The following is a 72089-nucleotide window of genomic DNA, read 5'->3' on the forward strand; positions in this document are numbered from 1 at the left end:
AAAATCAATTAAAAATGCAAAAATGTTATATTTTATTCCAATGATGATTGAATACATATAAAAGCAAAATCTGATTTGTTGGCATCATACAAAATTATAGTAAAATCATTCTTAAGGAATATCCTACCTGATTTTTACCTGTGTTTTTGCGCTAATCTTTTTGTTTTCAATCATGTCATGTTACTTACTTAGATCATGTGACTACTGTCTATTATCTACCTGTCTGTTACTATCCTATGTTAAAACATAGCAGCGATACTTAGATATAGGAGGGGGTTCTATAACTGAAGTACAACACTTGCAACACGCAGATTGAAAATGCATTTTAAACTTTATACAAAGAACAAGCCTTTAGTTAGAGCTCTTAATTGGACTAGTTTGATAGAGGAGTTAATCTCATTTTCATAATTTTAAGTTGAATGAATTAAGTGTGTAAAGAGATAAAGTTCAGTACTTTTAAGCCCGCAAAAATTCCAAGTTATTATGTTGAACATATTAAAATTGATATTAAAAGCATGCTTAAGTTCCCCCTTGTCAACACTTATGTAGTCTTTGAAGACCAAGTCTTCCATAAACATTTAAAATTTCAATGGGAATTAATTGTGCTCCTTTATTGACTTACTTTTGTCTCCCAACTTATTCCTATGAAGCAGAATGCATAGAAAAATTCTACATGGGAAGAAGAAAACACACGCTGTAGTCTTCAAATCCACATTCAGATATATCGACGCCCTTTTAGCATTTAGCAATAGTTACTTAAGGAATAACTGTCTTATTTTTCGAATTCATTATGTGATCAATCGATTGGGTTGCGTGATAATTTGCATAAACGCCGAAGGCGTTTATGCATAACCATATCACGCAAGCCAATCGATTGATCATCGTCATGAAATTGAACAATCTGACAGTTATTCCTTATACAGCTCAACAAACGTTTTAAGCTCACATGGTTTTTCGCACAAATTAAGGTCATATTGTTATAATATAATATTGTGTATCGAGACAACACAATACATTTTAAAAGTAGTCTTAACATAATTTGAGTTTTATTTCATTTACTGAAACATAATTCACACAAATCAATCGGTAGAACTTTGATATATTCATGGCTGAAAAAAAACAACTATTTTCAATTGAATTTTTGTATCTTCTTGCCAATTGCAACTGTCTTTTTATCCGTTCTTTTGAAAGCAATAGCTCTTGCAGAAACGTAGACATGGGTACAGTACAGCTACTGTAACTTGTATTTTCTGTACATTTTGACTCTTTAACTCGGGATGGTAATAGTATTTTCATCTGTTTGACTGCTTTCTATATTAATAAGATGGGATTTTTAAGCGCAATTTCTAAAATCTAGAATCATGAAAGATTAATCGCACTGTAAAATTTTATTTAACGTTTCAAACCGTAAATGCAGAAGGCTTTTCCATTTCATACAAGGAATTTACTATTTAAAAAAATTAAACAGTACTTAATTATCTTACCCTTTAGCGTGGTTTCCTTTTGCATTATTATCCCTTTTTGGCGCTGTATTTCGACGAAACCAAGAGGAGTATGGTAAATGAGCAAAGCTTTTAAAAAAATACTCACCTTTAAGAAGAAAATTTGAAGATTTCAACGACATGGGATTAAGGAAAGTTCGAATTTATACAATTTGTAAAAACCCATTGTAGAATCGTATAGTCGAAACACCCTACCATTTACTTATACATTTTCCTTTAAATCATCCACTTTGGAAACTTAAGATTATAATTTTAAAAGACATTTACGCTTGACATTATATATGTAATAAAACGAAGGGTTATGACATTGCACTGCAGTTCGAAAATAGTAATGTTTATTACAACAATGTGACCTTAATTTGTGCGAAAAACCATGTGAGCTTAAAAAGTTTGTTGAGCTGTATTTACATGCTTTGATTCCGCCAATCCACGTGCTCCAAGCCCTGCTTCTGTCTAGCTGTTTGTTCCGCCCTGCACGAGGTCTATTTGGAACCGCATCAATACATTGATGGGAAAATAAAATACATTTACAATTTGTAATTTTATCTCGGACAAAGACATTGGAAATGTAAATATTTCATTTATATGTCGACTTGATAAACCCCAGTGAACTTGAAAAAAGACACTACAGAGTCTGTCACATCTGTTTCATATTTGGGAGATTTACTGACTATGGACAATAAGCGTCGACAACTAAAGTGTATGACAAACGATATTACTTCAACTTTTTTATCGTCAACTTTCCTTATTCACATAATTATATTCAACTATCACCTGCGCATCTTCGCTAGCCAAGTGTCCGATTCGTTTTGGACACTTCGCTAGCGAAGATGCACCTGCATATAGTGCTAATGTCTCGCAACTGCATGCCCTGAAAATGAACAATTTTGAAATTGAGACAGACTACTACAAAGTCAGCATTTTAAAAAAATATATAGTGATTAAACTGTTTACAGGGTTATTTTAGCCCTTTTACACTTGCAAGCAATTTTTTCCATTTTTAATTTACTGTAAACGAGTTCTGTTCAAGAAATCATTTTGTCTTCCATAAATTCAACCCGTATATAATTTGCCTACTTGTGCGCTGTCTGAATGGAGCAACAGTAAAACGGGACGACGATTTCCCTGAATACAGTAGCGAAATATTTTGACTATTATTTTTATCTATCAGAATGATGACTCAAGGTAGGTATCTGAGGAAGAAACCTGGATCCATCAGAAAATCTAAAAGAAGAGCTCACAGCGGGTGAGGTCGGTCAACAGTAGATGTTTACTCCTCCTAAGCAATTGATCTTTTTTCCGGATGTCTGTCTGTCATGTCTGTTCACATGTTTTTATTGTTTGGGGGTTTTCTAAGAAAGATCCAATTCCTGTTTGTCATATTCACCAAAATCATTCATCAAAGTTTATTTCTCTAAATTTAACAATTTAATAACGATTTTATCATGAGATATATTTAAAACCTTCCAATCGAAAACAATTTTGTACTCTTAGGCATTTACATGGATTAACTCTACGTAATACTTTATATATATTACGTACAGTAGCTAACCATGTATAGTACATTAGCTATCCATGTCATTTCTTATAACAACAAAAATGATTTGGAAACATCTGATGGTAATTTTCATGACTGTTTGGATAGCAAGATGTACCCATCTTTCGTACACCATAGAAGAACACAATACTTTGAGAGATTCTCTTCTTGCTAATTATTCTAGTAAGACCCGTCCGATCAAAAATCAAGGACAATCCTTACAAATGGAGATGAGTCTATGGATTTCCAGTATAAATGACGTCAGTGCTGTAAATCAGAAGATGGTGACCACAGCCTACCTTTATGTCAAGTGGAAAGATGAAATCCTAACCTGGAGTTCTGTAAACACCGGGATTTATTGGATTCAGTTTAATCAGGTTTGGTTTTTTTTCCTGAAATCAAATAACATTTTATTACCAGGTTCAAAAATTCATTGCTGCATGCCTCAGTGTTCAATTGGATTTACATGCACTTATAAACCTATCAGTACAAGTATTTGTGAAAGGGGAAGATAATGAACAGTAATCATTCTAAGAAAAAATGCTACACAAAACTGGACAAAACCACGGACCCCTCGAAACACCAGGATCAGGTGCCAAGTAGGAGAAAACATCCCCTGTGACCAGTCACACTCGCCGCGAACCCAATTTGTATCGGTCAGGAAGACGGAGTGGTCTGTAGTCTTATTAAGTTTATAAGGAATGACCTAAAAAATGGTATGAATTATCTCGAACAAATTAGAAACTAAGAATTTGTTTTATTTAGGGACAATGTCATTATAACATTATAATATTTATGCCCTCCATTTATCTTATGCTAGACAAATGCCTGTATTGTAAAGAATGCGTGAAAACCAGTTCCCATTTGGTCCTGCAGCTTTGTTAATTTTTACTTCCTTAAAACACTACAAGACATTGTTTGATGAATATTGTCATTTATTAATGACGAAAATTACAACCAATTACAAATAAACTACCTTAACTACTAGGGAGATCCCAGACAAACGTACATAGACTTATTGAGCACCTAATATCACAATTGCTGAATGTACATTTAGAAGATGGGAGATCACCAGGTAACATATATACAATAATGGCTATCTATATATTTGCAAAAAGCTTACTTCAAAGCATGGATGGGGTAACTGAAAAAGCAACTAACTGGTTGCAATTAATTACATTTTTTAAGTAATTGGAAGTAATTTGAACATTTTAATTTCAAATACTGGTAATAGTTATTTAATTAATTACACTGAAAAAATGCCATGTGTAATTTCAATTATGTTTTCAAATACATTCATTTAATTAAAATGAAACACATTCATGAAAAATTGTCACCACTACTTCCCAATTTTACTGAAAAACATCTCAATAATCCTCCAATTATACAAAATCTTAATTAATTGTTTACAAGCAAATACATTATGGGTTTGATAATATCATAATAATAATCTAAACCGCAATCAAAACAAATCAATTCACTTCTCTAATGAGGTATTCATTCCATGATTTTGAAGACAAAGCCACTGAAAATTATTTCAATTAAAAATGCCCCGCTAGCGTTAGAAAAGAACAACTCTCAATTAACATTCAAACAGATTTTTATGAATGAAATTAAATGTATCCGACAAAGTTATGTTCTGTACAAGTATTATTTATGTTCAAAATGTTCAACATAAATGGCAATTTGGGATGTTCCGGTTAGGAAATATTTAATTTGAGGGGTAACAGTTGCGACTTATTTACTCTATTAAAACCACTTTTAATCAAATATTATAAGCCATGCAATTTTTTTGTGTACATGTATGTTTGTGTGGAAAAAACTGCGTCAAAATAATCTCAGATTGTTCTCTAATGTTTTATAAATAAAAGTTATAAATGAAATCATAAAGATATACAATGCTTATAGCATATCATTTCTTGTATTTTTGTGCAAAGGCTGAATTTATATACAAATGAATAAAGTTCTGTATATTCATTAACAAGGATTATAAAAATTTTCAAAAAAAAAATGAAAATGGAATTTGTAATTTAATTAAATTTTGAAAAGTTATTGTATTTAATTAATTTCTTATCTTAGAAAGCCAGAAATTTATTTGCAATTTTAATGAAACAAAGGTTAAAGTAATTGTAATTTACCCCAACACTGCTTTAAAGGGGGTTGTTAAAATCCTTTTTACATATTAATTAGTAGAATGCCTCGGTTAAAATACTTATCGTATGACATACACACCACGTGCAGATGATGTAGAAATATTAGTACAGTCATGTATACAGTGGTATATTAGAAGGGATGTTCATAATAAAAAAGCTAGAACAAACCCGTTTAATTGTCACACAGTTTAATTATACTTGTTAATTACTTGTTCAGTATCGTCTATTAAGTCAGTTAAACATCAAAATACGAAACTGATTTGGTTGATTGGTGTTGCTTTTTTTTAAGTGCAAAATTTCACCTTTAACTTGTTTGTACCAAGAAACAAAGCAGGCAGAACCCTCATTTCTCTACTGTTTTTTTTTTACTCTTTATAATAGTAAATAGTAAATATATTTATATTGTTTATAGTACAAGAAAATTTTACATTACAATACATTCATGTAGCTACCTCTTTAGATGATATTTTTGGCTTTGACGTCTTTTTCATGAAAAATGATATATGCAATGTTACAATTGTGTCTTGTCGACAATGTATGAGTCCTATTATTTGTTCATTATACGAAAAAAGGGTGTTTTGAATATTTTTTTCCATTTCGAACAGTTCTGAAAAAATCAAATTATTTTTTTATATTAAACTCCCATTTTATGAACAAAGATTCTTTGCCTCTTGTAGAACGACCTCTGGATACCTGACCTGGTTCTGAAGAACGGGTTCACTGAATTCAAGCCCCTCGGCGGAAAATTCTACTATGTGTTTGTGAACTATGATGGCACTGTCCAATGGTACCCTCATATGGTATTTGAGTCCATATGCGACATCGATATTTCCCATTATCCTTTCGATAAGCAGACGTGCAATATTATCTTCAAAACCTGGAGTTACACAAGATGGGAAATAAATCTGACAGTATCTGCTGCTAAGGTTGGATTTAATGAATTTGTACCAAACAGCGTCTGGGAAATAACGTCAACGGATGCGACAACTAACTTACAAAGTTCCAAGACAGATGTAACGTTCGTTATAAATCTTCGTAGGAAATCTTTGTATTACGTTTTAAATTTGATTCTTCCTATCATACTCCTAAACATTTTGAATCTCTTTGTGTTTATAATCCCCTCCGATGCTGGTGAAAAGATGGGTTTTGCTGTAACCATATTTCTTACGTTTGCTGTCTTCCTAACTATGGTTGGTGGGGAACTGCCTATAAATTCGGACAGCGTTTCCATTTTAAGCATGTATTTGATAATACAGCTAATAATTTCTGTTTTAATTCTCATGATTACTTCTTTGCAACTTCGATTACATCACAGGTCCTCTGAAAGGCAAATAGGAAGAGCATATATTTTCTTAGTACGAACAGAAAGACGTCTCCGATGTGAATCCCCCAACGGTTCAGAATTAGGATGCTTCTCTGGAAAGTGTTCAAGCTGTTTGAAAACTAAAATACAAAAAATTGATGTCAAAGGAATAGAGAGGGCGCGAGAACAAGATAAGGAAAACATGGGAGAAGAGGAGTACGATTTCGAAACCACGTGGAGCGATGTTTCATCTGCAATAGACTTTTTCTCCTTTTGGGTTTTTCTATCTCTAGAATTTGTTATCACGACTATTATTTTTTCTTTTGCTTCTTCAGATTGAATTTAAATAATAGTGATGATGAATATTTTTGTATGCCGATGTGAGCATCAATGAGTTATATTGAATGTACCCTCTAGATACACTAGGAGCTATATCCAGTGTAGAATAGTATAAAAAAAATGTAATCATCCAATGTGATTCTAAAATAGTAAAACATTAAAGAAGGTTCTCTTTAGAATTATTCTAATGTATCAAATTAAAAGGTGTAAAATTAAAATTCATTCAGTAAGTATATATTGCTAGGAAAGTCAACCACCTCAGAAATTTGAACTGTGTGCATTTGCACTTTAGCAGAGAAAGGTCGCTAAAAAGGGTACGGGTAGTTGACTTAAATGACCGCTGCAGGTAATCCATATAGAAAAAAAAATAATCCAATACCTGCTCATCTGTTGTGAAATTTCAAATCCATTGTATGTGATGAACTTTAGGCCTAAATTAAGGAAATCAGCTTAATGGACATTTGCGAAATGGCGTACAGCGAACAGCGGACTTCGGACTTCAGACATTTAAAGGCAGACTTTTGTAAGGGAGCGGTTTAAAAAATTGAAAAATGTAAATTTATAACAATCATCTAAAAATGTATAAGCCTCTGATAGCTATGAAAAAATTAAATAGAAGAATTTTAAAATTCATATTTTGATTGGTTTAATTAGAAAGTTTGCAAAGAATTCATTCGTGAACATTAAACTGTCTCGAAATAACTTATATTTTTGTATGCATTATTAAATTGAATAGTTTCAAATATGAACAGTTTACTACAAACAACTACTATCTCAGAAAATGAATTGTACAGAAGTTATATTTCAACTTCACATTTAATTTCTTTCTAATTTGCAAACTGATCAATGTGATACGCTGTAAATAAACCTTATTAAATAAGGGATGTCTTATGCCCTGCACGCACAAACTTGGGTCATATATATATTACTTGCATTATACTTTTCAATTCCCATTTGCTGGACCATTTGTCGTTAGAAAATGAACTGAGTAGAAAGCATGACTTTTGTCAAAACATAATTTAACATTTTACTGTATAAAAGTATGACTTTTTTCAAAACTTAATTTAACATTTTACTGTATAAAACTTAAACTAAATGATCCTATTTTAAACATAGTGGACAATATGAAGAAACCAAGTTTAATGACAATAAGTATAAGCTGTCTCTCCAAGAAAAAGAATGTTTTTTTCTGTTTGTTTGTTTTTACGTTATTGTTAAATATTGAATAAAAGAAATGTTAAAAGTTCTAAAAGCTTAAAATTGCCATTTACTGTAAACCAACTTTTATTCGCTTGTGAGAAATTTTCGGGAAATTCACGAGAATCTTATCGCGAATATTTCTTGCCGTGAACCAGTCTCTTTGTTAATTAATAACAGATCCAAAATCGGCTTGATCGGGAAAATTGATCGTCGTTAACTAGGTAAACGCTGTTAAATCGCGAAATAAAGTCTTTGCGAATTAAAGTTAGTTAACATATAGTCGTTAGATATATAAAATATGTACTGAAGAGACACTATCGATTTTGAATTTTTTTTTTTTTTTTGGGGGGGGGGGGTTACAACTTCCCTGAATTTTTTTTTGACAAACCGAAAAATGAAAATATTCTAAACTCGAAAATTTCATTCTCAGGGAGGTGGGTGTATTTACGAAAGGGTGTGTGTATATTAATTTCCATCTTTTAGATACATTTGCATATAAAGATAATTTCACTGCCTATACAAGTACTGTACCAAAAAGTGTGTGCTTGTGAGAGATTGGGATCAACTGGCTTTTTAATTAACGTAATGTACCCTAATTTTATTTAGCTACATTAGAGTTTGAGTTCTGATACTAAGTCTGTATATAAGCCTTGTTTATTGAAATGGTTGGAACCAGGTAATTGAAATTGGTATGAATCTGAGAAAGCTGAGTAGATCAGGAATCTGCATCATGTTTCCAGCTAAGTCAAATGTACATCACTCTTTATTTATTTCAAATTCGATTTACATTTGAACATTAGGGCACATCCTTTTCTCTTTTTTCAGAAGGGGGGGGGGGGTAAAACTGGCATATAGAAACAATTTGTAAAACTAAAAAATCTTGAAAGTGAGATATTTAATAATAAAATTCGTATAAAAAATGATTAAATAAAGTAAGAGAGAAAATAAAAACACATTTTCGATGCGAGTTCTGATTGCAAAGAAACTGACTGAAACATAATGTAATCAAAGTGTTCCTTATTTCCTATTAATTAATAAATGTCGCAGAAGTATGTTGTTTATTAACAACCATAATATCAAATGCTATTGCATTATTAATTCAAACGTAATTGTGATTTATAAATTTTACACCTTGAGATGCTTCCACTTATTTAAAGTCCGAAGTCTGAAGTCCGTTGTCCACTGTACGCTATTCCGCAAATGTCAATTACGACCAATTACGAAGTATTTTCTAACAATACCTCTTCTAATTTCGCAGTTTATGCAATATTTATGTTTATTAAGAAAATATTTATGCCCTGTGAACAAAGTTTCAGGGGTATATAGTTTTTATCTTGTCCGTCCGTCTGTCTGTTGTCTGTCTGTTTGTCCGAAACACTTTAACCTTGCCCATGCATAACTTTTGATTAAGTGGAACTATGACTTTCATATTTCACTTGTTTATTCCTTGTGACAAGACCTTTCTTCAGGTACATCCGAATTTGACTTTGGAGGTTGACCCACTATTACACAAAAATTCTTAATTTTCCTTTTGGTCATTTCTTTTGAACAGTAGATGCCAGGACTTTTATACTTCAAATATGTATTCTTTGTGGAAAGACCTTTCACAGTACCAACCTTGAGTACCAACAACTTTGACCTTTTGACTTTGATATTTTCGCACTTATGAAAAAACTGTTTGAAAACTCAAATACAAAAAAATGGATGTTAAAGGAACAGAGAGGAAGCGAGATCAAGACAAGGAAAACATGGAAGAAGAAGAATACGAATTCGAAACCACGTGGAGCGATGTATCACCTGCAATAGACTTTTTCTCCTTTTGGGTCATTCTATCTCTAGAATTAAGAAATGAATGTAATATTTTTTTTCTTTGATCAAGGTATTAAAGAAAAAAATTGGACGGAGAACGTCGCATTGATGAAAACGTTTGCCGTTCAATTTTTTCTCGATCAAAGGAAAAAAATATTACATTCATTTCTTATCATTTAATTATAATTTGAAATTAATAAAATAAAAATTTATTTCACTTTACTATGAAGTTTACGCATGAAAAACAGTGCGTATGAATATATCACAACAACGTTAACATTGCTGGTATTCAAAATGGCTAATAGGCTAGAAACAAAATCAAGAGGCCCACGGGCCTTATAGGTCACCTGAGTATTGTGTAACAACTTTCAAACAATTAAATTTGGTTCGTGTTTAAACCGGAGGCCATGAAATTCACAATTTACAATTTTGAAAGAGGCACCATTGCTTATCATAATTATTAACTTAGCATTCTTACTCTATTTACTTAATACCCAGAGGTAGATCAGAGTAACAAAGAGAAAATGCACTTCCACTTTATAACCAGTTGTGCACCTCAACCCAAAGGAACAACTGACCCAGGGACATATATTTCAAATTTTTGCAAATTTTATCAAAAAATGGTTGAATAATACCAAAGAGCAGATTTCAAAACATTAATTTATTTTCAGACTATGTAACCCCCCCCCGTTGACCCTGGTGGCATTAAAACCACTTTGCTAGATGCACCTTTCTTCATCATAAATATATATATATACTTGGATCATTGACTTAAAACCCAGAAGCAAAGAAAAATATTTTCAAAGAATAAATGTATTTTTACTATATAATCAATAGAGCCCCGCCCTAACACCAGAACCCCTGACCCTGGAGCCATGAATTTCACAATTTTGGTAGAGGACTCAATGCTCATTACATTCATGCCAACAGTTTGCCTGATTGATGTCGAGGAGTAAAGAAGAAGATTTTTAAAGATTTCATAAATTTAGTGGTTTTGGCCCCACCCCTCAGGCCCAATGGGGGCGGGGACCATGAAATTCACAATTTTTGTTTCCCTTCACCCATAGATGCTGTATACCAAATTTGGTTGAAATTGGCACACGACGCACGACGCACGACGGACGAAGACGGACGGAAACGGATAGCAATAGGTCACCTGAGTTACTCAGGTGACCTAAAAACAGTGTTCTCAAAATATTGTCGTGTCATTACCAACCCTCTGAAACAATAATAAACAGTTCTTTAACACAAAAAACTTACCTGTTGTCTTATCATATTTTGCTATAGATAGTTTTCGATGGGCCTAAATTTAGCAAAAGTTACTTCCCGTTGGCCGCCATATTGGAGGTCGACCAGATAAGTTTTCCAATTTTGTCTTACTAAGTTAAAGAAAATATAGCAGATATATTTGGTGGAAAATCCTTATTAGTTATTATTTTTTTTAATAAAGAAAGCTTCCAAAAATTTATATACTTCAGAAAAATAATGATTCCTAATTCAAATTAACAAAGATTAAAATTACACTTTGGTTGAACAATGAAGGAATATAAACATTTGGACCTCCAGTATGGCGGCCAACGGGAATTAACTCTTGCTAAATTCAAACCTATCGAAAACTTTTTATATCCCAATGGGTATATTTTCCATGGTAAGTTCGTAAATGTGAAGGGAAGCTACCGAAATATCCTAACAGTTGTAGGCCACAAAAATTTTGGATTTCATTTGCGCTCCTTTTTATCTGAATTTCAAACCGAACATATAAATATGTTCACAACCTATCAATGCTGTATAATCTGAAAGAGTCTGTTGCTGACTGTTTAAGATTAAAAGAGGAATTCCGTCCTCATTCATCATGCGATGTCGTTTTTCTCGATCATTCGTTTCCTAAGAATTAATTAACGCATAAACGGCATTTCCTAGATTTGGTAGCATAAAAATATGTCTTCTCAGTTCTATTGTTCATACCAGTTATCTCAAAGTCATTCATCTAACATAAGTATGCTGACTTCTTTCATTCTTTCCCATATCTGCATTGTTGTCATGCAGATGATTTGGTTTGTTTGGCAAAAGGGGATAGGACCTAATTCAAAAAGAAAAGAAAGTACAAAATCAGTCAAGAACTTAAGGTTTTGAAATTCAAGAAAATATCTATTAAAGTAAAACTATTTAATTATTCTTTCAGAAAGTAATCTGGAAGCAAGAAATATGCATGTAATGACAGCCTTTTGTCACGTGACACGGGCAGAAGTGGACATGTTTTTTACGACCTTTATTGTGCTCTCACTCTTAGAAGCATCGCTTTCCGACTGGGATATTGTATGACTGTGTAAATACTGTGTATGTAGTATCTGTTCATATGAATTTTGGGTCACCTTCACCCTCCAAACTTCCAAAGAAAAAGAAACAAACTTAAGGCAGAAATCTGTACAGGGCAAGATGGCGGCCAGTCAACAGATTCCAAACACTATTCAGAACAATAATGCCGACTTCGAGAACCAGCATTTCCAGCACATTCAACAAGTAGGTAATCTTTTATACCACCAATTACAACCCATGCAATCAATACCTATGACGGCAGTGCAAAGTACACCAATGCAATCACAATTTCAAAATTACCAATCGAACACTTCCCCCCAGGCTACCCCACAGTAGGTTCAAGGAATTTTTTCCCAGTTAGATGTTATGAGCAAAAAACTTGAAAAGTTAGAATCGTTTGAGATGTCCTTGTCAAATCTGAAAAATGACATAAAAAGCCTAAACACTCGTGTCCTAGAGGTAGAAAAAAGCCAAGAATTTATTTCAAAATCACTGGACACTAACGATATGAACACCTCCAAAGCACTCAATGATCTTTCTGAATTGAAAACGGCATTAGAAAATTCCATGAAGCTGAACGCTAGACTCACAAATGATATCCTTGACCTTCAATGTAGATCAATGCGAGAAATTCTGTTATTCTACGGAGTAGATGAGGCACCAGAAAGGGAGCAAGAAAATTGTTAAGTCATTGTTAAGAGAATATGCTCTTACAAATTAGAATTGGAGAATGACATTCAAATAGAAAGGGCACACAGAATCGGCAGGAAAAACAACGAAAAACCACGCCCTATTGTAGTAAAATTCACCAGATTTCCCCAGCGGGAACTCATCCGGAAAAATGCCTTCAAACTAAAACAAACAGATCTCTCGATTGATGAACAATTCCCAAAAGAAATACAAGAACGGAGAAAGGGCCTGTACCCCATTTACAAGAAGGCTAAGGAAGATGAAAGAAAGGCCATCCTATTTTTACTGGTATACCCTGTTTATGCAGATTATCGAAGCAGATTTATTAAAAAATATTTCATTAAAAAACCACCCATGTTCAAATTATTGCAATTGTTTAATACTGAGAACTATAAGGATATGTGTAACCTTGGTAAATATATTTATTATAGCTTGAGGCGTAGAGATGATCTGGTAATCCAATAATTGTATCTTTTCTATTATTTTTGTTTATTTGTTTGATTTTACTACTATTATTTACATGTAAATAAGTACACATTTATAATTGTTCTCCTGTAAAATATCCACTTCTGTACTGTAACGAAACTGATTATTCTGTATATATACTGATAAGCTGTAAGGCTTAAAGTGATAATAAAGAAAGAAAGACAGCCAAAGTAGTTCCGGCTGCTTAGTGCAGGCGAACTCTAGATTTTATTGATGCAGTTATCAAAACAATTTTTTATCCAATCAGAATCAAGTATTTTATAGAAATTATAATCATGATAATAGCCAATGATGAATATTTTTATATGCTGATGTGAGTATCAAGTTACATTAAATATGTACTCTCTATATACCGGGAGCTATATCCTGTGTAGAATAGAATAAAAAAATGTGATTCTAAAATAGTAAGATATTTATTCCATGATTTTGAAGACAAAGTCAAAGGAGATTATTTCAGTTAAAAATGCCCCGCTAGCGTTATGCCTAGGTCACATTTCCCGGCCGGTAGCCGTAGACCGGTGGTAATCGGTAGTAATCCGTGGTGTTAACGATGCCCCAACATCGGTCCACATCGGCCTAGTAGTCCTTAAAGTATCAGTCACATTATCCGGCAATGTGCATACGATGGGCAACCAATGCTTTTTATGAGAAAAATGGTGTGGTTGCCGGCCGGACTTACAAAGGCCCAGCGATGCATTGCTAATCATAAAACAATGTTCCAGGATAATCGGCCGATGTATATTACATCGCTCATACATTGGTGGACATCGTTCGCACATCGGTCGACTACGGGCCAATGTTTGGTCGAACATCGACCGATGATCGGTCGTTATCTGTTGAACACCACTACACTCCCCGATGACCTCAGATTCAACGGATATTGGACGATGCTCGGCCATACATCGGTCGATCCTCGAAAGATGTGTTAATGATGGGTTGCCGATGAGGAACGATGTGAGGCATCGTTGGAGACATCGCTGAATTTTAGCTACGAATTATTTCCTACCGATGACCCCACCGATTCGCAAAAAAAGACTCAGTCACCGTCCGATCACTAGTGGTGCCCGGCCGGCAACCACGCCATTTTCATCAAAAACGCATCGGTTTCTCATCGTATACCCCATCGTTGGATAATGTGACTTATACTTTAGAAAAAAAAAACTCTCAATAAAGATCCGAAAGATTTTTATGAATGAATTTAAATGTATCCGACAAAGTTATGTTCTGTACAAGTATTATTTATGCTCAATATGTTCAAGTCAAAGGAAATATTTAATGATTTGAGGGGTAACAGTTGCGACTTATTTTACTCTATCAAAATCACTTTTAATCAAATATTAAAACATTGTTATGACATCATCTTTTGTTCTTTTAATACCTTCTTATCCTTGAAATAACAAAAACAATCCAATAAGTTACCTGTAACTGTCCAATAAGTTGGAAAAACTGTCCACTATTAAAAAAAATTTTTTTACAACTTTTTGGACAGTTACAGGTAAGCACTAAGAAAAAATATCAACAAATCCAACACAAAAGATATACATGTTATTCATGAACAACGAATTACACACATTGTAATAATTATTCCAACTTTAGAATTTAAATTTGAAAAATACACTTCCAGACGAAATTTCAATTTCACTAGCACCAGCTGGTGCACACACATTAGAATCACTTTCGGCTGCGGTTTTGGCTTTCTTGATAGCTACATCACACTGATTTTCACCGTGAATGATTTTGCTCACTCTTTGCTGATGTTCTTCATTTGTTCTTTTATACGATCTAACAGATGTCGAGCGGTGTCCAGTTTTCTCGGTTATTAGCTGCTCATCAATGCCAGCATCGTAAAGGCGTGTTGCGGCGGTTGCTCTGAGGCTATGGTTTGTGTAGTGGCCAGTAAATCCTGCTATTTTACACAGTTTTGCGACGGTCTGTTGAAGAGTGTGTACTCCAACAGGGGAGTCGGCGTACCAAGTGGAATCTGTGGGGTACCGCAGAGGTCGCAAATAGAGAGCATTGGTTTTACCAGCTTCAGGCCTTTAAAAGAAAATTGCATATTATAGATTAAAGTGTTTTAAATTAAGATATATGTTACAGCAATATTTTGGTGAAAATTAACAACGATATACTTGCCTTAAATGCAGATATTTTTCATACGTGAGCACAGGACATCTCTCGGGAACATTCTTGTTCTGGTATGCTCTGGTAACTTTAGGTTGCAGATTTTTGTGCTGGAGCCCACCGCGATTTGTTTTGGAGACATCCTCTCTATATTCGAGATATCGCAGTCTAGATGCATCCATGGAAAGAGAAATCTGACTGTTTGTCCCAACCCTCAAGTTTCTGTGTTCCTGTCCTGCTCGTAGTGCAAAATGTAGTCCTAGTTGAAACAGTAGAGTATCTAAGAGTTTTTGAGGTGTATCTCTTCCTAAAACTCCCTTGGACCACATTTCATCTTCTTGAGCCTCAGTTATGATCTCTGCCCGTTTCCGCTCTATCCCCATGCCTCGCCCAGAGAGTTCTTTCATCTTTGAATCAAGAATACTGCGCATATCGTGAAATTTATCATCATCCAAAAAGTTTATGAATCTACCTTCATGTCGTAATTTGTGTTGAATTGCACACACAATTTCATACAAGCTATTGGGTCTGTAATCCTCTCCAGATTTATTCCTTACTTCAGCTACAAAGAAACTCATTGTTTTGTTGATTTCCTCATCACTCACATAATATCCTGGTACATAAATGTATCATGGTTTGGTAACATACGCTTTCGTTCATTTTGCCAGTTCGTAAATAGAGTCATTGCCCACTTTGACTTTTGCTCTGTTTTCTTCGATAAACCTTTCTTAACCAAATTATCCAAATCTTCTTGATTGAGACGTGCAAACCTTTCAATATTTTCTTTTCCTTCTATGTCTTTGGTGGCCTAAACAAGTTCCTCGTCAGAAATATCCGAAAAAATATCTACTTTGAGGTCAAAATTCGGTTGTTTTTTTGGATGTTCTCTTTCCAAATCCAAAATATCACTGAGAATGCCATCCGTGTTGTTTTCTTGTTCATCAACTTCTCTAAACTTGTTTTGTGTTAAAAACACGCTTTCTCCATCTGAAGAGGACATCCTAACCGCAGGGACATTTACTAAGAAGTGGTGTTCGATGTGCATGCTTTTTATACAAAACCAAGGAACTCACCTGTAACTGTCCACTAAGTTAACAATTGAAGTGAATCCTATTCACAGTATTTAAATCAACAAATTTACCTGAGACAGTCTACTAAGAAGACAATGCCAAATTTAATACAAAGGATGTTTACTTCATTGACGTTGCAAGAGAGAAACTTTTCTAAGAGAGTCCATTCTGAACACAATGGAATGAAATGTTTTAAGTAGGTTACAAGCCTCAAACTGTCCATTCTGTGAGAAAAAAGAATTATTGTCGGGCCTAACGGCCCTCCAATAGTTCTTTCTTCTCACTGAATGGACAGTTTTCGGCATGTAACCTTTACTTAAAACATTAGTATGACATCATCTTTTGTTCTTTTAATGCTTTCTATTTCTTGCAAGGCCCAAAACAGTCCAATAAGTTACCTGAAACTGTCCAATAAGTTTAAAAATCTGTCCATTATTAAAAATAATGTACAGTTTTCAGTTACTTATTGGATGGCTACAGGTAATTTACTAGATTAAGAAAACACAACACAAATAAACACAAATAAATATTTTTCAGGCAATGAATCCAACAGTTTCACAGTGTAATTAAATAATCCATTCCAAGTCACAAAAACTGAAACATTGTAATTATTCCAATAAATGATGAAATGTACATTCCAGCTCACAATCAACATCAAAACTTAAATTTGAAGGAAATATCTCGATCTGAATACTATTAGAATGTAATTTGCACCAACAACACACGAGGGGATATCACTTCTCCTGGCAAGAAACAGTCGCTCCTTAAATTCTTATTTCTCACTTGTACTTTGAATAATTTTTCTCATTTTTCTACAGAAACACATCCATCGTTTTTCTGCTACAGGAATGCAAGGGTGTTTTGTCAATAGCCTTATCTACTCATCTCCCGATTTGTTTCTGATTCTGGCGAAAAGAAAGCTTTTTATTTTGTTGATTTCTTTATCTATTACACCTTAACGTACATCAACGTTTGGTACCGTGTAACATTCTCTCTGTCAGTTAAATAACACAATAAGTACCCATTTACATTTCTGCTCTGATTATCCTCTTCTAAATCATCTGAATAAATTACGGAAACCTTTCTACGTTCCCTTTGTTTTTCTGCATCCTTGAAAACCCTTGATCAAACGTTGAGAAATATTTGAAAAATAAAACGTCCACCTTGAGCTCAAAGTTCATTTTCTTGACAATCCTAGGCTCAAAATATCACAAAAATGACCTACCCCGTTATGCATTGCCCTTCATATCTGAAGTTGTTTTGCATCAAAATATGCTTCCTTGGAAGAAGACATGCTTTCAACATTCACAATCACATCAAAATGGTGATGGAATCTCATGCCTTGTGATGAAATATTAGTCAGCTGTTTAAAAATTGAACTTACCTGTAACTGTCCACTAAGTTAACAATAACAATGAATACAAGTTTCTTTTGACTGTCATAAAACCCTCACCTGAGACAGTCCAATAAGTAGACAATGCTAACTTAATACAATGGATGAGAAAAAGTTCTAAGAGAGTACATTATGAACACAATGGGGTAAATCTTTTAAGTAGGTTATAGGCCTCAAACTGTCCATTCTGTGAGAAAAAAGAACTATTGTCGGGCCTAACGGCCCTCCAACAGTTCTTTCTTCTCACAGAATGGACATTTTTTGGCCTATAACCTTTACGTAATGTTCATATTTTTCGATATAAAACAACTCTCGATGATTCCTACTATTAATAAAATCAGAAGAAAAGTCAAAACTGGTTTTCTTTGGCCTAACTTGATGAACAGTGCCAGGTAGTCATCCAAGCAGAGCAGAACGAAACCTTACCTGTGGCTGTCCAATAAGTTAACAATGGAAGTGTTCGACAATGGTGAAATATTTTAAGTAAGTTATAAGCCTCAAACTGACCATTATGTCAGATATTAGACTCTCCTCGGCGCTAACACCCCTCGGGTCGTCTAATATCTGACATAATGGACAGTTTTCGTCTTATAACCATTACTTATAAGCCGTGAAATCTTTTGTGTACACGAATGTTTGTGTGGAAGAAACTGCGTCAAAATTATCTTGGATTGCTTTTTAATGTTTTTTTAAATAAAAGTTAAAAATTAAATTACAAAGATACACAATGCCTATAGCATATTATTTCTTGTATTGTTTGTGCAAAGGCTGAATTTATATACAAGTTAATCATGTTAATGAAGTTCCGTATATTCATTAAAAAGGGTTATAACAATTTAAAAAAAATGTAATTTGTAATTTAATTAAATACTTTTGAAAAGTAATTGTATTTAATTAATTTCTTATCTTAAAAAGCCAGTAATTTAATTGTTATTTTAATGAATAAAAGGTTAAAGTAATTGTAATTGACCCCAACACTGCTTTAACGAGGGTTTTTGAAGAAATCCTTTTGACATATAAGTCAGTAGATTGCCTCGGTTAAAATGCTTCTCGTGTGTAAAGCGTACGCATGTGCATCGAATCAGTCGAGAAACATAAACACCATCCGATATGCAGATGATGTAGAAATATTAGTACATGTGTATTAGTAGGGAAGTTCATAATAAAAAAGCTAAATCAAACCCGTTTGTCACACAGTTAAATTATTACTTGTAAATTACTTGTTCAGTATCGTCTATTAGGTCAGTTAAACATCAAAATATGAAATTGAATTTGGCGGATTGGTGAAAATGGTATTGCTTTTTTAAAGTCTAAAAGTTCACGTTTAACTTGTTTATAATAAAGAACAAAGCAGACAGAACCCTCATTTCTCTTCTGTTTTTTAAACTCTTTATAATATTAAATAGTAAATATAGTTATAATATATTGTATATAGTACAAGAAAATTTTACATTATAATACATTCATGTGGATACCTAACTAGATGACATTTTTGGCTTTAACGTCCTTTTCATGAAAAATGATATATGTGTAGGTTACATCATAGAAGCCGAGTAGCATTGATTATATCGTTTTCATGGGGCGTGGAAATCGAGGGCGCGGAGCGCCTACTTTAAACATATTTTTACCTAGACCTTGAACCCTACTTTGTCCTACTTTTAAAAATGTTAACGTTGGTGGTAACCCTTGAAAAGGTGGTGCTAGGGTTTTATATTTCACATTTGTATTGCTTGTAAAAAGGCCTTACTTTAGGAACCAACATATTTGATTTGCATTTGAGAAAGCTTAACCATCGTTATGTTGCCTTGCGGGGGCACCTGTGTTTCACAAACACATCTTATTTTTTTTAGTCATTACGTTTGAAAATTATATTTTGTGTACTAGTATATTAATACAGCAGACCCATAGGAAGCAAATTCCTTTTGCATGTTTTGGAGCGCAAGAAAAAAAAGTCATCAAAATCGTAAGGGAATAAATCAGAAATTAAAGCTGACATGAATTCGTAAAAACGCAACATTTTCATCTATGTACGACTTGTTTCATACCAACTATAGCCGTATTCCGCCATATTTCTTTCAGATACCTTGTCTCATTGTAACGATGTATACCCCAATGCGCTCGTTACACTTGAATTGTTTTTTTGGATTGGGTATCGACTTGTGCACATCTCCGATGGTAAAGCATATGAGAACACATGAGGTGATCAAGACATTTCAAAAACCAAATAAACAACATAATAATAATATTTTTGAATATTTATGGATTTAAATCAAAAGAAAAAAATGCAAGTTTGGAAGAGAAATTTAGATGCATGAGTACGTATTTTTACAGTGCGCCAATTTATGCAGAATAAACTTGAAATAAAAAGCAGTAAAATTTGCAAATACATTTTGAAATTATATCATTTGAATGGAAGAAAACAACCAACGTCTTTGATTTGCAGGTCCTATGCAATTGATGCATATCGAGAAAACGCCTCGAATGCTGTAAACGTACCCATACCTGGTAATAAGGTTACTGCATCGGTTCGAAGATGTACACAAATCAAGTGATATTCACCCTGAATTCCATTTATTGAAATATGCATCACAAAAAAGAAATAAACTCCATACAAACTCAATAGTAAACACACTGTCATTTCTCCGTACACACTAGCATGTCGATACACTTAGTCCGTGCCGATCAGATTTTGGCCAGGGAAAATATCACAAGTGGAAAGAGAAGTTATTTGGTATTTGCGCGGCTGAAAGGGGGGGGGGGTAATTTAACTGATGTTCATAAGCTATAATTGTGAATTGTTTATCTACATGTAGTTCTAACATACATCTTATACAACGTCATGTATATAGTCTGCAGTTGATTTGCGTCGCAAAATTCATTTATCAATTATAACTGATTATTTTAGTACTAATCTCAAATCTAAACCAAGTAATTTGATGTACGGCAATAATTTACTTCAAATCTTAAAAGCAATTAACCAGAATACAAATTTTTATGTCTACATCTATACATTCTTTAACACATACACACACGGAGAAAGGCCATCCCCAGTTCATATTTACATTTAGGCATTTGATTTTTTGGACGGGGGGGGGGGCATACAAAAATAATTGACATGACCGTTATTCAAATATTCTTGGAAGACATAGATTTCTGCCAAATTCAGTTTTGAATTTTTTTATTTGAAATGTGTCACTCCCACCACAAAGTATGTGCATTTTGAGGAATGTAACTGTTTTATAATTATGTTTTTTACAGGAAGTATTTCGAGATTTCAGTATCCCTGCCTGATAGTCTAGGTACTGGTGTTTTATATATATACATATATATATATATATATATATATATATATATATATATATTTATATATATATATATATATATATATATATATATATATATATATATATATATATATATATAATTTCTTGAGGTGAATTTGGGAGATAATTCTAAAAGCTAGGGTAGGGATACTTGATACTGGTTGAATACGGATTATTATTATTTATTCTTTTGTATATTGAACTCTCTCTCTTTCTGTCTGTAACCACCCGTTGGGGCAATGATAGGTATAAAATCCTACACACTTTGTGCTGTACCATTTATTATGCCTTAGGACAGATCAAGGATTTTTTTTCAGGCGGGATGTCGAAGCTTCATAAATTGAATAATAATTTTACTTTGGACAAGAAATTAACCCTAACGCCCAAATTGAAAGAGAAACTAGACGTAAATGTATTATGAGCAATGAGCTCACTAAATGATACCCCTTGCCTCCCATATGGTTATAATGGCAAAGTCCATATTTCGCTAAACCCATACGTGTCAGATCAAAAAGTAAAATAGGAGGTGCATAATGGTAATATGTAATAAACTTAAGATTCTTTGAGAGTTTCATTAAATTTCTCTAAGTGGTATAAGAGGATTTGCGGATAGGAGATTGGTACCCCAAAGCGTAACAGACAGACGGAAGGACATAGCGATTACTATATAACCTCCCACTTTTCTGGCGAGGGATAAAATAAACGTGAAATATACATCACAGGAATAGGAACATTGGGAACTTTCTCGAATACCTCCTCAAACGTATTTGTCGAACTTGGACAACAGACAAGAGAATTTTTAAAAAGCTAGTTTTAGGTAGAATGTGGAATTCTCACGAGGAGTTTACTCTCTCTTCCTATATGCTTTTTCTAATAATCTTTAATTATTTATGTCTAGAAATTTAATTCACATTAAATTCTATTTTCATTATCATTGTACCAAAGAATCAAACTCGTTTATTATACCCCAGGCGTGAGATATAATGTTTTTGACCCGTCAGTCAGTGCAACGTCACATAAACCACTGCACAGAGTTTTGTTGAACTTTGCAGATATTTATAGGAGACAATGTGTGTGTAGATTTGCACATCACCAGGATATTCCAGGAAATTCCGAATTTTTTATTTTTTCGGGAATTTCTGCAATTTTACATTTAGATTTTGGCCATATCTTGAATATAGAGGTGAACGGTTTGTCAGCGCAACTCCTCATAAACCGCTGCATACAATTTCGTAAAACTTTGCAGATATTTAGGACACAATGTGTATAGATGTTCATATTACAAGGAAATTGCGATTCCTTTATTTTTTTTCTGGGAATTTCAGCACTTCGACTTTTGGGGGAGAGTGTGGTATGTGAACGTGCTCACTTTTTCTTTCATAGTGCATAAAATTATAAATAACTTTGAATCAAATCATATTAGGTCTAATAAATCCAATACACAGTATTTATTTGATGATAATTGATCATAAAGAAATCCAGTCTGTTTGAGACGTTTTTCTTACATTATTTTCATGAGAGTGTTATGCATGTTTTATTACCCCCCCCCCTCATATCACGGGAAAATATCTTCAAAAGGTGAATGATTCGTAATAATGCCTGCTTTTTTTTAATGAATTTGATGAAGTTAAACCATGTAATTAATCGTAAATTTTATTTACAACATGAACAGACAAGAGTAATGTTTATTTTTTAAAAAATTACTTGCATCTTTTTTTCAATCAACCACACTGAGCTTTCAACCTTTGATATTTTCCCTGACGAAATAAAATGATCGGCATGGGCCACGTGTGTCCAAGCATCTTTTACTGTTGAGTTAGCAATGGATTACATGACTTCTGAGATGCATTTTTCAATAAAAGTAAAATAGGATAATTCTTTCGACATGTGCATATCCCTGTAACGATAGCAGTAGTCAGGTAAATGGTTTTATCACTGCGTTTGACGCGTTTTCTCGACCTGCATGGGTGTTTGGTGTACATGTATGTATTCCGTGTTAGTTTATTTTCTATTTTGCATCAAATGCATTCAAAAATAATTTAATTCTCGGTATAGTTCTATTTTTTGTTGAATTTTTACTTTTCAAACATGTATTTGCTCAGTTTATGGACTTCTAAAAAACTTTGTTATCGGAGATGTGTACATGTCGACAGTCAGGCTAGAAAATCACTCAAGTGAAGCAATCGTACAAGGCTATATATAGCAGGTACAGGTAACCAAAATTTTTCAATTAAATATGGCGGAATCGAAGAAATATGGCGGACAAAGGTGTACAGGAATATAGTAAGTCGTACAAAGATGAAAAATGATGGCTCTTTAAGAGTTTATGTCAGCTTTAAACTTAAGTTTCTATAGAATACCATAAATCGACAAAAATATTAGCCTCATTCGCTAAGCAAATACGGAGTCTCTATAAAACATGAAAACAGATTGCCTAAAAGCATCTTTAAGGTAGAATTTTTATCTGGTTTCTGACTAGATGGAATATTTAAAGTACATTTGTTGATATTTCTTATATATTTAAATGTATGAGATTTAAAAGGCCATATTTTTCTTTCCTCATCACAATTATACAACTTTAAATAGAAATGGTAAACTGCGTTTGAAAACTAGCAGGGGCTATATTTTTGGCGGAATGGTGACGTATGAAAATATCTTCTTTTCTGCCTCTCAAAATTATTATAGAACATTGACTTTAGGTATAATTTTATGCAATCAAAGACTATACGAAATTTTCAAATGTAAGTTAAATTAATAATAAGGGATTAAAGTTTCAAACTATATCAAATAAATAAGATTTTTCACACATACAAGAACTATGTTGGCTTTTAAATGCTTCTAATATATGTACAGATTTGAGCCAAAATCCATAAAAAGTGTTATTTTTTTTTTAGTAAACGATCAAAAATTTTAGTATTTGTAAACAATGGAAATGAGTCTTGATCATCAAACCGCTTCGAGGTGTATGAAAAAGACATGCGTCTAAATGATGGAGACGATAATCTAGAATATTTTGAAAACTTACACACTGTTACAGTCGGATGAATATCGATGGAAAACAATACCCTTTTAAACTTTATCAATTTTTCAAGTAAATGTTGGCTGCATAAAATATTTGAAGAAGGTATGGTTTTCATACAAATTTTGCCCTGTGATTTTCTAAAAAATGCAACTGGTGTAAAATTTAAAAAATCATACTTTTTAAATAATTGAAATTCAATGCAGAAAAATCATACAAGTCATTTTTCCCACATGTGTTTTGAAATGCGAATTATGACGTCATAAACATGTGCATTTTCCCGTATTTTCTTTAAAAGTTGCAGAAGACACCAATTTTCAATGGAATTTTCTTTCAGATAACATTGTCCACAGGCATCGCCCGCAAAGATCTTGAGATATGTGATTTATTACTGAATTTTACACAAAATATAAAAAAATTAACGTGGGCGACGACTGTGGACACTGTTTTCTAAAGGAAAATCAGCCTTGAAATGTGCCATTTTGAGGCTTTTTCTGTTGAAAATAGAGAAATGCTTCACATTAATGACGTCATATTTGCAGAATGGTAAACCCTCATGCCATATTTTTTCCTGATTTATCAAAGTCATTTATTTAACTAATATTTAAGCCAGTTTCAAAACTTTTTGATGTCATTACATTTTTAGGGCGCCAAAATACTAAAACAATACCTTCTTCTTGAAACCAAACCCATGCATCACCTATTTTCAAAAATGCATTTTACCTTAAGAATAAAAACACGAACTGAGTAATCATGGTGAAGTACGTTTTTATGCGATAAGTAAATTTGATGTTCTAAAAAAAAAGAGACCTGCCGTTTTTCGATAGTAAGTGACAAGCAGCATTATATATATATTAAGTATGAAAAACACATATTTTACAGATTCGCTTAATATGGTAGTAAATATATTGTATACCAAGTAATTTATAAAGGGAAAGAACATTCTGATTTACAATCTTTAATTTTGAATAACTTCTCCCATCCCCATACACCACTTAAACTTATATGTATAGAGCAGCCCGGTCCTCCGGGCTGTAATCAGCGTTTAGAGCGCAGTTGTGCCGAAGCCGTGTATGCAATATATTGTTGCATCTTTTACCAAAATTAAAATAAGGCGAAGCTTCTGTTATTTTTCGTTTAATTTTACTTTTGAAAGCAGACAAAGAGCTCGAAAGTCTGGTATTCAGCGATAAGGAATTCCACTCATGTATTACAGTTAGTACAAACGATGATTTGTAAGTTTGCAATTTACAAACAGGTATACTTTAATTTTGTGAGTTTCTTGTTGTATATGCAGAAGCATTACATCGCATATCTGGTATAATCTCAGATAGATAATCTGGAACTAATTTATTGTGAATTCTTTACATGGTATTTAATCTTTTGATCTTGCGTCTGTCTCTGAGTGGTTTCCAGCCTGTTTCAAAATACAAGAGTCTCTAGAGGCAATCATAGTTAGTCCAGTAACAATCCGAGCTGCGTGTAGTTGCAATTTCTCTAATTTTTCCGAATCGATAGATAGACAACCACCCCGTACAACTGAAGCGTACTCGAGTTGGGGATGGATAAATGAAGTATACATAAGTGAAAGGCTTTTTCAATTTATTTTAGACTTATGTTTTTTAAAAGACCTAATTTTTTGCATCCTACAGATGCTAACCATGTTATTTTCCAGACCATCAAAAATGATCTGGAAACTTCTGATTGGGATTTTAATGACTGTTTGTATAGCAAGATGTACCCATCTTTCATACACCATAGAACAATACAATACTTTGAGAGATTCTCTCCTTGCTAATTATTCTAGTAAGACCCGTCCGATCAAAAATCAAGGAGAGTCTTTACAAATGGAGATGAGTCTATGGATTTCCAGTATTAATGACGTCAGTGCCGTTAATCAGAAGATGGTGACCACAGCCTACCTTTATGTCAAGTGGAAAGATGAAATCATTACCTGGAATTCTACAGACACAGGGATTTACTGGATTCAGTTTAATCAGGTTTGCCCTTTTGCCTGAAATTAAACATCATTTTATTTATGGAATGAATTTAATAATAGCTACCCATTTTACCCGCGAAGCGGTTTATAAAAAAGCCAACCCAGTTTATACCGTATAAAATGGGTAGCTATTAAATTCATTGCTTATAACTTAATTTTCATTCATTTGATGTTAGAAAAAAAGATGATTGTTACAGCGTTATATATCTCAGTTGATTCGATACGCAAGAGCATGCTCTACGTATGAACAATTTCTTAAATGAGGTAAATTATTGACAAGCAAGTTGATGAAACAAGAATATCAACAGTCTCCTTTAAAGTCTTCATTTCGTTAGTTCTATGGTCGATACAATGACCTTGTCAGCAAATACAATTTATCATTAAGTCAAATGCTGACTGACGTTTTTCATATCAATTATTAGTCCATTATTTATACACTGAATTGACGACGGATTTTTTCCGTTATTTTCTGATCATGACAACGAGCACACGGCGGGTGTGACCGGTCGGCAGGGGATGCTCACTCCTCCATGGCACCTGATCCCACCTCTGATGTTTCGGAGGTCCGTGTTTGCTCTGCTCTTATTTTGTATATTGTTTAATGGACTTTGAGATTGAATACTGTTCGTTATCTCCATATCCTTCTTGCAACAAAATTACTTTAATTTGTACAAAATTTGAATGTAACGTCAGGCAGATTGATACGTTTTTTGAAGCAAGTCATTGTGACGTAGGCAACTCATTTTATACGATATGAAGTAATTTTTTTTATCCAATCAAATACAGCGTTACAACCAGAATTAAATTATTACCAAGTTCAAAAATTCCTTGCTGCATGCCTCAGTGTTCAATTGAATTTACATGCAGTTATAAACCTTCCAGTACTAGTATTTTGTCATGTTAAGCGGAAGATAACGAACAGTAATCATTCTCAGAAAAAATTCTAGACAAAACAGGACAAAACCAAGGACCCCTCGAAACACCAGAGGTGGGACCAGGTGCCGAGTAGGAGAAAGCATCCCCTGTGACTGGTCACACCCGCCGCGAACCAATTGTATAGATCAGAAAGTCAGACTTGTCTGTTTTCTTATTAAGCTTATAAGGAATGACTTAACAAATGGTATGAAATTTCTCAAACAAATTAGAAACTAATGATTGGTTTTATTTAGGGACAATGTCAGTATAACATTATAATATTTATATCTATATATCTGCAAAAAAGCTGACTTTAAAGCATGGATGGGGTAAATGAAAAAAAGTAACTCTAACTAACTGCAATTAATTACATTTTTTAAGTTATTGGAAGTAATTTGAACATTTTTTTCAATTACTTGTAATAGTAATTTAATTAATTACACTCAATCATTTATTTGAATCTCTTCTCCATTTTACAATAGCGAACAGAGACTACAAAAACATATAGTTGCTCTCATATACAACAATAGGTCTAGAAAGGCATGCGTGAGTAAGAAACTAAACAAAAACAAAAAAATTGTAGTTTACTATAAATGTGAAGTATGGGAATTTAGGCCAGGGAGCATATTTTATTTATTTTCTTTACAAAGGAGCACAATTTTCTTAGAAAGCAGTGTTTATTGTCATTCATAATGTTTTCAAAACTTATTATATTCTGGAATTGAATGTGTTTTTCTGTTAAGCATATTTTTCTTAATGTTTGTAGCTAGTTGCACTTTAAAATGTAATGAAACTCATCTCCGAGTTCTTTTAGAATACAATGGGGACAAATTCTATCTTGTCTTGGTATATTAAGCCAGCGTCCACTTTCAATTGATAATTGATGGTTACACATTCGAAATCTACAAAATGTTATTAAGTCCTTTTTTAATAAAATATTAAAATAGTTTTCAAATTTTAGTTCGTCTTTGTATATTCTATAATTTAAAGCTTTGGGTGAGGTTTGAAGGATTGATTGCCAACTTTGTTTGAATTGATCCAATAATGTGAGTTTAACTTTCGCCTTTAACCATTTAATATTAATTGGGTTTTGTTCAAGCCATACATTTGAGAGTCCACAGTTATTTAAGATATTTCTGATATTTTCAAGCCAAACAATTTCCCTCCTATTTCTTGATTTATAATGAAGCCTAATTTATAACATAAATTTGCAATTTTAATTTCCTTTCCAGTGATTAATTTTGACCAATAAGATATCATGCGTGTTTTTATTTGGATTTCCATGGGTTGCGGCCAAGTTCGCCATATATCATAAAATCTGGGGCTGAATCTTTAAAATGGAGTAGAAGTTTACATTTTTTTTAAGTGAACCCTTTCTATTATTGCATTATTTGAAAATACCCAAACTTCACATCCATATAACAAAATAGGTTGCACAATTTTATCAAATAGATCTAGCTGACACTGTATTGATAGGTTATGTAATCTTCCCTTTTTTAATACTTCGTATGGTGCTTTTGTTGCCTTTTCGGCTATTTTCTTTTTTGCCGTTATAAATGAGCTAGATTTACATAAAATAACTCCCAAATAGTTAAATTATGTTATTAGATCTATTTCCTTACCATCATACTGCATTTGTATATTTTCTTCACGTCTACTTTTACTAAATATTAATATTTTCGATTTGTCGATATTTATCTTTATTTCCATTTTTTACAATATTTACAGAAGCTATCTAGTTGTTTTCCTTGCTCTTCAGAAGATTCTGCAACCGATACAGTGCCATCTGCGTATAAGATTGCAAATAATTTTTCAAATATATTTAGTTTGTTTTCAAACATCTCTGATATAGTTGATAAACCTTCAATATTGGATGCATTCAGGAAATCGTGTAAATCGTTAAGATACATAGAAAATAAAAACGATGACATATTTTCACCCTGTCTAACACCATTTGCACATTAAAAAAACTTACTGTTCTTGATCATAGACAATTCTGGATTTTATCTGACTGTATATATTCAAAATAATGTCATAAATTTTGCCCTTAATATTGTGAGATAAAAGTTTAAACCACAATGCTTTCCTCCATACGTTATCAAAAGCTTTTTCAAAATCTACAAACAAACAAAATAGTTTTTTTCTTTTTTGATTTAAGAAGCTCGAATAAAATATGTATTGAGAATAAAATATCAATTGTTGAATAACCCTTTCTAAATCCTGTTTGATTTTCATGTGTTACTTTAATCTCATCAGAAAATATATTAAGTCGTTCATTAAGAATCGATGTGAAAAAATGAAAAAAATATGCCATGTAATTTCAATTACGATTTCAAATACATTCATTTAATTAAAATGATACACATTCATGAAATATTGTCACCACTACCTCTCGATTTTACTGAAAAACATATCAATAATCCTCCAATGATACAAAATCTTAAGTAGGTGTTTACAAGCAAATAAATAATTGGCTTGATAATACCATAATAATAATCTAGTTTCTTTCTAATCAATATGTAATTTGTAATGTTTTATGTTTATCTGAATTTTGTACCTTCTTAGGTCTATTCAGCTGTGAAAGTCAAATTTAACACAATTCATTTTCTGTCGTTTAATCAATAATAATGAAAAAGAATGTGTGTGTATTAAATTCTCTCTTGTTGGTAAGAGATATTTGCCCTCCAGACCACAGCTGTAAATTGCAATCAAAACAAATCAGTTCACTCCTCTAATGAGGTATTCATTCCATGATTTTGAAGACAAAGTCAATGGATATTATTTGAATTAAAAATGCCCCGCTAGCGTTAGAAAAGAAAAACTCTCAATTAACATCCGAAAGATATTTATGAATGAATTTAAATGTATCCGACAAAGTTATGTTCTGTACAAGTATTATTTATGTTCAAAATGTTCAACATAAACATCAATTTCGTATGTTTCAGTTACGTCAAAAGAAAAATTCAATTTGAGGGGTAACAGCTGCGACTTATTTTACTCTATCAAAATCACTTAATCAAATATCATAAGTCGTGCAATTTTTTGTGTACATGTATCTTTGTGTGGAAGAAACTGCGTCAAAATGATCTCGGATTGTTTTTTAATGTTTTGTAAATAAAAGTTGTAAATTAAATCACAAAGATACACATTGCCTATAGCATATTATTTCTTGTATTGTTTGTGCAGAGGCTGAATTTATATACAAGTGAATGAAGTGCTGTATATTAATTAAAAAAGGGTTATAATTTTTTTTTTTAAATATAATTTGTAAATTGATTAAATACTTTTTAAAAGTAATTGTATTTAATTAATTTCATGTCTTAGAAAGCCAGTAATTTAATTGTAATTTTAATGAATAAAAGATTATGGTAATTGTAATTGACCCCAACACTGCTTTAAAGAGGGTTGTTGAAATTCTTTTTACATGTAAGTCAAGATGTTGCCTCCGTTAAAATACTTCTCGTGTGTAAAGCGTACGCATGCGCATCGAATCAGTTGAGAGACAAAAACACCACATGCAGATGATGTAGAAATATAAGTACATGTATATTAGTAGGGAAGTTCATGATTAAAAAGCTAAATAAACCCGTTTGTCATACAGTTTAATTATTACTTGTTAATTACTTGTTCATTATCGTCTATTAAGTCCGTTAAACATCAAAATACGAAATTGATTTGGCGGATTGGTGAAAATGGTATTGCTTTTTTAAAGTGCAAAAGTTCACGTTTAACTTGTTCATACTAAAAAACAAAGCAGACAGAACCCTCATTTCTCTACTGTTTTTTATACTCTTTATAATAGTAAATATATTTATTATATATTTTATGTAGTACAGAAAAATTTCCATTATAATAAATTCATGTAGGTACCTCTTTAGAAGATATTTTTGTCTTTAAAGCCGCTTAACCCAAAACAGGCACATATTATCTTACACAATAAAAGTACGCCAGATAATATAAAAATAAATTATAAGATTGATTTAATAGTTTGTTACAACAATCCTTACATGGCAAACGCAGATAAAAAAAAAACCTTATTGACAAACAGAAGTTCCTGACGGAAGTTAAGATCTGTTGTGAAGTCAATTTTGAAAAAAAAAGTTTATCGGATATATCTAATATTGAAGATAATTCAAACCCGAGTATTCTTTTTATATTAATATGCATATTTAAAGAATCAGTGAAAATCAGATATTTTAAATGATTTTTTAAAGGAGCTAAAATATTGACCATGTACAGGTAATATATGTACTTTGTTGTGAAAAAAAAATGCTCGGGTTTGTTCTTCATGAAATAAACATGTAAGCGATAAATTTAATTTTTCAAAGGTAATTTCACGCGATATCAACAATGATCAACATAGGATTATTTTTTGTGTGACCTAACAAAAATTATTTTTTTTTAACTTTTGAATTCTGATATCTTTTAAAAGAAAAAGACTTTAGGGATATAATTTGACAAAAGTTGAAACAATTTATGGACAATTATTTTTCAAGAAGAAAAATGAATATATATTTTTAGCGATTAGAATCGGACCAAGTGGCTTTAACGTCTTTGTCATGAAAAATGATGTATGCAAATGTAGTGCGTCCTATTATTTTTTCGATATACGAAAAAAGTGTTTTGAATATTTTTTTTTACCATTTAAATAGTTTGGAATTGATCGAAAATTCAAATTATATATTTTTCTTTGCCTTTTGTAGAACGACCTCTTGATACCTGACCTGGTTCTGAAGAATGGGTTCACTGAATTCAAGCCCCTCGGCGGGAAATTCTACTATGTGTTTGTGGACTATGACGGCACTATCCACTGGTACCCCCATATGGTATTTGAGTCCATATGCGACATTGATATATCCCATTATCCTTTCGATAAACAGACGTGCAACATCACCAGTGCAATTCCCAGACAGATGTAACGTTCGTTATAAATCTTCGTAGGAAATCTTTGTATTACGTTTTAAATTTGATTCTTCCTATTATTCTACTAAACATTTTGAATCTCTTTGTGTTTATAATCCCCGCCGATGCTGGTGAAAAGATGGGTTTTGCTGTAACTATATTTCTTACGTTTGCTGTCTTCCTAACTATGGTTAGTGGGGAGCTGCCTACAAATTCGGACAGCGTTTCCATTTTAAGCATGTATTTGATAATACAGCTAATAATTTCTGTTTTGATTCTCATGATTACTTCTTTACAACTTCGGTTACATCACAGGTCCTCTAAAAGGCAAATAGGAAGAGCATATCTCTTCTTAGTACGAATAGAAAAACGTCTCCGATGTGAATCCCCCAACGGATCCGAGTTAGGATGCTTCTCTGGAAAGTGTTCAAGCTGTTCGAAAACTCAAATACAAAAAATTGATGTCAAAGGAATAGAGCGGGCGCGAGATAAAGATAAGGAAAACATGGGAGAAGAGGAGGACGATTTCGAAACCACGTGGAGCGATGTTTCATCTGCAATAGACTTTTTCTCCTTTTGGGTTTTTCTATCTCTAGAATTTGTTATCACGACTATTATTTTTTCTTATGCTTCTTCGGATTGAATTTAAATAATAGTGATGATAAATATTTTTGATTGATGACGTGAGCATCAATGAGTAAAATATTGAATGTACCCTCTATACACCAGGAGCTATATCCTGTGTAGAATAGAATAAAAAATGTGATCATTTAATGTGATTCTAAAATAGTAAGAAGGTTCTCTTTAGAATTATTTCTAAGGTATCAAATTAAAAGGTGTTGAATTAAAATTCATTCAGTAAGTATATATTGCTAGGAAAGTCAACCACATCGAAATTGGAACTGTGTGCATTTGCACTTTAGCAGAGGTCGCTAAAAAGGGTACGGGTACTTCACTTAAATACCGCTGCACGTAATCCATAATAGAAAAAAATTAATCCAGTACCTGCTAATCTGTTGTGAAATTTTAAATCCAGTATATGTGATTAACTTTAGGCCTAAAATAGGGAAGTCACCTTAATACGATCAATAACGAAGTATTTTCTGACAATACCTCTTTTGATTTCTCAGGTTGTGCAACCTTTATGTTTATTAAGAACATATTTATGCCCCGTAAACAATGTTTCAGGGGTATATAGTTTTTATCGTGTCCGTCCGTCTGTCTGTTGTCTGTCTGTCTGTTTGTTTGTTTGTTTGTCCGCAAAACCTTTAACCTTGCCCATAACTTTTGATTTAGTGGAAGTATGACTTTCATATTTCACACGTTTATTCCTTGTGACAAGACCTTTCTTTAGGTACATCCGAATTTGACCTTGGAGGTTGACCCACTATTACACAAAAATTCTTAACTTTCCTTTTGGTCATTTATTTTGAAAAGCAGATGCCAGGACTTTTATAGTTAAATATGTATTCTTTGTGGAAAGACCTTTCATTGAGTACCAACAACTTTGACCTTTTGACTTTGATATTTTCGTACTTATGAAAAAACTGTTTGAAAACTCAAATACAAAAAAATCGATGTTAAAGGAACAGAGAGGAAGCGATATCAAGATAAGGAAAACGTGGAGGAAGAGGAATAGGAATTCGAAACCACGTGGAGCGATGTATCATCTGGAATACACTTTTTCTCCTTTTGGGTCATTCTGTCTCTAGAATTAAGATATGAATGTAATATTTTTTTTCCTTTGATCAAAGTATCAAAGAAAAAAAAATTGGACGGAAAACGTCGCATTGATGAAAACGTTTGCCGTTCAATTTTTCCTCGATCAAAGGAAAAAAAATATTACATTCATTTCTTATCATTTAATTATAATTTGAAATTAATAAAATAAAAATTTATTTCACTTTACTATGAAGTTTACGCATGAAAAACAGTGCGTATGAATATATCACAACAAAGTTAACATTGCTGGTATTCAAAATGGCTAATAGGCTAGAAACAAATACAAGAGGCCCACGGGCCTTATAGGTCACCTGAGTATTGTGTAACAACTTTCAAACAATTAAATTTGGTTCGTGTTTAAACCGGAGGCCATGAAATTCACAATTTACAATTTTGAAAGAGGCACCATTGCTTATCATACTTATTAACTTAGCATGCTTACTCTATTTACTTAATACCCAGTGATAGATCAGAGTAACAAAGTGAAAATGCACTTCCACTTTATAACCAGTTGTGGACCTCAACCCAAAGGAACCACTGACCAAGGGCCATATATTTCAAAATTTTGCAAATTTTATCATAAAATGGTTGATTCATACCAAAGAGCAGATTTCAAAGCATTAATTTATTTTCAGACTATGTAACCACCCCCCCTTTGACCCTGCTGGCATTAAAACCACTTTGCTAGATGCACCTTTCTTCATCATAAATATATATATACTTGGATCATTGGCTTAAAACCCAGAAGCAAAGAAAAATATTTTCAAAGAATAAATGTATTTTTACTATATAATCAATAGAGCCCCGCCCTAACACCAGAACCCCTGACCCTGGGGCCATAAAATTCACAATTTTGAAAGAGGCACTCTTGTTCATCATAACTATGTGCTTAGTTAGTGTATTTAATACCCAGGAGCAGAGAAGAAGATTTTTAAAGAAATAATGCCTTTTCTCTATATAATCTATGAGCCCCACCCTAACACCAGAACCCCTGACCCTGGGGCCATAAAATTCACAATTTTGAAAGAGGCACTCTTGCTCATCATAACTATGTGCTTGGTTAGTTTATCTAATACCCAGGAGCAGAGAAGAAGATTTTCAAAGAAATAATGCCTTTTCTCTATATAATCTATGAGCCCCACCCTAACACCAGAACCCCTGACCCTGGGGCCATAAAATTCACAATTTTGAAAGAGGCACTCTTGCTCATCATAACTATGTGCTTAGTTATTTATCTAATACCCAGGAGCAGAGAAGAAGATTTTCAAAGAAATAATGCATTTTCACAATATAATCTATAGAGCCCCGCCCTAATACCAGAACCCCTGACCCTGGGGCCATAAAATTCACAATGCTGGAAGAGGCACTCTTGCTCACTATAACTATGTGCTTATTTAGTGTATTTAATACCCAGGAGCAGAGAAGAAGATTTTCAAAGAAATAATGCATTTTCACTATATAATCTATAGAGCCCCGCCCTAGCACTAGAACCCCTGACTCTGGGGCCATGAATTTCACAATTTTGGTAGAGGACTCAATGCTCATTACATTCATGCCAACAGTTTGCCTGATTGATGTCCAGGAGTAAAGAAGAAGATTTTTAAAGATTTCATAAATTTAGTGGTTTTGGCCCCACCCCTCATGCCCAAGGGGGCGGGGACCATGAAATTCACAATTTTTGTTTCCCTCCACCCATAGATGCTGTATACCAAATTTGGTTGAAATTGGTTCAGTGGTTTCAGAGAAGAAGCTGAAAATGTTCAAATGTTTACACACGACACTAGTCGCACGACGGACGACGACGGACGAAAACGGATAGCAAAAGGTCACCTGAGTTACTCAGGTGACCTAAAAACAGTGTTCTCAAAATATTGTCGTGTCATTACCAACCCTCTCAAACAATAATTAACACAAAAAACTTACCTGTTGTCTTATCATATTTTGCTATAGATAGTTTTCGATGGGCCTAAATTTAGCAAAAGTTACTTCCCGTTGGCCGCCATATTGGAGGTCAACCCGGTGAGTTTTCCTCTTTGTCTTACTAAGTTAAAGAAAATATAGCAGATATATTTGGAGGAAAATCTTTATTAGTTATTGTGACAGCTTTGGCCTAGCTGTCATTGATATGCCATGATATTTTAAAAGCTGCATTTTCTCGGAGATTGCGATATCTTCCGTATTTATTTTGTATTTAAATTATGTGACCTGATTCCACGCTTATTGTTTTAGTGTACGATACATGTGCACATGTTTACCTGGATTACACGTGGTCGAGATCGATATCCGCCATGTTTTGTTTACATTGACATGCAGTTACGATGATTTGCTGATTATAGCAGTTTTGCTTCATAAATATCAACACCACTTACCTCCGTGTCGTTATTGGCATTGATAAAACATATATTTTCACCCCTCGGACGTACTGGCACTCGATTTATAACTTAAAATGAATTATTTTCTATTTTCCTACACTTTATGATTGGGGCTGCACTGTTTCCGGTTTGGAGAAGTTACCCATCATGACGTCAAGTTGTGTACTACGTCATTGGTGCTTTACTAGATCCGCCCTAAATACTATATATACTAGCGTAATTTACCATTCCACACAGTTCGTTGAGCTCGATGCACGAACACTTCGGGAACCAGAATCCATAGTAAGTTGGAATTGTCTGAAAATTCCCTAGTTCTACATATTTTCTTGGATATAATATTTTATTTGAGTGCCAGTCGTTGCCATTATACTAAAATACACCCCCTTTTTTTGTGAATATTTTGTTTACTTACCAATTCAAAGTAATAACGCAGGACAGCCAGGTTTTGTGTAAATTTTATTACTTATATCAACTACTGACTTAATTAATAAATATCTGTTGAAACTTTATCCATGGACTTGCCTTTTTCGCTTTCTCTTGTTGATCGTCACACATTACCATATTAGAGAACAAGGATCCTATATAAAAACTGGTGGTCGTTATAAATCTACTGTCTAATAAATGGAGTATTAAATTCGTAGCCTCCCGCTTGGGTACGTTACAGAATTTTGGTGGCAGCGGTGGGATCTTTCAGAGATACATATTGGATAGTTGATTTGAAAAAAAAAATAAATAAAAATGACAAGCAGGCCCAGCAGTCCAGAATTTGACTCGTTAAGTATACGAGATATGTGTGACGATGGAGAGAGAGAAAATGTCCATTTCAGTCCCCATCTTGAACCCAACTTACTACTTAATGACCAGGAAATTCTAGGTTCCCCCAGTGGAGAGGTCTTATTTAATCTCCGCAGTCCTCTCCACTGTGTAGACAAACCAGACCAAGCATGCGGAGACGGGACAAAGTCGGACTCCAAAGAAATGGTACAAATTGTCAAGGAACAGATAAGTCACGTAATTAAAGACCAGTTTGGCAAATTAATGCAAGAACAGATTTCACAGCTTTTTAAGGACCAATTAAGTCATATAGTGCAGGGTCAATTACCTGCAAGAAGTGATACTAGTGCGTCATATAGCGGCGTTGCCTCTCAAGGCGAGAGCGCACGTCAAGCATCAGAATCGAGGATTTCCCGGGAACGGAGTTTTCCCAGCCCAGTAAATGAGGGTGTCAGCAGGGGTTATTCCCAAGACGGGAATTTGCGTGCTGACGGCTCAATACGTCCCAGTCCATTTTATGAGGGTGTCAGCAGGGGTTATTCCCAAGACGGGAATTTGCGTGCTGACGGCTCTACACGTGTTTCCAGAGAACACAGTTACTTGAATACGAGAGATGAGTGCATTGATAGAGGGTTTCACACAAATAATACCGGTCTAGTCAATGACTCTCAATTTCACACAAAGTATGGTTATCCCTGTGTAGATCACAGGATGAATGGTCCTTTAAACAACACAGAAAGACCCCATGTTCGTTTTGAAAACGATGGTCCAGTTACAAACTACAGATGTTACCCAAATGAAGAAAATAATAACCCGCGACCCGACTTTTCCCGTAATGATTTGCAGTCTGTACAACCTTTAGTTACGGAGGGTAGAAATAAAAAGCCCGCAAACTTCGATGGCAAGACCTCTTGGTCAGATTATCTTATTCAGTTTGAAATGATAGCTGAACTCAATAACTGGAGTGATGTAACAAAAGCTTACGAGCTTGCTACAAGCCTCAGAGGCGACGCTCAGACAGTTCTTAGCGACATCAGTCCCGACATGCGACGAAATTATCAACATTTAGTAAATGTATTAGGCTCTCGATTTGAGCCCAGAAATCAATCAGAATTGTATCGCGCGAAATTGAAAAATAAAATGAGAAAACGTGGAGAAAAATTAGAAGATCTGGCTCATGACATAAAATCTTTAGCGAGATACGCATACCCCAATGTTTCTTCCGACACTAGAGAACAATTATCAAAAGATTGTTTCATAGATTCTCTCGGTGATGCGGAACTTGAGTGGGCTGTCTATCAAGGGAAGCCTTCCTCCTTACAACATGCCGTCACTTTGGCGCTTGAGTGTGAAGCTTTTCAAAATGGGCGCAAACAGAGATCAAATTTAAAACTTAACAGAGCTATGAATGAAGTTCCCCAAAATTTACATAGTCCCAAGTTCCCAGAGCCTAATAGACGTCCTCCAGAACACCCCCCTCAACAACCCAGAGGGAATATGACCCAACCCAAGAAGAAAGGACCCTGTCATTATTGTGGACTAAATGGTCACTGGAAATCTGAATGCAAGAAATATCAGAGAGACCAGAGCATGAAGCAATTCCCCAAAAATCAATTTCAACCAAATCAGACAATAAATAAAAATTTAAACTCCCAGTAGCTGACGCTAAGGGTCAAGTGCCAGCTAACCACTGCCCCCCAAGACCCCAAAATTTGAATACCAACCCCCCATCTAAGAAACCAGATGCATTGTTTGTGAAAGCTACTATTTTTGGAGTTCAACTAGATTGTCTAGTTGATACAGGTTCTACAGCCACTATTTTACATTCTGGTAAATATTTTGAAATACCAGAGCACCTGCGACCTGACCTTGACCCTTCTTCTAGTACATTACGTATGGCTGATGGTGGCCTTGTGAAACCTATGGGAATTGCCACTTTCCCCCTTGTTATTGACAATAAAGAATACAAACAGAATTTGATTGTCGCTGATATTGATGAACAATTTGTTTTAGGATTTGACTTTTTAGCCCAGTACGGATGTACTATTGATGCGGCCAGCAGTAGCCTTAAAATTGGCCATATCCAAGTTACCAAGAAAGAGAACTCGAGAAGTGAATCAACCTGTAGAATACGAGTCAGTGAAAACACAGTCCTTCCCCCATACAGCGAAACGATCATTAAAGGCGACATTGTTGGGGAGACTACCATGACTGAATGTGTCCTAGAACCCTGCAGTGATCAGCTGATCCAACGTGGGATTGTTATTGCTAGATCTCTAGTAGATGCTCAACAGAAATCTGTTCCTCTGAGAGTCGGAAACTTTACAAATGAAACTGTTACTGTACATAAAGGCACTTTTGCAGCCACAGGTGAAGAAGTTGACCATATAGAATCTCATGACCTGAAATTACAAAATGTCTGTCAAATTAATCAAGGAGTCACTGAGACGGCAGATGCTGAGCCCGGTCTTCCTCAACACCTAATTGACCTCTTTGCTTCTTCTAAAAACATCCTAAATGAAGAACAAAGTTTACAGTTCAAGAATTTATTACTTCAACATAAAGATGTTTTTGCAAAATCAAAATGCGATCTTGGTGTTACAAACCTTGTACAACATCAAATAAATACTAAGGATGCAGCACCCATCAAGCAGGCTGCTAGAAGACTACCAATTCTAAAACGAGATATAGTCAAAGAAGAAGTAAATAAAATGTTACAAAACGGAATTATAGAACCTTCTACAAGTCCCTGGGCATCTCCCATTGTTTTATGTACTAAGAAAGATGGCTCTGTCAGATTCTGTATAGATTATCGTCGTCTCAATGCTGTAACTCACAAAGATTCCTATCCCCTTCCCCGTATTGACGACTCTTTAGATGCACTCAGAGGTTCAGAATGGTTCTCTACTCTTGATCTACAAAGCGGGTTTTGGCAAGTCCCTATGAAAAGCTGTGATGCTGAGAAAACATCCTTTGTCACAAATGTCGGCTTGTATCAATTTAAGGTTATGCCTTTCGGACTTTGCAATGCCCCCGCAACTTTTCAGCGTCTTATGGAATGTGTTTTAAGTGGACTCAATTTTGAGATTTGTTTGTTGTACATTGATGACATCATTGTATTTTCTGAAACTTTTGAGCAGCATATTGAGAGATTATCTACTGTTTTGAATAAATTACAAAGTGCCAATCTCAAAATATCACCAAAGAAATGTAGTCTATTTCAGAAGCAAGTTTCCTTTTTAGGACATATAGTCAGTGCACATGGTATTTCTACTGACCCTGAGAAGACAAAAGCTATCAAGTCTTGGCCTGAACCTAAATCTATCAGTGAGCTGAGAAGTTTCCTTGGTACTTGTGCCTATTATAGACGCTTTATCAAGTCCTTTAGTGACATTGCAAAGCCCCTGTTCAAACTAACAGAAAAAGATTCTGAATTTCGTTGGTCAGAAGATTGTCAAATTTCATTTCAGACACTTAAAGACTGTCTCACAGGTACACCTGTACTGGGTTATCCTGATATGAATTTAGATTTTGTCTTAGATACTGATGCGAGTGCTTTTTGCCTAGGTGGCGTCCTTTCTCAGATAAAAGATGGCAAACAACAGGTGATTGCTTACTTTAGTAAATCACTTTCCAGACCTGAGCGCAATTACTGTGTTACTCGGAGGGAGCTTCTGGCAGTGGTCGAGAGCGTGAAGCACTTTCATCATTATCTTTATGGTAGAGATTTTACTATCAGGACTGATCATGGTGCCCTCAACTGGTTGATGCATTTCAAAAACCCTGAGGGTCAAATGGCACGTTGGATGGAAGTTCTCTCAGTTTACAATTTTACCATTTTACATCGTCCCGGAAAGTCCCACGGAAATGCTGATGGGCTGTCAAGACGTCCTTGTGGAGAGTGTCAGTACTGCAAAAGAAAAGAAGACAGAGAGGTTGAGACAACCCAACAAAAAGAATGCTTTGACAAAGTGTGTGTTGTTAAGCAGAAAGAAAGATGTCCCATTTCTAACACAGAATATCTTGACCAATATAATGAGGTTGAAGGTCAGATGTCAGAACCTGACAATACTTTATCTGAGAATTGGAAAATTTCAAAGAAAGCTGAATTAAAAACCTCACAACTTAACGACCCTATTATATCAATAGTGTACAAGTGGAAATTAAGTTCCATTCGCCCTAAATGGGAAGACATCTCACATTTGAATTTAGATCTGAAAACATATTGGTCTCAATGGGATCGTCTAGCCTTGGACAATGACATTCTATACAGAATGTGGAAAGATACACAATTGGATTTACACATAGCCCAGGTTGTCTTACCCTCTTGTTTTCGACAGGAAGTCTTCGACATGTTGCATGCAGCCCCTTCAGCCGGTCACTTTGGAGTGCTCCGAACTTTGCATCGAGTCCGTCAGAGGTTTTATTGGCCTAACAATAAAAGAGATATCATAAAATGGTGTCAAGAGTGTCCTGTTTGTCAAATACACAACCCTGTTACAAAACAGCCCAAAGCTCAAATGAGACAATATTTTGTTGGTGCTCCCATGGAGAGAGTGGCTATTGATATATTTGGCCCCTTACCCCGAACAAAAGCAGGAAAACTTTACATACTGATTGTAAGCGATTACTTCACTCGTTGGACTGAGGGTTTTCCTTTGACTAATATTGAAGCTTCTACAGTGGCACAAACCTTTGTTTTTCAATTTGTCTGTAGGTTTGGTGTCCCCCGGCAAGTACATACGGACCAAGGTACTCAGTTTGAGTCTGATCTGTTCAAAGAAATATGCAAAATATTAGGCATAGATAAAACCAGAACAACACCCTACCATCCCCAGAGTGACGGTCTTGTCGAGCGATTCAATCGAACTTTAAAATGCATGCTTAACAAATACGTTGGTAAACGCCCCAGGGATTGGGATTTGTACTTGCCCCTGCTTATGTTAGCTTACAGGTCTTCAATACATGAGAGTACTGGAGAAACCCCGAGTTTACTTATGCCTGGCAGAGAAGTTGAGCTTCCTATCGACTTATTATTTGGTCGTCATGACACCCCCAGAGTCCTCACTGATTCTTTCAGTGACTATGCTTTAGATTTACAGAGTACAATGTTTGAAGTGCATGAACTGGCCAGGTCACAAATGTTAAAGGCTGGAGCCAGACAAAAGAGAAAATATGACCACAATGCAAAACAATATCAATACAGTGTGGGTGATCTTGTATTATTAAATATTCACAGGACTGTAAAAATGCACCCCAAATTTTGCAGGAAGTGGGAGGGACCCTATACTATTACCCAGAAAATTTCTGATCTTACTTACGAAATTTCTCGAGGTCCTTCAGAGAAGAAGAGGGTTGTGCATCACAATCTCCTCAGGCCCTATTTAGGAAGGGCATAGGCTGGCACTCATTAATCTGCAAATATTAAGAGAACTATATAAAAAAAAATCATTTTTATATATATAAATACACTTGTACATGTGTATAACCATTACATTGTTTGCTGTATAAAAGAGTATATCATACCTAATTTATTTTCTACAGATGTTCGATTGCCGTCTTTGCCGCAGAACCTTTAAGTCAAGGAGACAGCTGGCACGCCATTTTAACGAAATACATGGAGACATTCTCGAGTGCCATCATTGCCATTACGAGCTTCCCGCCACTAGGAAATATCTGATGATCGAGCACCTAGAGAGGCAACACCCAGGGAAGGCAGTTAGGTACAATGTGAGACGCGGAGCAACCTTTTGCCAACCACCTCCTTCCCCTATCATTACCTTCCCAGAGATCAGAGCCAGAGTCCCTAGACGTTCTCCCAGGAAGGCTAGGAGTTCTCCAAGGAAGGGTTCCTCATCACGTGTGTCCCAGTATCCCAAGGCAGCCACTACAGCCACCACGGTGAGCCAGGTTTCATCTTCTGTTCCAGCTCCCTTGACACCCTTGCGATCTCCATCCGTCTCGATTTCTATTGGCAGCCCCATGGAGGTAGACCTTTATGGACCTGAGAGCCAGAGGTCAGTGTCCCCACCAAGAAAGGTCATCAAGTCTGCTGAGCCGCTTCTATCTATGCCAAGTCTTCATGACCTTGACGTTACCTTCACTTCAACAGATTCCCGGACAGCAGCAGTGCCTATTCTTTCAGCCCCACCAAGACCTGTTGCCACTTCTGTGTCTGGACCACTACCTTTGTCTGCCTCCACCTCCTTTGCTGGCCTGACACCTGCTGCTGTTACCTCATTTTCAGCTGCTCCTATGCCAGTGTCTACACCTTCATCCGCAGCTAGTGTAGTGACGCCTGTCGCTGTCCCTGCTGGTACATCTACGATACCTCCCAATCCTATTGTTGCTGCCTCTGCTGGAACGATGCCTCAAGATTCCATTGTTGCTGCCTCTGCTGGAACGATGCCTCACGATCCTATTGTTGAGCCCCTGAATTTTGAGGAATCCATTGACTGGAGCTTCCTGGACCTCCTGGACACTGCCACTCCTGTACCTCATGTCCCAGTATCACCAGTCCAGGAAAAGACGACAGAAAAGATCACACCTCCCTATGTCCTTCATCGCAGTGAGAGGTCGGAGCCTTCCCTTGCCTCTTCACACCTGGCGAATGACCCAAGGCTTTTCTTTTCTGGCGCCCCTAGCTCCCTGAAGGATGACTACGTTGCCTGTATCATGCAGAGAACGAACGCTGAAGCCAAACGCTTAGGAGCTTCCTCCAGAACTGTCTCTTGGATTCCCCATGGTCTTACTTGCATCACCAGGCATGAACAGCTGCGGTTTCCTGATGGACGTTCCTATTCTCTGAAAACTTCCTTTCATCGAGACCCTGAATACATCCTACAAGATACAAAGGAGACCCAGACAACCTCTACTACCCTTCAACCCCCGACCCAAACCTCGGACGCGTCAACCCAGGTTTCCACCATACAAACCTTTACCCTAGGTGACTGATGTGCCTCCAGTGAATATTTCATTTTGTGTGTTACTGTGTTCTTCATGTGCCAGTGGATTTAAATTCTCCTTTTGTGACTTAATTTTTGTGACCGAGACTCTTATTACCTAGAATGAAATCATAATGAACATTATGAACTGTATATATATATATATATATATTTATATATTTAATTATTTATACTGTTATAATTGTTTGAATCTATTATTTATTGAATTCATAGTATTTATCATTTTATTATATAGCTCATACATGTGACACTATGCACATGTATTATTGAATCTTCATTTTATAATGATTTGCATTGAATTGTTAAATATATAGTTGTATGTTTATTAATTGTTATACAAATGAATTGGTAAGTTAATACTATTTATTTTGCATTTTTGAAATAATAATTATAGTAATTTTAAAATTTCTTACCGTTCGAGGACGAACTCTTCTTTTAACACGGGGGTGGTGTGACAGCTTTGGCCTAGCTGTCATTGATATGCCATGATATTTTAAAAGCTGCATTTTCTCGGAGATTGCGATATCTTCCGTATTTATTTTGTATTTAAATTATGTGACCTGATTTCACGCTTATTATTTTAGTGTACGATACATGTGCACATGTTTACCTGGATTACACGTGGTCGAGATCGATATCCGCCATGTTTTGTTTACATTGACATGCAGTTACGATGATTTGCTGATTATAGCAGTTTTGCTTCATAAATATCAACACCACTTACCTCCTTGTCGTTATTGGCATTGATAAAACATCTATTTTCACCCCTCGGACGTACTGGCACTTGATTTATAACTTAAAATGAATTATTTTCTATTTTCCTACACTTTATGATTGGGGCTGCACTGTTTCCGGTTTGGAGAAGTTATCCATCATGACGTCAAGCTGTGTACTACGTCATTGGTGCTTTTTTAGATCCGCCCAAAATACTATATATACTAGCGTAATTTACCATTCGACACAGTTCGTTGAGCTCGATGCACGAACACTTCGGGAACCAGAATCCATAGTAAGTTGGAATTGTCTGAAACTTTCCTAGTTCTACATATTTTCTTGGATATAATATTTTATTTGAGTGCCAGTCGTTGCCATTATACGAAAACACACCCCCCTTTCTTTTGTGAATATTTTGTTTACTTACCAATTCAAAGTAATAACGCAGGACAGCCAGGTTTTGTGTAAATTTTATTACTTATATCAACTACTGACTGAATTAATAAATATCTGTTGAGACTTTATCCATGGACTTGCGGTTTTCTCTTTCTCTTGTTGATCGTCACACATTACCATATTAGAGGACATGGGTCCTATGTAAAAACTGGTGGTCGTTATAAATCTACTGTCTAATAAATGGAGTATTAAATTCGTAGCCTCCCGCTTGGGTACGTTACAGTTATTATTATTTTTTTAATAAAGAAAGCTTCCAAAAATTTATATACTTCAGAAAAATAATGATTCCTAATTCAAATTAACAAAGATTAAAATTACAAATTGGTTGAACAATGAAGGAATATAAACATTTGGACCTCCAATATGGCGGCCAACGGGAATTAACTCTTGCTAAATTCAGACCTATCGAAAACTTTTTATATCCCAATGGGTATATTTTCCATGGTAAGTTCGTAAATGTAAAGGGAAGCTACCGAAATATCCTAACAGTTGTAGGTCACAAAAATTTTGGATTTCATTTGCGCTCCTTTTTATCTGAATTTCAAACCGAACATATAAATATGTTCACAACCTATCAATGCTGTATAATCTGAAAGAGTCTGTTGCTGACTGTTTAAGATTAAAAGAGGAATTCCGTCCTCATTCATCATGCGATGTCGTTTTTCTCGATCATTCGTTTCCTAAGAATTAATTAACGCATAAACGGCATTTCCTAGCTTTGGTAGCTAAAAACATTTCTTCTCAGTTCTATTGTTCATACCAGTTCATCTAACATAAGTATGCTGACTTCTTTCATTCTATCCCATATCTGCATTGTTGTCATGCAGACGATTTGGTTTGTTTAGCAAAGGGGGATAGGACCTAATTCAAAAAGAAAATCAGTCAGGAACGTAACGGACAGGTTTTGAAATTCAGGAAAATATCTATTAAAGTAAAACTATTTAATTATTCCTTCAGAAAGTAATCTGGAAGCAAGAAATATGCATGTAATGACAGCCTTTTGTTACATGACAAGGGCAGAAGTGGACATGTTTTTTACGCTAAGAGAATTTACGACCTTTATTGTGCTATCACTCTTAGAAGCATCGCTTTCCGACTGGGATATTGTATGACTGTGTAAATACTGTGTATGTAGTATCTGTTCATATGAATTTTGGGTCACCTTCACCCTCCAAACCTCCAAAGAAAAAGACAAAGGCAGAAATATGCACAGGGCAAGATGGCGGCCAGTCAACAGATTCCAAACACTATTCAGAACAGTAATGCCGACTTCGAGAACCAGCATTTCCAGCACATTGAACAAGTAGGTAATCTCTCATACAACCAATTACAACCCATGCAATCAATACCTATGACAGCAGTGCAAAGTACACCAATGCAATCACAATTTCAAAATTACCAATCGAACACTTCCCCCAAGGCAACCCCACAGTGGGTTCAAGGAATTTTTTCCCAGTTAGATGTTATGAGCAAAAAACTTGAAAAGTTAGAATCGATTAAGATGTCCTTGTCAAATCTGAAAAATGATATAAAAAGCCTAAACACTCGTGTCCTAGAGGTAGAAAAGAGTCAAGAATTTATTTCAAAATCACTGGACACTAACGATAAGAACACCTCCAAAGCACTCAATGAACTTTCTGAATTGAAAACAGCATTAGAAAATTCCATGAAGCAGAACGCTAGACTCACACATGATATCCTTGACCTTCAATGTAGATCAATGCGAGAAAATTTGTTATTCTATGGAGTAGGTGGGGCACCAGAAAGGGAGCAAGAAAATTGTGAAGTCATTGTTAAGAGAATATTTACATCCACTGAATATTTTCTTCTTTATTTCTTAAGAAAACCCATTGCGTTCATCACTGCATAAACTACATTAGGCATATCACCTGTACAGATTTCTTGATCAGTGGCCGTTCCATCAATGAAACGTACAAAGACGTTCGCATCATTAACACAATAATTAATATTTTTAATCCTACTAAAAATGATAATTCAAACAGATATAAATATTAAACAATAAAATGCTTTCTTTGTTTGTTGTTACTGGAATGAACGGAAGCAGCCGTTGCAGAAAAAATACATAACCCGCGTAATTTTTTGTTATGCTCTGACAAATTAGAATTGGAGGATGACATTCAAATAGAAAGGGCACACAGAATCGGCAGGAAAAACAACGAAAAACCACGCCCTATTGTAGCAAAATTCACCAGATTTCCCCAGCGGGAACTCATCCGGAAAAATGCCTTCAAACTTAAACAAACAGACCTCTCGATTGGTGAACAATTCCCAAAAGAAATACAAGAACGGAGAAAGGGCCTGTACCCCATTTACAAGAAGGCTAAGGAAGATGAAAGAAAGGCCATCCTATTTTTACTGGTATACCCTGTTTATGCAGATTATCGAAGCAGATTTATTAAAAAATATTTCATTAAAAAACCATCCATGTTCAAATTATTGCAATTGTTAAATACTGAGAACTATAAGGATATGTGTAACCTTGGTAAATATATTTATTATAGCTTGAGGCGTAGAGATGATCTGGTTATCCAATAATTGTAACTTTTCTATTATTTTTGTTTGTTTGTTTGTTTTTACTATTATTATTTACATGTATATACGTACACATTTATAATTGTTCCCCTGTAAAATATCCACTTCTGTACTGTAATGAAACTGATTATTATGTATATATACTGATAAGCTGTAAAGCTTAAAGTGATAATAAAGAAAGAAAGACAGCCAAAGTAGTTCCGCCTGCTTAGTGCAGGCGAACTCTAGATTTTATTGACGCAGTTATCAAAACAATTTTTTATCCAATCAGAATCAAGTATTTTATAGAAATTATAATCATGATAATAGCCATGATGAATATTTTTATATGCTGATGTGAGTATCAAGCTACATTAAATATGTACTCTCTATATACCGGGAGCTATATCCTGTTTAGAATAGAATAAAAAAAATGTGATCATCCAATGTGATTCTAAAATAGTAAGATATTTATTCCATGATTTTGAAGACAAAGTCAAAGGAGATTATTTCAGTTAAAAATGCCCCGCTAGCGTTAGAAAAGAAAAACTCTCAATTATACGGAAGCCCATTAGTGCCAACCTGTATATATAAAGGAAAAGCAATATATAAAAGAAAACCTCTATATATAAAGGAAATGCGATATATATAAACAGAACCTCGATATATATAAAGGAAATGCGATATATATAAACACAACTGGGATATATATAAAGGAAATGCGATATATATAAACAAAACCTGGATATATATATAAAGGAAATGCGAAATATATAAACAAAACCTCGATATATATAAAGAGAAATGCGATATATATAAAGAGAAAATTTTCCACTGCGTGACCTGTAGCGCTCGACTGTCCATCAAGATTATATACAGATTAACTCCTGGCAGGGGGGAATCAGTTATACAATACTCATTTATAATTTAACTTTCCCAGAATCGGCAAAATGTTGCTATGAAGTAGTGTTTATTTGTTTGTACATGCATATATCAATGAACTGTAATTGTAACATTACTTAAACTAATGCAGTTAACTGGGAAGAAGAGCATTTACAGTGACGGATCCAGGAATTTCGTAACGGGGGGGGGGGGGGCGCAGTAGAAGGCAGAGGGGTCTGATGGCTGTGTGGAATTTAGGATAATGGACCTATAAATTATATATACAAATATTTGAAACTGGGGGGGGGGGGGCGCAGGCCCGGCGCGCCGGTCCTGGATCCGCCGTTGATTTAATTATTAGTATATACATGTATATTAATGAAACAAGTATAATATTTATCTTATTTACTTCGTTTTTACAACCTAGAGCTATCTTGTTTACTGTTTTACAAAAACTTAGGCGTACTACCTTTGGTTTCACGACCGAAAATTTATGAAAATAATATTTAACAGGACGTCTCTTTTTTGAAGCCCATAGATGCCCTAATTCAAATTTATTTAAATTCATTTTAAAAATAATAAACTAGTATGCCCATTGATTGTTAAAGAAGAATCAATATCGTTCGAAATGGGAGAGAGGGGAAGGATGAAGGTATCCACTTCATTTGAATGTAAGAGAAGAAAATGACAAGTAAAATTATACTTTAATAATGTTAGGGTCTTTAATGGTGTGGAAAAAATATCAAGTATTTTGGGAATTAATTAAAAGAAACGAATTAGTGCATGTACACTCACATAAATAAACTGTGGATTTTTGTCCCACGTCGTAAATTAACTTAAATCGATTTGAAATTATCCATACATCATGTAAAAACATAGTAAAACGTTAAAAAAAACTTACAAAGCATGATAAAACACACATGTATGTTTGCACCGAATTATAGTTCTATTAAAAAGACCCCCAGCATTAATATACATTTTAAGCAGAAAAGTCTCTGAAGTCTTTGAAATGTAAATCAATTCAATTTGATTCATTCACACACTTTAAATGGTACACAAGGTACGGAAACATAAAAAAACATATAATACACGTACATGCACATATAATACAGTGGAGCAGACACAGACAACACTATTAATTTTAGAGATAAATGTACATAATTTTTTCAAAGAATCAATATAATTTTGGCACATGAAGAAGAACAACAGTTTTTTTTAGCTTTAGTTTTAATCATTATAATTATCAAGATACACAAATAAAGAAAACAACATCCTGAAACAGCCACACCAACTGATCGCAAACAAAACATTATATCGGGAGCTGCTTATCGTATGTTGGCGAAGCCTCTGTTGTTATGAAGGTCATTAAACATGTTAAAGGTCAGGCGGTGGAAATTTTTCTCTTTATATATATCGAAGTTTGTTTATATATTTCGCATTTCTCATTATATATATCGCATTTCTCTTTATATACTAGTATATCGAGGTTTTGTTTATATATATATATATATATATCGAAGTTTTGTTTATATATATTGCATTTCCTTTATATATATCGAGGTTTTGTTTATATATATCGCATTTCCTTTATATATCGAAGTTTGCTTTTATATATTGCTTTTCCTTTATATATACAGGTTGGCACTAATGGGCTTCCGTACAATTAAGATCCGAAAGATTTTTATAAACAAATTTAAATGTATCCGACAAAGTTATGTTCTTTACAAGTATTATTTATGCTCAATATGTTCAAGTCAAAGGAAATATTCAATTATTTGAGGGGTAACAGTTGCGACTTATTTTACTCTATCAAAATCACTTTTAATCAAATATCATAAGCCGTGAAATCTTTTGTGTACGTGAATGTTTGTGTGGAAGAAACTGCGTCAAAATTATCTCGGATTGCTTTTTAATGTTTTGTAAATAAAAGTTATAAATTAAATCACAAAGATACACAATGCCTATAGCATATTATTTCTTGTATTGTTTGTGCAAAGGCTGAATTTATATACAAGTTAATGAAGTTCTGTATATTCATTAAAAAGGGTTATAACAATTTTAAAAAAAAAGGTAATTTGTAATTTAATTAAATACTTTTGAAAAGTAATTGTATTTAATTAATTTCATATCATAAAAGCCAGTAATTTAATTGTTATTTTAATGAATAAAAGGTTAAAGTAATTGTAATTGACCCCAACACTGCTTTAACGAGGGTTGTTGAAGAAATCCTTTTGACATATAAGTCAGTAGATTGCCTCAGTTAAAATGCTTCTCGTGTGTAAAGCGTACGCATGCGCTTCGAATCAGTCGAGAAACATAAACACCATCCGATATGCAGATGATGTAGAAATATTAGTACATGTGTATTTGTAGGGAAGTTCATAATAAAAAAGCTAAATCAAACCCGTTTGTCACACAGTTAAATTATTACTTGTAAATTACTTGTTCAATATCGTCTATTAGGTCAGTTAAACATCAAAATATGAAATTGAATTTGGCGGATTGGTGAAAATGGTATTGCTTTTCTAAAGTCTAAAAGTTCAAGTCTAACTTGTTTATAATAAAAAACAAAGCAGACAGAACCCTCATTTCTCTTCTGTTTTTTAAACTCTTTATAATATAAAATAATAAATATAGTTATAATATATTGTATGTAATACAAGAAAATTTTACATTATAATAAATTCATGTGGGTACCTCATTAGATGATATTTTTGGCTTTAACGTCCTTTTCATGAAAAATGATATATGCAATGTTACAATTGTGTCTTGTCGACAATGAATGAGTCTTGTTACTAGTATTTGTTCTTTATACGAAAAAAGTGTGTTTTTAATACTTTTTTCCAATTCGCGCAATTTTGAATAGTTTTGAATTGATCGAAAAATTCAAATTGAATATATTTCTTTGCCTTCTTGTAGAATGACCTCTGGATACCTGACCTGGTTCTGAAGAATGGGTTCACTGAATTCAAGCCCCTCGGTGGGAAATTCTACTATGTGTTTGTGGACTATGACGGCACTATCCACTGGTACCCCCATATGGTATTTGAGTCCATATGCGACATTGATATATCCAATTATCCTTTCGATAAACAGACTTGCAATATTGTCTTCGAAACTTGGAGTTACACAAGATGGGAAATAAATCTGACAGTATCTGCTGCTAAAGTTGGATTTAATGAATTAGTACCAAACAGCGTCTGGGAAATGACGTCAACGGATGCGAAAAGTTCCCAGACTGATGTAACGTTCGTTATAAATCTTCGTAGGAAATCTTTGTATTACGTTTTAAATTTGATTCATCCTATTATCCTACTAAATATTTTGAATCTCTTTGTGTTTATATTCATCCCCGTCGATGCTGGTGAAAAGATGGGGTTTGCTGTAACCATATTTCTTACGTTTGCTGTCTTCCTAACTATGGTTGGTGGGGAACTGCCTATAAATTCGGAGAGCGTTTCCATTTTGAGCATGTGTTTAATAATACAGCTAATAGTTTCTGTTTTAATTCTCATAATTACTTCTTTGCAACTTCGATTACATCACAGGTCCTCTAAAAGGCAAATAGGCAGAGCATATCGCTCCTTGGTACAAACAGAAAGACGTCTCTGATGTGAACCCCTCAACGGTTCAGAATTAGGATGCTTCTCGGGGAAGTTCTCAAACTGAAGCAAGATCAAGATAAGGAAAACATGGAAGAAGGAGAATACGAATTAGAAATCACTTGGAGCTATGTTTCATCTGCAATAGACTTTTTCTCCTTTTGGGTTATCCTATCTCTAGAATTTGTTATAACGACCATTATTTTTTCTTATGCCTCTTCAGATTGAAATTGAATACTAGTGATGATGAAAGTTTTTGTATGCCGATGTGAGCATCAATGAGTTATATTGAATGTACCCTCTATACACCGGGAGCCATATCCAATGTAGAATAGAATTTTTAAAAATGTGATCATCCAATATGATTCTAGAATAGTAATACATTAAAGTACGTTCTCTTTAGAATTATTTCTTAGGTTTAAAGTCAAAAGGTGTTAAATTAAAATTCATTCAGTAAGTATATCTGACTAGGAAAGTCAACTACCTCAGAAATTGGAACTGGGTGCATTTGCACTTTAGCAGAGAAAGGTCGCTGAACAGGCTACGGGTAGTTGACTTAAGTTACAATGACCGCTGCAGGTAATCCATAATAGAAAAAAATAATCCAGTACCTGCTAATCTGTTGTGAAATTTTAAATCCAGTATATGTGATTAACTTTAGGCCTAAAGTAGGGAAATCAGCGTAATACGGTAAATAACAAAGTATTTTCGAACAATACCTCTTCTAATGTCGCTGGTTGTGCAACATTTATATTTATTGAGAATGCCCCGTAAACGACGTTCTGGGGGTATATAGTTTTTGTCGTGTCCGTCCGTCTGTCTAGCTGTCTGTCTGTCTCTCTGTTTGCCGCAAGAACTCTAACATTGCCCATAAATTTTGATTTAGTGGAGCTATGACTTTCAAATTTCACATGTGTATTCATTACGACAAGACCTTTCTTAAGGTATCACCGAATGTGACCTTGACATCGGAAGATGACCGACTTTTACAGAGAAATTATTAACTTTTCTTTTGGTCATATCTTTTGAACAGTAAACACCAAGACTTTTATACTTCAGATATGTATTCTTTGTGGAAAGACCTTTCAAAGAGTACCAACAACTTTGACCTTTTGACCTTGACCTTGGATATGTCTATACTTATGAAAAAACTTTCATCTTGGCCATAACTTTTGAACGGTAAGGGCTAGGGCTTTCATACTTCACATATGTAATCCTTGTGAGAAGACATTTCATTCAATATCAACAATTTTGACCTTGATATTGACCTACTTTTAACATATTTTAACCTAGACCTTGAACCCAGAGTTTGTCCTACTTTTAAAAATGTTAACCTTGGTCGTAACCCTTGAAAAGGTGGTCCTAGGGTTTTATATTTCACATCTGTATTGCTTGTGAAAAGGCCTTACTTTAGGAACCAACATATTTGATTTGCATTTGAGAAAGCTTAACCATCGTTATGTTGCCTTGCGGGGGCACCTGTGTTTCACAAACACATCTTATTTTTTTGAGTCATTACGTTTGAAAATTATATTTTGGGTACTAGTATATTAATACAGCAGACCCATAGGAAGCAAATTCCTTTTGGAGCGCAAGAAAAAAGTCATCAAAATTGTGAGGGTATAAATCAGAAATTAAACTTGACATGAATTCGTAAAAACGCAACATTTTCATCTATGTACGACTTGTTTCATTCCAACTATAGCCGTATTCCGCCATATTTCTTTCAGATACCTTGTCTCATTGTAACGATGTATACCCCAATGCGCTCGTTACTCTTGAATGATTTTTTGGATTGGGTATCGACTTGTGCACATCTCCGATGGTAAAGCATTTGAGAACACATGAGGTGATCAAGACATTTCAAAAACAAAATAAACAACATAATAATATAATATTTTTGAATGATTATTGATTTGAATCAAAAGAAAAAAAAATGCAAGTTTGGAAGAGAAATTTAGATGCATGAGTACGTATTTTTACAGTGCGCCAATTTATGCAGAATAAACTTGAAATAAAAAGCAATAAAATTTGCAAATACATTTTGAAATTATATCATTTGAATGGAACAAAACAACCAACGTCTTTGATTTGCAGGTCCTATGCAATTGATGCATATCGAGAAAACGCCTCGAACGCTGTAAACGTACCCATACCTGGTAATAAGGTTACTGCATCGGTTCGAAGATGTGCACAAATCAAGTGATATACACCCTGAATTCCATTTATTGAAATATGCATCACAAAAAAAAATAAATTCCATACAAACTCAATAGTAAACACACTGTCATTTCTACGTACACACTAGCATGTCGATACATTTAGTCCGTGCCGATCAGATTTTGGCCAGGGAAAATATCACAAGTGGAAAGAGAAGTTATTTGGTATTTGCGCGGCTGAAAGGGGGGGGATAATTTAACTGATGTTCATAAGCTATAATTGTGAATTGTTTATCTACATGTATTTCTAACATACATCTTATACGACGTCATGTATATAGTCTGCAGTTGATTTGCGTCGCAAAATTCATTTATCAATTATAACTGATTATTTTAGTACTAATCTCAAATCTAAACCAAGTAATTTGATGTACGGCAATGATTTACTTCAAATCTAAAAAACAATTAACCAGAATACAAATTTTTATGTGTACATCTATACATTCTTTAACACATACACACACGGAGAAAGGCCATCCCCAGTTCATATTTACATTTAGGCATTTGATTTTGTGGACGGGGGGGGGGGCATACAAAAATAATTGACATGACCGTTATCTAAATATTCTTGGAAGACATAGATTTCTGCCAAATTGAGTTTTGAGATTTTTTTTTTTTTGAAATGTGTCACTCCCACCACAAAGTATGTGCATTTTGAGGAATGTAACTGTTTTATAATTATGTTGTTACAGGAAGTATTTCGAGATTTCAGTATCCCTGCCTGATAGTCTAGGTACTGGTGTTTTTTATATATATATATATATATATAAATAATTTCTTGAGGTGAATTTGGGAGATAATTTTAAAGGTAGGGTAGGGATACTTGACACTGGTTGAATACGTATAATTATTATTTATTCTTTTGTATATTGAACTCTCTCTCTTTCTGTCTGTAACCACCCGTTGGGGCAATGATAGGTATAAAATCCTACACACTTTGTGCTGTACCATTTATTTTTTTTTTTCAGGTGGGATGTCGAAGCTTCATAAATTGAATAATAATTTTACTTTGGACAGGAAATTAACCCTAACGCCCAAATTGAAAGAGAAACTAGACGTAAATGTGTTATGAGCAATGAGCTCACTAAATGATACCCCTTGCCTCCCATATGGTTATAATGGCAAAGTCCATATTTCGCTAAACCCATACGTGTCAGATCAAAAAGTAAAATAGGAGGTGCATAATGGTAATATGTAATAAACTTAAGATTCTTTGAAAGTTTCATTAAATTTCTCTAAGTGGTATAAGAAGATTTGCGGATAGGAGATGGGTACCCCAAAGCGTAACAGACAGACGGAAGGACATAGCGATTACTATATAACCTCCCACTTTTCTGGCGAGGGATATAATAAACGTGAAATATACATCACAGGAATAGGAACATTGGGAACTTTCTCGAATACCTCCTCAAACGTATTTGTCGAACTTGGACAACAGACAAGAGAATTGTTAAAAAGCTAGTTTTAGGTAGAATGTGGAATTCTCACGAGGAGTTTACTCTCTCTTCCTATATGCTTTTTCTAATAATCATTAATTATTTATGTCTAGAAATTTAATTCACATTAAATTCTATTTTCATTATCATTGTACCAAAGAATCAAACTCATTTATTATACCCCAGGCGTGAGGTATAATGCTTTTGACCCGTCAGTCAGTGCAACTTCACATAAACCACTGCACAGAGTTTTGTTGAACTTTGCAGATATTTATAGGAGACAATGTGTGTGTAGATTTGCACATCACCAGGATATTCCAGGAAATTCCGAATTTTTTATTTTTTCGGGAATTTCTGCACTTTTACATTTAGATTTTGGCCATATCTTGAATATAGAGGTGAACGGTTTGTCAGCGCAACTCCTCATAAACCGCTGCATACATTTTCGTAAAACTTTGCAGATATTTAGGACACAATGTGTATAGATGTTCATATTACAAGGAAATTGCGATTCCTTTATTTTTTTCTGGGAATTTCAGCACTTCGACTTTTGGGGGAGCGTGGGGTATGTGAACGTGCTCACTTTTTCTTTCATAGTGCATAAAATTATAAATAACTTTAAATCAAATCATATTAGGTGTAATAAATCCAATACACAGTATTTATTTGATAATAATTGATCATAAAGAAATCCAATCTGTTTCAGACTTTTTTCTTACATTATTTTTATGAGAGTGTTATGCATGTTTTATTACACCCCCCCCCCTCATATCACGGGAAAATATCTTCAAAAGGTGAATGATTCGTAATAATGCCTGCTTTTTGAAGTTAAACCATGTACTTAATCGTAAATTTTATTTACAACATGAACAGACAAGAGTAATGTTTATTTTTGAAAAAATTACTTGCATTTTTTTTCAATCAACCACACTGAGCTTTCAACCTTTGATATTTTCACTGACGAAATAAAATGATCGACATGGGCAACGTGTGTCCAAGCATCTTTTACTGTTGAGTTAGCGATGGATTACATGACTTCTGAGATGCATTTTTCAATAAAAGTAAAATAGGATAATTCTTTCGACATGTGCACATCCCTGTAACGATAGCAGTAGTCAGGTAAATGGTTTTATCACTGCGTTTGACGCGTTTTCTCGACCTGCATGGGTGTTTGGTACATGTATGTATTCCGTGATAGTTTATTTTCTATTTTGCAGCAAATGCATTCAAAAATAATTTAATTCTCGGTATAGTTCTATTTTTTGTTGACTTTTTACTTTTCAAAAATGTATTTGTTCAGTTTATGGACTTCTAAAAAACTTTGTTATTGGAGATGTGTACATGTCGACAGTCAGGCTAGAAAATCACTCAAGTGAAGCAATCGTACAAGGCTATATATAGCAGGTACAGGTAACAAAAAATTTTCAATTAAATATGGCGGAATCGAAGAAATATGGCGGACAAAGGTGTACAGGAATATAGTAAGGCCAGCGCGCTTCATGAAATTTGCCTATATGTGAAATCTGTGAAATATACATGTGCACACCAATAACTCACTCAAACATGAAAACATTCCTTAAATGTAAAATCACATTGAGTTTTAAATCATTCTGCAAAATTGCAAAAATTATACATATACAAATGCACAAAATGTCTCCTGCTTGTACAAAAAAAAAATAATAATAAAATGAAAAAAAAATTAAAATAAAAACCTGAAGTTGAGTAATTCAAAATGCTTTCAAACATGTCTCTGCATTCTCTTAATAATTGCTGTTTTCTTAAAACTACATCATTAAAGATAATCATATATGCAGAAAATTAATAAATCTCAAATACATATTCTGGAAATGCGATTCAAAGTATCTGCTGTGCATTTCCTGATTTAAAATTGATCAAAAAATATTTTAGAAAAATGTAGGTATCTAGGCATTTCAAGAAAATTAAAGATAAAAAGCTCGTTTATGGTGTATCTGAGCTAGAAAATAAAAATATCAAAATACACAATATACATGATATTGTAAGTATCTCAGCGTTTCTATAGCTAAATTGCAATTGGCTTTAAATTTTGTCTGCTATTGGAATTTCGAGTCCATAGATAAATCAGTTTTTGTTTTAAATATCTAGATATTAAGGGACCTGCCGATTTTCTTTAGTAAGTGACGAGCAGCATTATATATATATTAAGTATGAAAAACACATATTTTACAGATTCGCTTAATATGGTAGAAAATATATTGTATACCAAGTAATTTATAAAGGGAAAGAACATTCTGATTTACAATCTTTAATTTTGAATAACTTCTCCCATCCCCATACACCACTTAAACTTATATGTATAGAGCAGCCCGGTCCTCCGGGCTGTAATCAGCGTTTAGAACGCAGTTGTCCCGAAGCCATGTATGCAATATATTGTTGCGTCTTTTACCAAAATTAAAATAAGGCGAAGCTTCTGTTATTTTTCGTTTAATTTTACTTTTGAAAGCAGACAAAGAGCTCGAAAGTCTGGTATTTAGCGATAAGGAATTCCACTCATGTATTACAGTTAGTACAAACGATGATTTGTAAGTTTGCAATTTACATACAGGTATACTATAATTTTGGTGAGTTTCTTGTTGTATATGCAGAAGCATTACATCGCATATCTGGTATAATCTCAGATAGATAATCTGGTACTAATTTATTGTGAATTCTTTACATGGTATTTAATCTTTTGATCTTGCGTCTGTCTCCGAGTGGTTTCCGGCCTGTTTCAAAATACAAAGAGTCTCTAGAGGCAATCATAGTTAGTCCAGTAACAATCCGAGCTGCGTGTAGTTGCAATTTCTCTAATTTTTCCTAATCGATAGATAGACAACCACCCCGTACAACTGAAGCGTACTCGAGTTGGGGATGGATAAATGAAGTATACATAAGTGAAAGGCTTTTTCAATTTATTTTAGACTAATGTTTTTATTAAAAGACCCAATTTTTTGCCTCCTACAGATGCTACCCATGTTATTTTCCAGACCATCAAAAATGATCTGGAAACTTCTGATTGGGATTTTAATGACTGTTTGTATAGCAAGATGCACCCATCTTTCATACACCATAGAACAATACAATACTTTGAGAGATGCTCTCCTTGCTAATTATTCTAGTAAGACCCGTCCGATCAAGAATCAAGGAGAGTCTTTACAAATGGAGATGAGTCTATGGATTTCCAGTATTAATGACGTCAGTGCCGTGAATCAGAAGATGGTGACCACAGCCTACCTTTATGTCAAGTGGAAAGATGAAATCATTACCTGGAATTCTACAGACACAGGGATTTACTGGATTCAGTTTAATCAGGTTTGCCCTTTTGCCTGAAATTAAATATCATTTTATCTATGGAATGAATTTAATAGCTATCCATTTTACCCGCGAAGCGGTTTATAAAAAAAGCGTAAACTGTTCCAACCCAGTTTATACCGTAAAAAATGGGTAGCTATTAAATTCATTGCTTATAACTTAATTTTCATTCATTTGATGTTAGAAAAAAAGATGGTTGTTACAGTGTTATATATCTCAGTTTATTCGATACGCAAGAGCATGCTCTACGTATGAACAATTTCTTAAACGAGGTAAATTATTGACAAGCAAGTTGATGAAACAAGAATATCAACAGTCTCCTTTAAAGTCTTCATTTCGTTAGTTCTATGGTCGATGCAATGACCTTGTCAGCAAATACAATTTATCATTGAGTCAAATGCTGACTGACGTTTTTCATACCAATTGTAAGTCCATTATTTATACACTGAATTGACGACGAATTTTCCCGTTTTTTCCTGATCATGACAACGAGCACACGGCGGGTGTGACCGGTCGGCAGGGGATGCTCACTCCTCCATGGCACCTGATCCCACCTCTGATGTTTCGGAGGTCCGTGTTTGCTCTGCTCTTATTTTGTATATTGTTTAATGGACTTTGAGATTGAATACTGTTCGTTATCTCCATATCCTTCTTGCAACAAAATTACTTCAATTTGTACAAAATTTGCATGTAACGTCAGGCAGATTGATACGTTTTTTGACGCAAGTCATTGTGACGTAGGCAACTCATTTTATACGATATGAAGTAAATTTTTTTATCCAATCAAATACAGCGTTACAACCAGAATTAAATTATTACCAAGTTCAAAAATTCCTTGCTGCATGCCTCAGTGTTCAATTGAATTTACATGCACTTATAAACCTACCAGTACTAGTATTTTGTCATGTTAAGCGGAATATAACAAACAGTAATCATTCTCAGAAAAAAAATTCTAGACAAAACAGGAAAAAACCACGGACCACTCGAAACACCAGAGGTGCGACCAGGTGCCGAGTAGGAGAAAGCATCCCCTGTGACTGGTCACACCCGCCGCGAACCCAATGTATAGATCAGGAAGTCAGACTTGTCTGTTTTCTTATTAAGTTTATAAGGAATGACCTAACAAATGGTATGAAATATCTCAAACAAATTATAAACCAATGATTGGTTTTATTTAGGGACAATGTCAGTATAACATTATAATATTTATATCTATATATTTGCAAAAAAGCTGACTTTAAAGCATGGATGGGGTAAATGAAAAAAAGTAACTCTAACTAACTGCAATTAATTACATTTTTTAAGTAATTTGAAGTAATTTGAACATTTTTTTCAATTACTTGTAATAGTAATTTAATTAATTACACTCAATCATTTATTTGAATCTCTTCACCGTTTTACAATAGCGTACAGAGACTACAAAAACAAATAGTTGATTTCATATACAACAATAGGTCTAGAAAGGCATGCGTGAGTAAGAAAGTAAACAAAAACAAAAAAATTGTAGGTTACTATAAATGTGAAGTATTGGAATTTAGGCCGGGGAGCATATTTTATTTATTTTCTTTACAAAGGAGCACAATTTTCTTAGAAAGCAGTGTTTATTGTCATTCATAATGTTTTCAAAACTAATTATATTCTGAAATTTAATGTGTTTTCTGTTAAGCATAGTTTTCTTAATGTTTGTAGTTAGTTGCACTTTAAAATGTAATGAAACTCATCTCCGAGTTCTTTTAGATTACAAAGGCGACAAATTCTATCTTGTCTTGGTATATAAAGCCAGCGTCCACTTTCAATTGATAAATGATGGTTACATGTTCGAAATCTACAAAATGTTATTGAGTCCTTTTTTAATAGAATATTAAAATAGATTTCAAATTTTAGTTCGTCTTTGTATATTCTATAATTTAAAGCTTTGGGTGAGGTTTGAAGGATTGATTGCCAACTTTGTTTGAATTGATCCAGTAATGTGAGTTTAACTTTCGCCTTTAACCATTTAATATTAATTGGGTTTTGTTCAAGCCATACATTTTAGAGTCCACTGTTATTTAAGATATTTTTGATATTTTCAAGCCAAACAATTTTCCCTCCTATTTTTTGATTTATAATGAAGCCTAATTTATACCATAAATTTGCAATTTTAATTTCCTTTCCAGGGATTAATTTTGACCAATAAGATATCATGCGTGTTTTTATTTGGATTTCCATGGGGTGTCGGCCAAGTTCGCCATATATCATAAAATCTGGGGTTGAATCTTTTAAATGGAGTAGAAGTTTACACATTTTTTAGGTGAACCCTTTCTATTATTGCATTATTTGAAAATCCCCAAACTTCACATCCATATAACAAAATAGGTTGCACAATTTTATCAAATAGATCTAGCTGACACTGAATTGATAGGTTATGTAATCTTCCCTTTTTTAATACTTCGTATAGTACTTTTGTTGCCTTTTCGGCTATTTTCTTTTTTGCCGTTATAAATGAGCTAGATTTACATGATATTACTCCCAAATAGTTAAATTCTGTTACTACATCTATTTCCTTATCATCATACTGCATCTGTATATTTTCTTCACGTCTACTTTTACTAAATATTAATATTTTCGATTTGTCGATATTTATCTTTAAATTACATTTTTTACAATATTTACAGAAGCTATCTAGTTGTTTTCGTTGCTCTTCAGAAGATTCTGCAACCGATACAGTGCCATCTGCGTAAAAGATTGCAAATAATTTTTCAAATATATTTAGTTTGTTTTCAAACATCTCTGATATAGTTGATAAACCTTCAATATTGGATGCATTCAGGAAATCGTGTAAATCGTTCAGATACATAGAAAATAAAAACAGTGACATATTTTCACCCTGTCTAACACCATTTGCACATTTAAAAGACTGTTCTTGATTATAGACAATTCTGGATTTTATCTGACTGTACATATTCAAAATAATGTCATACATTTTGCCCTTAATATTGTGAGATAAAAGTTTAAACCACAATGCTTTCCCCCATACGTTATCAAAAGCTTTCTCATAATCAACAAACAAACAAAATAGTTTTTTCTTTTTTGTTTTAAGAAGCTCGAATAAAATATGTATTGAGAATAAATTATCAATTGTTGAATAACCCTTTCTAAATCCTGTTTGATTTTCAAGTATTACTTTAAACTCATCAGAAAATATATTAAGTCGTTCATTAAGAATCGATGTGAAAAAATGAAAAATAAAATGCCATGTAATTTCAATTACGTTTTCAAATACATTCATTTAATTAAAATGATACACATTCATGAAATATTGTCACCACTACCTCCCGATTTTACTGAAAAACATATCAATAATCCTCCAATGATACAAAATCTTAAGTAGGTGTTTATAAGCAAATAAATAATTGGCTTGATAATACCATAATAATAATCTAGTTTCTTTTTAATCCATATGTAATTTTTAATGTTTTATGTTTATCTGAATTTTGTACCTTCTTAGGTCTATTCAGCTGTGAAAGACAAATTTAACACAATTCATTTTCTGTCGTTTAATCAATAATAAAGAAAAAGAATGTGTGTGTCATAAATTCTCTCTTGTTGGTAAGAGATATTTGCCCTCCAGACCACAGCTGTAAATTGCAATCAAAACAAATCAGTTCACTCCTCTAATGAGGTATTCATTCCATGATTTTGAAGACAAAGTCAATGGATATCATTTAAATTAAAAATGCCCCGCGAGCGTTAGAAATTAACATCCGAAAGATATTTATGAATGAATTTAAATGTATCCGACAAAGTTATGTTCTGTACAAGTATCATTTATGTTCAAAATGTTCAACATCAACATCAATTTCGTATGTTTCAGTTACGTCAAAAGAAAAATTCAATTTGAGGGGTAACAGCTGCAACTTATTTTACTCTATCAAAACCACATTTAATCAAAAACATTTAATCATAAGTCGTGCAATTTTTGTGTTCATGTATGTTTGTGTGTAAGAAACTGCGTCAAAGTGATCTCGGATTGTTCTTTAATGTAAATAAAAGTTGTAAATTAAATCACAGAGATACACAATGCCTATAGCATATTGTTTCTTGTATTTTTTGTGCAGAGGCTGAATTTATATACAAGTGAATGACGTTCTGTATATTCATTTAAAAAGGGTTATGAAAATTTTCAAAAAAAAATGTAATTTGTAATTTGATTAAATATTTTGAAAAGTAATTGTATTTAATTAATTTCATGTCTTAGAAAGCCAGTAATTTAATTGTAATTTTAATGAATAAAAGGTTAAGGTAATTGTAATTGACCCCAACACTGCTTTAAAGGGGTTGTTGAAATTTTTTTTACATATAAGTCAAGAGGTTGCCTCGGTTAAAATACTTCTCGTGTCTAAAGCGTACGCATGCGCATCGAATCAGTTGAGAGACATAAACACCACATGCAGATGATGTAGAAATATAAGTACATGTATATTAGTAGGGAAGTTCATAATAAAAAGCTAAATAAACCCGTTTGTCACACAGTTAAATTATTACTTGTTAATTACTTGTTCATTATCGTCTATTAAGTCCGTTAAACATCAAAATACGAAATTGGTTTGGTGGATTGGTGAAAATGGTATTGCTTTTTTAAAGTGCAAAAGTTCACGTTTAACTTGTTTATACTAAAAAACAAAGCAGACAGAACCCTAATTTCTCTACTGTTTTTATACTCTTTATAATAGTAAATATATTTATTATATAGTTTATGTAGTACAGAAAAATTTACATTATAATAAATTCATGTAGGTACCTCTTTAGAAGATATTTTTGTCTTTAAAGCCGCTTAACCCAAAACAGGCACATATTGTCTTACACAATAAAAGTACGCCATTACATAGATAATATATATAAATAAATTATAAGATTGATTTAATAGTTTGTTACAACAATCCTTACATGGCAAACGCAGATAAAAAAACCTTATTGACAAACAGAAGTTCCTGACGGAAGTTAAGATCTGTTGTGAAATCAATTTTGAAAAAATAAGTTTATCGGATATATCTAATATTGAAGATAATTCAAACCCGAGTATTCTTTTTATATTAATATGCATATTTAAAGAATCAGTGAAAATCAGATATTTTAAATGATTTTTTTAAAGGAGCTAAAATATTGTCCATGTACAGGTAATATATGTACTTTGTTGTGAAAAAAAAATGCTCGGGTTTGTTCTTCATGAGATAAACATGTAAGCGATAAATTTAAGTTTTCAAAGGTAATTTCACGCGATATCAACAACGATCAACACAGGATTAATTTTTGTGTGACCTAACAAAAATTATTTTTTTAACTTTTGAATTCTGATATCTTTTAAAAGAAAAGGACTTTGGAGACATAATTTGACAAAAGTTGAAACAATTTATGGACAATTATTTTTCAAGAAGAAAAACGAATATATATTTTTAGCGATTAGAATCGGACCAAGTGGCTTTAACGTCTTTGTCATGAAAAATGATGTATGCAAATGTAGTGTGTCCTATTATTTTTTTCAATATACGAAAAAAGTATTTTGAATATTTTTTTTTTTTTTTTACCATTTTGAATAGTTTGGAATTGATCGAAAATTTCAAATTATGTATTTTTCTTTGCCTCTTGTAGAACAACCTTTGGATACCTGACCTGGTTCTGAAGAACGGGTTCACTGAATTCAAGCCCCTCGGTGGGAAATTCTACTATGTGTTTGTGGACTATGACGGCACTATCCACTGGTACCCCCATATGGTATTTGAGTCCATATGCGACATCGATATTTCCCATTATCCTTTCGATAAACAGACGTGCAACATAACCTTCAAAACTTGGAGTTACACAAGATGGGAAATAAATCTGACAGTATCTGCTGCTAAGGTTGGATTTGATGAATTTGTACCAAACAGCGTCTGGGAAGTGACGTCAACGGACGTGACATTTGACTTGCAAAGTTCCCAGACAGATGTAACGTTCGTTATAAATCTTCGTAGGAAGTCTTTATATTATGTTTTAAATTTGATTCTTCCTATTATTCTACTAAACATTTTGAATCTCTTTGTGTTTATAGTCCCCTCCGATGCTGGTGAAAAGATGGGTTTTGCTGTAACCATATTTCTTACGTTTGCTGTCTTCCTAACTATAGTTAGTGGGGAACTGCCTACAAATTCGGACAGCGTTTCAATTTTAAGCATGTATTTAATAATACAGCTAATAATTTCTGTTTTAATTCTCATGATTACTTCTTTGCAACTTCGATTACATCACAGGTCCTCTAAAAGGCAAATAGGAAGAGCATATCGCTCCTTGGTACAAACAGAAAGACGTCTACGATGTGAACCCCCCAACGGTTCAGAATTAGGATGCTTCTCGGGGAAGTGCTCAAACCCTTTGAAAACTCGAATACAAAAAATCGATGTCAAAGAAATAGAGAGGAAGCGAGATCAAGATAATGAAAGCATGGAAGAAGAAGAATACGAATTAGAAACCACGTGGAGCGATGTTTCATCTGCAATAGACTTTTTCTCCTTTTGGGTTATTCTATCTCTAGAATTTGTTATCACGACTATTATTTTCTCTTATGCTTCTTCAGATTGAATTTAAATAACAGTGGTGATGAATATTTTTGTATGCCGACGTGAGCATCAATGAATTATATTGAATGAACTCTCTATACACCGTTGGAGCTATATCTTGTGTAGATTAGAATAAAAATATGTGATCATCTAATTATATAATGTGATTCTAAAATAGTAAGACATCAAAGAAGGTTCGATTTAGAATTATTTCTTAGGTATCAAATTAAAAGTAAAATTAAAAGTAAAATTAAAAGATTATTAAATTAAAAATTAAATTTAAAATTCATTCAGTAAATAAATATAGCTAAGAAAGTCAAGCACCTCAGAAATTGAAACTGTGAGCATTTGTACTTAAGCAGAGAAAGGTCGTTGAACAGGCTACGAGTAGTTGACTTAAATGACCGCTGCAGGTAATCCATAATAGAAAAAAATAATCCAGTACCTGCTAATCCGTTGTGAAATGTTAAATCCAGTATATGTGATTAAATTTCGGCCTAAATTAAGGTTGCGCAACTTTTATATTTATTGAGAAGATGTTTATGCCCCGTAAACAAAGTTTCGTGGGAATATTTATTTTTTGCCGTGTCTGTCTGTCCGTCTGTATGTCTGTTTGTCCGCAAAATCTTTAAACGTGCCCATAACTTTTGATTTAGTATTTTTGATTTCATATTTCACATGTTTATTCCTTGTGACAAGACCTTTCTTTTGGCACCACCGAGATTACCTTGACTTTGGAGGTTGACCACTTTTACACAAAAATTCTTAATTTTCTTTTGTTCATATATCTTTTGAACAGTACACACCAGGACTTTTATACTTCAAATATGTATTCTTCGTGGAAAGACCTTTTATGAAGTACCAATACCTTTGACCTTTTGACCTTGGATATTTTCGTACTTATGAAAAAAACTTTAACCTTGGCCACAACTTTTGAACGATAATGGCTAGGTCTCTCATACTTCACATATGTAATCTTTTTGAGAAGACATTTCATTTGATATTAACAACTTTGACCTTGACCTACTTTTTACAAATTTTAACCTTGACCTTGAACCCAGAGTTTGTCCTACCTTTAAAAACGTTTACCGTGGTCATAACCCTTGAACAGGTGGTAATAGGGTTTTATATTTCATATTTGTATTGCTTGTGAAAAGGCCTTACTTTAGGAACCAACATATTTGATCAGCATTTGGGAAATCTTAACCTTCGCTATGTCGCAGACGGGGACATCTGTGTTTCACAAACAAATCTTGTTTTTCTAAATTTATTTTTCAGTCACTACGTTTGAAAATTTTATTTTATATACTAGCATATTAGTACAGCAGACCCATAAGAAGCAAATTCAGTTTGGAGCGCAAGAAAAAAGGTCATCAAATTTGTGAAGGTGTAAATCAGAAATTGAACTAAAGTTTCACTAGAATACCATAAATCGACAAAATATTATAGCCTCATTCGCAAAGAAATTATGGAGTCTCTATTTAAGTGAAAACAAATTGTCTTAAAGGTATCTTTAAATAATTGTTTTAGCCAAATGTCATTATACCTAACATGAATTTTGTATCATGTCCATTTATGGCTGTTGTTATAACTTTTTGTGTTTTGAGACTTTTTCTCCTTTTGTGTTATTCTATCTATAGAATTTGTTATCACGACTTTTATTTTTTCTTATGCTTCTTCAGACTGAATTTGAATAATAGTGATGATGAATATTTTTGTATGCCGATGTGAACATCAATGAATTATATTGAATAAACTCTCTAAACACCGGGAGCTATATCTTGTGTAGAATAGAATAAAACGATGTGATCATCCAATGTGATTCTAAAATAGTAAGACATCAAAGAAGGTTCTCTTTAGAATTATTTCTTAGGTATCAAATTAAAATGTGTTAAATAAAAATTCATTCAGTGAATATATATATGAAAGTCAACCATCTCAGAAATTGGAACTGTGAGCATTTGTACTTTAGCAGAGAAAGGTTGTTTAACAGGCTACGGGTTGTTGACTTAAATGACCGCTGCAGGTAATCCATAATAGAAAAAGAAATAATCCAGTACCTGCTGATCTGTTGTGAAATTTTAAATCCAGTATATGTGATTAAATTTCGGCCTAAATTAGGGAAATCAGCGTAATACAATCAATAACAAAGTATTTTCTAACAATACCTCTTCTAATTTCGCAGGTTGTACAACATTTATGTTCATTGAGAACATATTTATGCCCCGTAATAAACGAAGTAGATGCATATAGTTTTTGTCGTGTCCGTCCGTCTGTCTGTCTAGCTGTCTGTCTGTCTGTTTCTCCGCAAAAACTTTAACCTTGCCCATAACTTTTGATTTAGTGGAACTATGACTTTCATATTTCACATGTGTATTCCTTGTAACAAGACCTTTCTTTGGGTACCACCAAATTTGACCTTTAGACCTTGACCTTGGAGTTTGACCCACTTTTACACAAAAATTCTTAATTTTTCTTTTGGTCATATCTTTTGAACAGTACACAATAGGACATTTATACTTCAAATATTTATTTTTTGTGAAAAGAGCTTTCATTGAGTACCAGCAACTTTGACCTTTTGACCATTTACTTTGGATTTCCGTACTTATGAAAAAATTTTAACCTTGGCCATAACTTTTGAACGGTAAGGATTAGGGCTTTCATACTTCACATATGTAATCCTTGTGAGAAAACATTTCATTCAATATCAACAACCTTGACTTTGACCTACTTTTTACAAATTTTAACCTTGACCTTGAACCCAGAGTTTGTCCTACCTTTATAAAACGTTAACCTTGGTCATAACCCTTGAACAGGCGGTATTAGGGTTTTATATTTCACATTTGTATTGCTTGTGAAAAGGCCTTACTTTAGGAACCAACATATTTGATTTGCATTTGAGAAAACTTAACCTTCGCTATGTTGCCGTACGGGGGCATCTGTGTTTCACAAACACATCTTGTTTTTTTTTCTTTATTTTTTAATTTTACATTTTATGTACTAGTATATTAATACAGCAGACACATAGGAAGCAAATTCATTTTGGAGTGCAAGAAAAAAGGTCATCAAAATTGTGAAGGTGTAAATCAGAAATTAAACTTAAGTATTAATAGAATACCGTAAATCGACAAAATATAATAGCCCCATTCACAAAGCAACTACGGAGTTTCTATTAAAAAAATGAAAACAAATTGCCTAAAACGTATCTTTAAATAATTGGTTTCAGCCAAATGTCATTATACCTAACATGGATTTTGTATCATGACCACTTATGGCTGTTGTTATTGCTTTTTGTGTTGATTTATCCTTGTCAGTTAAAAGTGCTTCTCAGTTTCACATAAAATCTATATTTTCTCAGATACACTGTATTAAAAAAGGTATAAATTTAGTTACACAATTAAACATATGGAAATGATAACGAACAGTTTTCAAGATCGGAAGTCCACAAAACAATACTTAATAGGAGCGGAGCAAACCCGGACATCCAAAACATCAGACGTGGGGTCAGGTGCCATGGAGGAGTGAGCATCCCCTGCTGACCGGTCACACCTGTCGTCATGATCGGGAAATAACAGGAACATCTGTCGTCAATTCAGCGTATAATTAATGGACTAACAATAAATGTGAAAAACGTCAGTCGGCATTTAACTCAATTATAAATTGTAATTATTGCCAATATACGTCATTGTTTCGACCAAAGAACTTACAAAATTACAGGCCTCTGTATATGCTGTATGATTGTGTAGACATACGTCGTACATCTTCAAACATAGAACTTACGAAATGACGATTTTAAAGGAGACTGATAAAATTCTTGCTTAATCAACTTTTTTTGCCAATAATTTACCTCGTTTTAGAAATTCGTTATATGTACACAGAGCATGCTTTTGTGTATTGAATCATCTGAGAAATATAAACTTCGTATGCAGGTGATGAAGTTATATTGCTGCATAAGTAAGGGAAGTTTGCGATAGAAAGTTAAAGTCATCACGTTTATCATACAGTTTGGTTGTTAATTACCATTAACATGTTTCAAGTAAAATTCCAAATGTGAAACAGATGTGTCAGACTCTGTGGTATCTTTTATCTCAAGCTCACAACGATATATCGTATCAAAAAAAGAATGAAAATTACCATTGTCAATTGATAATACCTCGTTGATATATCTTAATGCCCAGTTGAAGGCCACAGAAAGTGTTTTCTTTTTTCATTTTATTATGAATGAACATAACATAAATTGGACAACAGGCACACCCCCATGGAATAATTAATGTATTACTTAGTATAGTATTTAATAAAATGGTTTTTATCGTGAAAACACCACGGCCTGTTTTATTTCAAATACAGTATTGTGTTATTTCAAGATATATTTATTACATTTACATTTTTACACTTTTAAAACTTAAAACAGCTTTACATTTTCTGTTACTTATTTTTCTATATTGTATGTTTGATAACCAAAAAGAGAAAAATTTGCTATTAATAAATACATTATTTTTGAAAAAAAAATTTATGCATAAACTGATAGCTAACTTTAAGGTTCTTTTGAAAGATACACTACTCTGTTCCCACCAATGTGATGTATGAATGTAAAAAAATTCAAAATAAATACATTGTATAGAAAAATTACTTTCATTGAAAAGAATGTATAGACATATTGACAAATGATTCTAGCATGTACAGAGGCTGTCATTTTTCAAGATTACGATAGTTTTGTGATCAAGCAGCCACGGGTAGGAGATCTATAAGCGGGGTACTGGCTCCAAGACCATAAACAGAGAACAGACTTAAGGGGATGAAGGATGTATGGTCACGTGACTCAGTTGATTTACGTCATAATCTCTGATAAAATATGTACAAAACGAGATTGAAACCACAGTACTTGTATAATTTTTTTGACTGTTTGTTTGCGTTCACCATCTTGTATAAAAATATCTGAAAACATTCAAAATTTCTTGCAAATATTATCAAATTACGGAACAGACTAATCCACTCTGCCGTTTCCCTACTCTGCGCGTCCAGTGCGTCTTTGACGTCATAGTGGATCTCTTAGTTCAGTAAGATCATACACGGTAAAAACGGGTAGTATAAAATCATAAAAACGGGCCATAATATGTACATGGTAGGGTATTTTGTAAATTTCAGAACGCAAAAAATATTTTTACATGGTTGTTGACGGAAAAGTTCTGTGGGTTTGTCTTATTTCGCTTATTTCAGGAATGTGTGACGTCATAGTTGGGTTTTCCCGTACTCGAGAAATGTAAACATGACACGTTTTGCTTATGATCATGACTCGTTTAACTTTGCCCCGTGCAATATTGAGCTCAGCTTCACCAATCGATATTTTTACAGTTAATCAATACAATGACGACTTTGAACTTCGACGTAAATTTTCAAATATTGAATGATAGGATTTTTTGCAAATTAATTTTTTATGGTTTAAGTTGTCCTAAAAAAGTCGTAAATTTCCGGCTACAGATGTGGTGTTACAAAAGGATCTTGCTTTTTCGAATTTTTAACCCTATTCATACTCTAAAATATTTCAAAAGACACATTTCCGCTGGTATATTTTTTATCTATGATGAAAAATTTCAATTATCGACCGAGTAATGGACCCAGAAACACGGAGAATAAAAACTCCGATCAGACACTGTGAGGTATGGTATTTGTCACTCAATATCTCAGAAACAAGTCTAGAAACCTATTGATATGTCTGCTTTATAGTATGTAGGACATTCTAAATAAGATATATACAAAATATGAAAAAAATTAAATGACAGGCATTTTTTCAGCTAAAGGTCCTTCATCCCCTTAAGTCAAAATTTTAATCTTTGATATCTTGGGTTTTATTTAATGCATTTGCTTAAAATGTGCAATGTTGTATAACATTTCAATTCAAAACATACAATCAAATTTTTTTTAATTATCAAATTTATTTCATAAGTTATATTGGTTTGAAATTTTGACTTAAGTCTGTTCTCAGTTTACGGTCTTGGAGCCTGATCGTGGCCTGGGACGTCATTTGTTACTTTGAGTCATCCTTATCCAGTAAATAAGAAAATAAATGGCAAGAATATTACTTTATTGATTTGAAAATGACTGATACATATGTAAGCTTGACTTTTAAAACGAACTAATTATCGAAATAATGACAAGAAAAGGGCTAATATCAGGGGTATTGGTTATGCAAATTTATGTTATATATTTTGACTTAACGCTCTATTCAGAGATTCCAATGTATATCAAAACAGTTCCAAAATGTCATACAGCACAAAATTATACGCCTTGTTCTTAGGGTGGATAAAATAGGAACACTTTTTGATTTTGGTGATAAAAAAATATATGCTATCCATAAAATTCAAAGTATTGCGAATGTGCAAATGTCTGAAAGAATCTCGGAGGATGCAAAGTCCAAGTGTTTAAATGGAACCCGAAC

The 72089-nt window shown here is 33.7% G+C and overlaps 4 protein-coding genes and 1 pseudogene across 4 annotated transcripts; 4 read left to right on the top strand and 1 right to left on the bottom strand.

Moving 5' to 3' along the window:
* Positions 1-2677: 2677 nt before the first annotated feature.
* On the top strand, positions 2678-6516 carry LOC134250023 (neuronal acetylcholine receptor subunit alpha-6-like). The gene is made up of 5 exons (XM_062732361.1): positions 2678-2687; positions 3148-3416; positions 5870-6120; positions 6316-6382; positions 6508-6516. Exons 1-5 carry the CDS (start codon positions 2678-2680, stop codon positions 6514-6516), a joined length of 606 nt encoding a protein of 201 aa, XP_062588345.1.
* A 5683-nt stretch (positions 6517-12199) lies between these two features.
* LOC134250024 (uncharacterized) lies at positions 12200-13292 on the top strand (annotated as a pseudogene).
* A 1635-nt stretch (positions 13293-14927) lies between these two features.
* On the bottom strand, positions 14928-16456 carry LOC134250025 (uncharacterized protein KIAA1958-like). The gene is made up of 3 exons (XM_062732362.1): positions 16366-16456; positions 15493-16069; positions 14928-15372 (listed from the first exon to the last, which is right to left on the bottom strand). The coding sequence occupies exons 1-3, from the start codon at positions 16454-16456 to the stop codon at positions 14928-14930; spliced, it is 1113 nt and encodes a 370-aa protein (XP_062588346.1).
* A 9490-nt stretch (positions 16457-25946) lies between these two features.
* LOC134250026 (neuronal acetylcholine receptor subunit alpha-6-like) lies at positions 25947-55310 on the top strand. The gene is made up of 4 exons (XM_062732363.1): positions 25947-26261; positions 51414-51662; positions 51849-51917; positions 55284-55310. The coding sequence occupies exons 1-4, from the start codon at positions 25947-25949 to the stop codon at positions 55308-55310; spliced, it is 660 nt and encodes a 219-aa protein (XP_062588347.1).
* Positions 55311-58766: 3456 nt separating this feature from the next.
* On the top strand, positions 58767-65675 carry LOC134250028 (neuronal acetylcholine receptor subunit beta-3-like). The gene is made up of 3 exons (XM_062732364.1): positions 58767-59081; positions 64710-64960; positions 65156-65675. Exons 1-3 carry the CDS (start codon positions 58767-58769, stop codon positions 65673-65675), a joined length of 1086 nt encoding a protein of 361 aa, XP_062588348.1.
* The last annotated feature ends 6414 nt before the right edge of the window (positions 65676-72089 follow it).

This window comes from Saccostrea cucullata, unplaced genomic scaffold (assembly GCF_032062105.1).
Source record: "Saccostrea cucullata isolate Sc308-1 unplaced genomic scaffold, CSIRO_AGI_Scuc_v1 ctg5499, whole genome shotgun sequence".
Taxonomy (NCBI): Eukaryota; Metazoa; Mollusca; class Bivalvia; order Ostreida; family Ostreidae; genus Saccostrea; species Saccostrea cuccullata.

Coding starts and splice junctions, on each gene's coding strand:
- LOC134250023 (XM_062732361.1), top strand. Junction 3,417..5,869: donor ATTGGATTCAGTTTAATCAG/GTTTGGTTTTTT, acceptor TGCCTCTTGTAG/AACGACCTCTGGATACCTGA. Junction 6,121..6,315: donor ACAGTATCTGCTGCTAAGGT/TGGATTTAATGA, acceptor TATAATCCCCTC/CGATGCTGGTGAAAAGATGG.
- LOC134250025 (XM_062732362.1), bottom strand. CDS start 16,456: ATGTCCTCTTCAGATGGAGAAAGCGTGTTTTTAACACAAAACAAGTTT. Junction 16,070..16,365: donor CAACACGGATGGCATTCTCA/GTGATATTTTGG, acceptor TTTATGTACCAG/GATATTATGTGAGTGATGAG. Junction 15,373..15,492: donor GAGAGATGTCCTGTGCTCAC/GTATGAAAAATA, acceptor TTTCTTTTAAAG/GCCTGAAGCTGGTAAAACCA.
- LOC134250026 (XM_062732363.1), top strand. CDS start 25,947: ATGATCTGGAAACTTCTGATTGGGATTTTAATGACTGTTTGTATAGCA. Junction 51,663..51,848: donor TGACAGTATCTGCTGCTAAA/GTTGGATTTAAT, acceptor ATATTCATCCCC/GTCGATGCTGGTGAAAAGAT. Junction 51,918..55,283: donor TTGCTGTCTTCCTAACTATG/GTTGGTGGGGAA, acceptor TTTTTTTTTCAG/GTGGGATGTCGAAGCTTCAT.
- LOC134250028 (XM_062732364.1), top strand. CDS start 58,767: ATGATCTGGAAACTTCTGATTGGGATTTTAATGACTGTTTGTATAGCA. Junction 59,082..64,709: donor ACTGGATTCAGTTTAATCAG/GTTTGCCCTTTT, acceptor TGCCTCTTGTAG/AACAACCTTTGGATACCTGA. Junction 64,961..65,155: donor ACAGTATCTGCTGCTAAGGT/TGGATTTGATGA, acceptor TATAGTCCCCTC/CGATGCTGGTGAAAAGATGG.